The 72089-nt window shown below is 45.6% G+C and overlaps 2 protein-coding genes across 3 annotated transcripts; both read left to right on the top strand.

The window, feature by feature from the left end:
* Positions 1-26401: 26401 nt before the first annotated feature.
* Positions 26402-28951, top strand: LOC125512527. 2 transcript variants are annotated; one of them, XM_048677623.1, is made up of 7 exons: positions 26402-26695; positions 26774-26996; positions 27076-27271; positions 27396-27534; positions 27702-28277; positions 28406-28518; positions 28670-28951. In XM_048677623.1, exons 1-7 carry the CDS (start codon positions 26648-26650, stop codon positions 28782-28784), a joined length of 1410 nt encoding a protein of 469 aa, XP_048533580.1. In that variant the 5' UTR covers positions 26402-26647; the 3' UTR covers positions 28785-28951. The 2 variants fall into 2 exon arrangements, with proteins under 2 accessions (XP_048533580.1, XP_048533579.1); XM_048677622.1 differs by having other exon boundaries at positions 26404-26695; positions 27699-28277.
* A 17641-nt stretch (positions 28952-46592) lies between these two features.
* LOC125514579 (oxidation resistance protein 1-like) lies at positions 46593-50964 on the top strand. Its single transcript, XM_048679913.1, has 8 exons — positions 46593-46972; positions 48042-48550; positions 48633-48705; positions 48946-49026; positions 49100-49163; positions 49769-49856; positions 49976-50060; positions 50667-50964. Exons 1-8 carry the CDS (start codon positions 46865-46867, stop codon positions 50748-50750), a joined length of 1092 nt encoding a protein of 363 aa, XP_048535870.1. The 5' UTR covers positions 46593-46864; the 3' UTR covers positions 50751-50964.
* Positions 50965-72089: the final 21125 nt, after the last annotated feature.

Raw genomic sequence — 72089 nt, 5'->3', positions numbered from 1 at the left:
AGAAGTGCGTGTGTTTACCTTGGCACCGTGTGCCATGAAGCAGTAGGTAGGAGCGGAGTAGTCCTTGTCATTTGCATCGATGTCGGTGATGAAATCATTGTCTTCAGTGTTGAAGATGGACTTGGCAACGTATGCTGTAGCCAGACTTGCAACGCCAGAATCGGACTCCTCCTCAGACTCCACCTCCGCCTCCTCAGAAGCGGACTCCTCCTCTGAATCCAGTTCCTTGCCAACAAAGGCACGTGCCTTGCCATATGAGCTCTTCTTGTGTGATGAAGACTTTGAGGAAGACTTGGAAGAAGACTTTGAGTATTTCTTCTTCTTCTTGTCGTCAGAGTCATATTCCTTGCTCTTCTTCTTCTTTTTGTTCTCATTGTCCCACTACGGACACTCAGAGATGAAGTGGCCAGGTTTCTTGTACTTGTGACATGTTTTCTTCTTGTAGTCATGAACAGAAGCTTCATCATTCCTTGAGCTTGATCGTGAAGACTTTCTGAAACCTTTCTTCTTGGTGAATTTTTGGAACTTCTTCACAAGCATAGCAAGTTCCTTTCCAATGTCTTCAGGATCATCAGAACTGCTGTCAGATTCTTCTTTAGATGAGGAGACAGCTTTTGCCTTCAAGGAACGAGTTCGCCCATAGTTTGGACCGTAGATATCTCTGTAGCGCCGAGGGCTTGAAGCTCATTTGTGATGTCAGTGAGTCGATCAAACATGAGCTGGACATTCTCATTGTCATTTCGCTTGAAGCGGTTGAAGAGGTTGCGAAGAACATTGATTCTCTTATCTCTCTGGGTTGAGACGCCTTCGTTGACCTTGGAGAGCCAGTCCCAGACTAACTTAGATGTTTCCAAAGCACTCACACGGCCATACTGTCCTTTAGTCAGATGACCACAGATGATATTCTTGGCAGTAGAGTCCAGTTGAACGAACTTCTTGACATCAGCAGCAGTGACACCTTCTCCAGCCTTGGGAACGCCGTTTTTGACGACATACCATAGGTCGACGTCAATGGCTTCAAGATGCATGCGCATCTTATTCTTCCAGTAGGGATATTCAGTTCCATCGAAGACGGGGCACGCAGCGGAGACTTTAATTATCCCTGCAGTCGACATAGCTAAAACTCCAGGTGGTTAAACTGAATCACACAGAACAAGGGAGTACCTTGCTCTGATACCAATTGAAAGTGCGTTGTATCGACTAGAGGGGGGATGAATAGGCGACTTTTATGAAAGTCTTCAAAACATGGAAGTTTCGAAGACAAACGGTAGAAATAAACCTATTACCATGCAGCGGAAGGTAGACTACACTAGGCAAACCATAGTCAAGTATTCAATGGACTGAAAGCACAATGACTAATAGCAGCAATGTACTAAGGATCAGGTAGGAAGATATTATGAAGCCAAACAGAACATGCAGTCACTCAGTGAAGACAAAAGATAGATCAATCATACAATGACTTCACAAGGAGCAACCGTAAGTAAAGGAAGGGAAGGATGAAACCAGTGACTCGTTGAAGACAATGATTTGTTGGACCAGTTCCAGTTGCTGTGACAACTGTACGTCTGGTTAGGGCGGCTAGGTATTTAAACCTGAGGACACACAGTCCCGGACACCCAGTCCTGAACACGCAGCTCAGGACACCCAGTCCTCACCGTATTCCCCTTGAGCTAAGGTCACACAGACCTGGCCCAATCACTCTAGTAAGTCTTCAAGGTAGACTCCCAAACCTTCACAGACTTCGTTCACCGGCAATCCACAATGTCTCTTGGATGCTCAGAACGCGACGCCTAACCGACTGGAGGAGTCACAGTCCTCAAGTGTAATAAGTCTCCAGATCACACAGACAAGAAGACTTAAGTGATGCCTAACTCTCTTTGGCTCTGGGTGGTTAGGGCTTTATCCTCGCAAGGAATTCTCTCTCAAAGCCTTCGAGGTGGGTTGCTCTCAAACGACAAAAGCCGTACTCTAACTCTGAGCAGCCAACCGTTTATGGTTGTAGGGGGTGGGCTATTTATAGCCACTAGGCAACCCAACCTGATTTGTCCGAAATGACCTGGGGTCACTAAGGAACTGACATGTGTTCCAACGGTCAGATTTCAAACTCACACGGCAACTTTACTTGGGCTACAAGCAAAGCTGACTTGTCCGACTCTGGACAAGATTCACTATCATAGTCTTCACTCGAAGACATAGGTTTTGGTTAAGCATCACTTCAGTCATTCTGACTGGTTCTCTTGGACCCCACTTAACAGTACGGTGGTTCCTATGACTCAACAAAGAAGAAAAAGAACTACGAAAGATCTAAGTCTTCGAGCTCCATAGGCTTCATGCGATGTCTTCTCTTGTCATAGTCTTCAATGTGAATATCTTCATATACCACCTTTGACATCAATGTCTTCATACATTTTTAGGGGTCATCTCTGGTAGGAAAACCGAATCAATGAGGGACTTCTACCTGTGTTATCCTGCAATTCTCACAAACACATTAGTCCCTCAACTAAGTTTGTCGTCAATACTCCAAAACCAACTAGGGGTGGCACTAGATGCACTTACATATACCTTTTGATCGAACTCTTTACCATTGTCGTCGGGACCCAGATGATGTTTGGCTAGCATTGGTGTCGTGAAGCCTTTGCAGTCTTGCATACCAAATTTCTTCAGGCAATCTTTGAGGTACTTCTCTTGAGATATGAAGATGCCGTTGCGTTGCTGACGTATTTGAAGACCAAGGAAGAACTTCAGCTCACCCATCATGGACATCTGATATTGCTCTTGCATCATGTATCCAAACTCTTCACTGTATTTCTGATTGGTGCAACCGAAGATAATGTCATCCACATATATTTGGCACACAAACAGTTCACCATCATATGTCTTTGTGAAGAGAGTGGGGTCGAGGGAACCAGATTTTGAAGCCTTTGCTCTTCAGGAAGTCTTTGAGTGTGTCATACTGTAACACCCCGGATGTAACTTACCCAATATGTACTCCAACTCTTGCCGTTTCCGGCCTTAAGTTATTTTATTTTCTCGGGTTTGGGTTTTTGTCTCCGTGTGGTGTTATCATTGTCATGCATCTCATATCATGCCATCATGTGCATTGCATTGCATACATGTTCATCTCATGCATTTGAGCATTTTCCCCGTTGTCCGTTTTGCATTCCGGCGCTCCGTTCTCCTCCGGTGGTCATTTCTACATTTCTTTGGTGTGTGGGGATTAAACATTTCCGGATTGGACCGAGACTTTCCAAGTGGCCTTGGTTTACTACCAGTAGACCGCCTGTCAAGTTTCGTATCATTTGGACTTCATTTGATACTCCAACAGTAATCAAGGGACCGAAAAGGCCTCGTGTGTGTTGCAGCCCAACACCCTTCTAATTTGGCCCAAAACCCACCAAAACCCTCTCCATCATCTAGAGCGTTCGATCACGATCGCGTGGCCGAAAACCGCACCTCATTTGGACACTCCTAGCTCTCTCTATGCCTATTTAAAGACCCCCCCCCCCCCGAAAATCTCCTTCTTCTTCCCCCGAAACCCTAAAATTCGCATCGCGCCGCGCCGGACATGTCCGTTCCGGCCGGACATTTCGCCGCCGCCGCCCTCGTCCAATAAGGGTGCGCCAGGCGTCCCGGGCCGGTCCCCACTTCCTCGCGCCGCCGCCCGGCCCGCCAGGCCCGCGGGAGGCCCTCCCGGGCCCAGCGACGCCGCCACCCCGCGCCTCTGTCTCCTTCGACGCCGTCCGCCGCATCCGCCATCGTCGGCCGGATCTCGCTCCGGCGCCGGCAGGCCCCGCCGCGCCTCGCCACCGTTGTCGCCATCGCCGGCCGCCGCCGCCTCCGCCCCTCACCGCCCTGGCCGGATCCGGTCAAGGGAGGACCGGATCCGACGTCTCCGGCGAGCTTCGCGTTTTCCGGTGAACCTTGTAAACTGCGCCGGCCAGATCTGGATCCGGATTCCGTCTCGGTTGACTTTTGCCCCGAAACCCTAGTTCATGTTGCCCTGTTCATCGTGTTGTAGCTTTGCATCCGTAGCTCCGTTTCATGCATATAGCATATCAAAATGTTCATCTCAGAGAGTACATCATTTCATTCCATTGCATCATTTTCATTTGAGTTCATCTTGATGCCCGAAATGCTGTTAGAAGAGTGCTACTTGAGATAATTGTCAGATCTGCTGCTCCATTTAGATATTTGTCATTTTTGCCATGATTTTTGTGTGCATGATATGTCCATGAGCTCTGCATATGTTTTGTTAAGGGTTTTGACATCTTTCCAGAGGTGCAACCCATGTATTTTTGTGATGTGTGTGGTGACTAGCACAAGCTTGCAAAGTGAGGCACTTGGTAATTCTGATTTCAGGGACTTAGCATTTCCACTAAGTCATTGAGCTGTTTATCTCATATGGCCATATGTTCATGTTGTTTCCTAGTGATCCATGCCTCTTTTGAGGATGATCAGTACGGATGTTTTGTTAATCTTATAATTCTCTATCCATCCATATCTTTGTTTGCAATTATGGAGCACCCTAGCTTGAGTCAATCGAGCTCTACTTTTGCTACTTCGTGAATCTGGGCAGATTGTCTACTTGTTAGCGATTTTGCCGAGGATGTTGTAGTTGATCCGTGCATGCTATGCTATTGTTCTTACCATGTCTAGCTTGAATTTTGTGTATTCTTGATGGGTGTATGATTAGGTTTCCATGACTTGCTCCGTAGTGAGTGCATCGAGCTCGTAAACATGCCTACTTGATATCTGTTTCAGCATGTTTCAGTTTTCTCTAAGTCTGAGAACTGATTATGTTTTTGCCATGTTCACATGCTTGCAAATGTATTTTGTGATCCCTTTTGGCTCAAGGTCACTAAGAGACTTTTGTTAAGCTCTTTGAGTAGCTCCATGCCATTCTTTACTTTGCCATGTTCAGGTCCTGTAGCATATAGTTTTGTTGCTCCAAAGAGTGCTATCTGATCTGAAATTCCAGACAAGTGTTAATTTCACAAAGTCTGAAATCTGTTTACCATATGCATTTTTGCCATGCTTGTTTGAACCTGTTAATGGATGAATTGGCCGTAGCTCAGTGCTAGACTTTTGTTAAGCATCTTGAATGCATCCCTGCCATGTATTTTTTTGTCTTTTTTGGGTGATTTAGTATGTTCATCTTGTTGCATTTAGATGACTACTTGCTGTAAATCGCAGAACGTGGTCATATTTGAATCGCTTGCCATTTCCAAACCGTAACTCCGATTCCGGCGTTCTTTATATCGTTTTCAAGTGATTTCATCTCATATTTCCAGTGGCACACTTGGATTTCCAAGTTGAGGCTAGTTTCATGCATTCCTTGTCACATCTTGCATATTCATCCCGCATCGCATCCCGCATAGCATACCATCTTTGCATCATATTGTTTGAGCCTTGCACGTGGTTGATTGTGTTCCATTTGCTTGTTTGTCTTATTTGAGTAGAGCCGGGAGACGAGTTCGCTAACGAGGAGCCCGTTGAGTTTGCTTTCGAGGATCCAGTCAACTCTGACAACTTTGCAGGCAAGATGATCATACCCTCGAAATCACTACTATCTTTGCTTTGCTAGATGCTCGCTCTTTTGCTATGCCAATGCTACGATGCCTACCACTTGCTTTCAAGCCTCCCATATTGCCATGTCAAACCTCTAACCCACCATGTCCTAGCAAACCGTTGTTTGGCTATGTTACCGCTTTGCTCAGCCCCTCTTATAGCATTGCTAGTTGTAGGTGAAGATTGGAGACCGTTCCTTGTTGGAACATTATTTACTTGTTGGGATATCATTATATTGCCATGTTATCTTAATGCATCTATATACTTGGTAAAGGGTGGAAGGCTCGGCCTCTCACCTAGTGTTTTGTTCCACTCTTGCCGCCCTAGTTTCCGTCATATCGGTGTTATGTTCCCGGATTTTGCGTTCCTTATGCGGTTGGGTTATAATGGGAACCCCTTGATAGTTTGCCTTGATTAAAGCTTTTCCAGCAATGCCCAACCTTGGTTTTACCATTTGCCACCTAGCCTCTTTTTCCCTTGGGTTTCCGGATCCCGAGGGTCATCTTATTTAAACCCCCCCCCCCCCGGGCCAGTGCTCCTCTGAGTGTTGGTCCGAACCAGGCAGCCTGCGGGGCCACCTCGAGGAAACTCGAGGGTTGGTTTTTACTCGTAGCTTGACCTATCTGAGTGTGCCCTGAGAATGAGATATGTGCAGCTCCTATCGGGATTTGTCGGCACATTCGGGCGGTGTTGCTGGATTTGTTTTAACCTGTCGAAGTGTCTTGAAGAATCGAGATACCGAGTCTGATCGAAACGTCTCGGGAGGAGGTCTATTCCTTCGTTGACCGTGAGAGCTTGTCATGGGCTAAGTTGGGACTCCCCTGCAGGGTTTTGAACTTTCGAAAGCCGTGCCCGCGGTTATGGGCAGATGGGAATTTGTTAATGTTCGGTTGTAGATAACTTTAACCTTAACTTAATTAAAATGAATCAACAGTGTGATTTACCGTGATGGTCTCTTCTCGGCGGAGTCCAGGAAGTGAACACGGTGTTGGAGTAATGCTTGCGCAGGTTGTTCTCTAGTTTCTCGCTCGCGCTTTGCCTCCTCTTCTCGCTCTCTTTTGCGAACAGGATAGCCACCATATTTGCTAGTCGCTTGCTGCAGCTCCACATATATTTACCTTGCCATACCTTTTAAGCTTAAATAGTCTTGATCGCGAGGGTGCGAGATTGCTGAGTCCCTGTGTCTCATAGATTACTATTACACCAGATGCAGGGCCTGATGATTCCGCTCCAGGCGATGCGCTCGAGCTCAAGTGGGAGTTCGACGAGGACTCTCAACGATACTATGTTTCTTTCCCTGATGATCAGTAGTGGTGCCCAGTTGGGGGTGATCGGGACCGTGTCGCATGTTGGGTTATCTTTTATTTTGGCATCGTAGTCGGGCCATGAGTGTTTGAATGATGTAATGTTATTTATGTACTTGATTGACGTGGCGAGTGTAAGCCAACTGTGTTACCTCCCCTTTTATTATCTATATATTACATGGGTGTTGTGAAGATTGCCTAACTTGCGACATATGCCTTCAATGCGATTATGCCTCTAAGTCGTGCCTCGACACGTGGGAGATATAGTCGCATCAAGGGTGTTATACATACCAAGCCCGAGGGGCTTGTTTGAGGCCATACGGTGCCTTGTTGAGCTTGTACACCATTTCAGGATATTTTGGATCTTCAAAGCCAGGCGGTTGTGCAACATACACTTCTTCTTCAATCTTGCCATTGAGAAAAGCGCTCTTCACATCCATTTGATATAGAAGTATGTTATGATGATTTGCATAGGCCAGCAGTATGCGTATGGCTTCAAGTCTAGCCACAGGAGCAAATGTTTCATCGAAGTCAATCCCTTCAACTTGAGTGTATCCTTGAGCAACGAGACGAGCTTTGTTTCTGACAACTTGACCATGCTCATCTTGCTTGTTGCGATATATCCATTTGGTGCCTATTATATTGTGCTTGCGAGGATCAGGACGCTTAACCAGTTCCCATACATTATTCAGCTCAAACTGTTGAAGCTCTTCTTGCATAGCTTGAATCCATTCAGGTTCCATGAAGGCTTCTTCAACTTTCTTGGGTTCGGATATTGAGACGAATGCGAAGTGCCCACAGAAATTTGCAAGCTGTGTTGCCCTTGAACAAGTGACTGGACCGGGTGCATTGATGCTATCAATTATTCTCTCAATCTATACTTCATTTGCAACACGAGGATGTACAGGATGAAGATTTTGCTCTTGCTGGTCATTGTCATCGTTAGAGGGATTGTCTTCAGGCGGAGCATTGTCTTCAGGTTGATTAGGTGCGGAGATGATAAGTTCCTCTTCAGGCTGAGCTTCAGACGGTATGATTTCTCCAGTTCCCATAAGTTTGATTGATTCACTGGATGGAACTTCATCTTGCACATTTGGCAGGTGCTCTCTTTGTGAGCCGTTCGTCTCATCGAACCGCACATCCACTGTTTCAACCACTTTATAGTGAAAAAGGTTGAAGACTCTATAGGAGTGCGAATCCTTTCCATATCCAAGCATAAAACCCTCATTTGCTTTTGCTGCAAATTTTAAAGTGTGATGTGGATCCTTGATCCAGCACCTGGCGCCAAACTACTCTGAAGTAACTGACATTTGGCTTCTTGCCAGTAAGGAGCTCATAGGATGTCTTGTTCAGAAGCTTGTGAAGATAAACACGGTTGATGATATGGCATGCAGTATCAATGGCTTCCGGCCAGAATTTTCTTGGAGTCTTGTATTGATCAAGCATCGTCCGGGCCATCTCAATAAGTGTTCTGTTCTTGCGTACGATGACGCCATTCTGCTGTGGCGTGTACAGAGCTGAGAATTCATGTGTGATGCCTAAGGTATCAAGATATGTATCTAGGCCAGTGTTCTTGAATTCAGTGCCATTGTCACTTCTGATGTGCTTTATCTTGGCGCCATAGTTGTTCATTGCTCGACTGGCGAAGCGTCTGAAGACATCCGACACTTCAGTCTTGTAGAGGATTATATGCACCCAAGTATATCTTGAATAATCATCAACAATGACAAAGCCATAGAGACAAGCAGTAGTAGTAAGAGTTGAGTAATGAGTGGGACCGAAAAGATCCATGTGGAGCAGTTCGAAGGGTCGAGTCGTTGTCATGATTGTCTTCGAGGGATGCTTGGCCCTCGTCATCTTTCCTGCTTCACAGGCACCGCATAAGTGATCTTTCTTGAACTTGACGCCCTGGATGCCTATGACATGCTTCTTCCTTGCAAGGGTGTGGAGGTTCGTCATGCCAGCATGCCCTAGCCTTCGATGCCAGAGCCAGCATTCAGAAGCTTTTGCTAGAAGACATACTGCAAGTTGTGGTCCTGCTGAGAAATCTACCACGTACAAATCATCTTTCCGATACCCTTCAAACACTAGAGACTTGTCAGATTCCATTACTACAAGGAAACGATATTTTCCAAACATCACAATCATGTTTAAATCGCAAAGCATTAAGACAGACATTAAGTTGAAACCAAGGGATTCAATAAGCATGACTTTATCCATGTGTTGATCCTTTGAGATTGCAACTCTACCTAGACCCAATACCTTGCTTTTACCAGTGTCAGCAAATGTGATGTGACTTTTGTCAGATGGACGTAAAGTTGAGTCCATGAGAAGGCTTCGCTTGTCAGTCATGTGATTTGTACATCCACTATCAATAATCCATTCTGAAGCAGCTGGTGTCATACCCTACAGTGCAGTTAGGGGGATAGGCTTCACGAAGAGAATTGTGAAGCAAAAACATTTGATGAACCAGTGGATTATTAAAGCTTAGATCGAGATTAGGACTGATAGGGCAAGTAGCAAGCGATTCAGGAACAAAGTACATAATAAGACCATTTGGGCATTTGATCTTGCGCCCTACAAGATGTTTAAGGTCCCCAGCAATAGTGTCAGACAATTTTGGTTTTTGGCTGGAGACCTTTCCCTGCAAAAGAGAGTTAAGCTTTCTTAGCCACCCACATCTTCAAGGGTGGCTTCGAAGCAATGAGTCTAAGTGCAGCATCTGAGAACTTTGGCTTTGGAGCCCTAGCAAAAAGTCTTGCAGGTGGACAATAGTACTCATAAGAATAAGCAGAATAGTTCTTGGTCTTATGAACATGGCGGTTTGATGAAACGCGCTCATATTCACAGGCCTGAGTATGGTTTCCCTGCAAAACATTTGCGTTAGTGCGACTCAGGTGAGTCCTCTGTCTGTATGAAGCCTTTGGACCGTATGAAGCCTGTGGTCTGGGGTTTGTCTTCTTCACCTGTGGTGTCATGATGACATTCACAGGAAGATTCTCCAAACACCTTTTCGGCACCCAGATCTTCTTCATAGGCGGTCCATTCCTACAGTTAGTACCAGTATACCTGGAAAACACTTCACCATTCTGATTCTTAAACAGTTTATAGTTTGCATCAAAGGATTCATCAATAACAATGGGATTAGCACAAGTGAAGCCAGATAGGGTGGATGGATCCGCTGAAGGTTCCTTGGCAGCAACCCATGTGGTTTTGGGGTACTGCTCAGGTTTCCAGTAAGAGCCATCAGCATTCATTTTCCTTTCGAACCCAACACCCTCTTTCCTAGGGTTTCGGTTCAGGATCTGCCGTTTGAGGACATCACATAGTGTCTGATGCCCTTTGAGACTTTTGTACATCCCTATTTCAAGCAGTGTCTTCAACCTAGCATTCTCATCAGCAATAGCAGTGGTATCCTCAGCAGAGGGGTTAGTTACCACATCAACAGTTGAAGATATTGCAATAGTAGCAGCAGTAGAACATTCAGCAACAGAAGTAGAGTTATCATTCTCAAGGCATTTAAGACATGGTGGTTCAAATCCTTCCTGAGCGGGACTGATCTGTTCAGCGCGAGGTGACTCGTTTTCCGTTTGAAGATCTTCATGAGTCGTTCTCAATTTCTCGAGTTCTTGCTTCCTTTGAAGATAATCATAGGAAAGCTTTTCATGAGTTGTTGAGAGCGTTTCATGATGACTTTCAAGTTCCTCATACTTAACTTGAAGATTTTTTATGTCTTCAATTAAGGACTGAGATTGAGTCATTTCAGCGTCCAACAAGTCATCGCTTTTGTCTAACAGTTTTTGAATATGTTCCATAGCTTTCTGTTGTTTAGTGACAAGGGAAGCAAGTTTTGCATAGCTGGGTCCAAATTCATCACCAGATTCATCATCACTGGATTCAGATAGATAGCATTCAATTACCTTAGCATCATTTGCCATAAGGCATGATGCAGAAGATGATGATTCTGGTTCGAATGTCATCGCTTTGAGAGACTCCTTAAAGTCCTCAAACCAAGGATCATGACGAGTTCGATGACCTTCATAGATCTCAGAGAGACGGTCCCAGATAAGCTTCGCATGATCGAGATGCATGATATTCCTAAACTGATTTTGAGACAGACAGGAGCAGATGGCGTCCTTCGCCGTGAGGTTGAGAAGAGTGTACTTGTGAATGTCATCAGCTTCCGCCATCTTGCATAGATCGGCCAGGCCAATCTCAGTGACGGTCCACAGCTTGCTGTTTGTCGCCATGAGGCGCTTCTTCATCATGGCCTTCCACTTGGAATACTCATGACCGTCAAAGATGGGGCATGACACAGTATTCATTCCTGTGATCGACATAACTAAAACTCCAGGCAGTTAAACCAAAATCACACAGAACAAGGGAGTACCTTGCTCTGATACCAATTGAAAATGCGTTATATCGACTAGAGGGGGGTGAATAGGCGATTTTTATGAAAGTCTTCAAACCATAGAAGTTTTGAAGACAATGATAGAAATGAACCTATTACCATGCACTGGAAGGTAGAATACACTAGGCTGACCATAGTCAAGTATTCGATGAAGTGAAAGCACAATGACTAATAGCAGCTAGGCAGTAAAGATCAGGTACACAGTGAAGACAAATGGATAATGCAAATAAGCACTGACTTCACAAGAGCCAACTGTAAATGAAGAGATGGGAAGGATAGAACCAGTGTGCGGGATGAAGACAAAGGTTTGGTAGACCAGTTCCAACTGCGGTGACAGTTGTACGTCTGGTTAGGGCGGATAGGTATTTAAACCTGAGGACACACAGTCCCGGACACCTAGTCCTGAACCGTAGCTCAGGACACTTAGTCCTCACCGTATTCCCCTTGAGCTAAGGTCACACAAACCTCGCCCAATCAATCTGGTAAGTCTTCAAGGTAGACTTCCAAACCTTCACAAACTTCATTCACCGGCAATCCACAATGACTCTTAGATGCTCAGAACGCGACGCCTAACCGGCTGGAGGATTCACAGTCCTTAAGTGTAATAAGTCTTCAGATCACACAGACAAGAAGACTTAAGTGATGCCTAACACTCTTTGGCTCTGGGTGGTTAGGGCTTTATCCTCTCAAGGAATTCTCTCTCAAAGGATTCGAGGTGGGTTGCTCTCAAACGACAAAAGCCGTACTCTAACTCTGAGCAGCCAACCGTTTATGGTTGTAGGGGGTGGCCTATTTATAGCCACTAGGCAACCCGACCTGATTTGTCTGAAATGACCCTGGGTCACTAAGGAACTGACACGTGTTCCAACGGTCAGATTTCAAACACACACGACAACTTTACTTGGGCTACAAGCAAAGCTGACTTATCTGACTCTGGACAAGATTTGCTTTCATAGTCTTCACTCGAAGACATAGGATTTTGGTTAAGCATCACTTCAGTCATTCTGACTGGTTCTCTTGGACCCCACTTAACAGTACGGTGGTTCCTATGACTCAACAAAGAAAAACACAGAACGACGAAACTGCTAAGTCTTCGCGCTCCATAGTCTTCACGCGATATCTTCTCATGTCATAGTCTTCAATGTGAATGTCTTCACATACCACCTTTGACTTCAATGTCTTCATACATTTTTAGGGGTCATCTCTGGTAGGAAAACCGAATCAATGAGGGACTTCTACCTGTGTTATCCTGCAATTCTCACAAACACATTAGTCCCTCAACTAGGTTTGTCGTCAATACTCCAAAACCAACTAGGGGTGGCACTAGATGCACTTACAATTATCATTAGTTTCAGGTTCATTACCAGATTGAGTTTCAGCATCAGAAATAGAAATATCATTTGGACTCTCAGGTGTTTCAACAATAGGATCACTAGAAGCATGCAAAGTCCTATCATTTTTCTTGTTCTTCTTTTTAGAAGAACTAGGTGCATCTATATTATTTCTCTGAGAATCTTGCTCAATTCTCTTAGGATGGCCTTCAGGATACAAAGGTTCCTGAGTCATTCTACCACCTCTAGTCATAACTCTAACATCATTATCATTATTCTTATTATTCAATTCATTGAGCAAATCATTTTGAGTTTTAAGTACTTGTTCTACTTGAGTGGTTACCATAGAAGCATGTTTACTAATAAGTTTAAGTTCACCTTTGACATTAGCCATATAATCACCCAATGTCCAAGCATATTTGAATTGTATTTTAATTGTCTACCAAAATAAGCATTAAAATCTTCTTGCTTAGCCATAAATTTATCAAACTCATCTAAGCATGGGCTAGCAATTTTAGTGAATGGGATTACAGCTTTATCATATCTATAGAGAGAATTTACCTTTACTGCCTGTGTCGGGTTATCAAGACCATGAGTTTCTTCAATAGGTAAAGGATTAAGATTATATGTTTCTTCAACAGGCGGTAAATTAAGACCATGTATGTCTTCAATAGGAGGTAAATTCTTCGGGATAATTAGATTTATGCCCCTAGTTGTGTCCCACTCGTCTGTTTTACCCCTAATTCCCAAAAGTCACTGGTTCTGTCCAAGTCACTTTGATCCTCTTATGCTTTTGCCCTTTGACCGTATGACCGTCAGTTTGAAAATTTCATAACTAATTCATACAAAATCAAAAAAATGCAAATAAGATACTAAAATGTTCAGAAAAACATCACCTATATGTCAGTGTCATTTGCATTCATGAAAAAAGTGTTGGAAAGTGCACATCCGAGTTTTAGCTCTTTTGATACCACCATGAATAGTAAACTCTAAAAAAATTCAAAAAAATATGGTGGCAAAGAACGACATGTGTTCTAAGTTCTTGCCAAGTTTCATTAGGGAACGACATTCGTGGAAGTCGTGGCAAAAAAGTAATCTATTTTGGAGTGCTGATTGTTTTTTTTGCCGCGGCACCCACGAATGTTATTCCCTGATGAAACTTGGCAGACACTTAAAACATTTGTCATTCTTTGCCACCAAATTATTTTTGAATTTTTTGAACTTTTTTAGATTTTACTATTCATGGTGGTAGCATAAGAGCTAAAACTCGGATGGGCACTTTCCAACACTTTTTTTCATGGATGCAAATGACACTGACATATAGGTGATGTTTTTCTGAACATTTTGGTATCTTATCTGCATTTTCCTGATTTAGTATGAATTAGTTATGAAGTTTTCAAACTGATGGTCAAACGGCCAAAGGGCAAAAGCATAAGAGGAGCAAAGTGATTTGGACAGAACCGATGACTTTTGGGAATTAGGGGTAAAACAGACGAGTGGGACACAACTAGGGGCATAAATCTAATTATCCCAAATTCTTAACATCTTCAGCTTTAATACCCTTTTCTTTCATAGATTTCTTTTCCTCTTGCATATCTTCAGGACTGAGAAATAGAATACCCCTCTTCTTCGGAGTTGGTTTAGGAATAGGCTCAGGAATTGGCTCCGGAGGTGTCCAATTATTTTCATTTGTCAACATATTATTCAATAGAATTTTAGCTTCATCCGGTGTTCTTTCCCTGAAAACAAAACTAGCACAACTATCCAGGTAATCTCCGGAGGCATCGGTTAGTCCATTATAAAAGATATCAAGTATTTCATTTTTCTTAAGAGGATGATCAGGCAAAGCATTAAGTAATTGGAGAAGCCTCCCCCAAGCTTGTGGGAGACTCTCTTCTTCAATTTGCACAAAATTATATATATCCCTTAAAGCAGCTTGTTTCTTATGAGCAGGAAAATATTTAGCAGAGAAGTAATAAATCATATCCTGGGGACTACGCACACAACCAGTATCAAGAGAATTAAACCATATCTTAGCATCACCCTTTAATGAGAACGGAAATATTTTAAGGATGTAAAAGTAGCGAGTTCTCTCATCTTTAGTGAACAGGGTAGCTATATCATTTAATTTAGTAAGATGTGCCACAGCAGTTTCAGATTCATAACCATAAAAGGATAAGATTCAACCAAAGTAATTATATCAGGATCAACAGAGAATTCATAATCCTTATCAGTAACAAAGATAGGTGAAGTAGCAAAAGCAGGGTCAGGTTTCATTCTAGCATTTAGGGATTGCTTACTCCATTTAGCTAATAATCTTTTAAGATCAGTTATATTTCTGCAAGCTAAAATGGCTAAAGAAGCATCTTGATCAAATACATAACCCTTAGGAATAGCAAGTGGTTCTTCATCATCACTTTCATCAGTATCATCAGATTCAATATTTTCTATCTCTCTATCCCTAGCAAGTTGTTCATCAAGAAACACACTAAGTGGCATAGTAGTATCAGGCATAGAGGTAGTTTCATCATAAGTATCATGCATAGCAGAAGTAGCATCATCAATAACATGCGACGTATTGGAACAAATAACAGAAGAAGGTGTAGATGTCGCAAGCTTACTCAAAATAGAAGGCGAATCAAGTGCAGAGCTAGATGGCAGTTCCTTACCTCCCCTTGTAGTTGAGGGATAGATCTTGGTTTTTGGATCTCTCAAGTTTTTCATAATGATAAGCAGATATATATCCCAAGTGACTCAAAGAATAGAGCTATGCTCCCCGGCAACGGCGCCAGAAAATGGTCTTGATAACCCACAAGTATAGGGGATTGCAACAGTTTTCGAGGGTAGAGTATTCAACCCAAATTTATTGATTCGACACAAGGGGAGCTAAAGAATATTCTCAAGTATTAGCAGCTGAGTTGTCAATTCAACCACACCTGGAATAATATCTGCAGCAAAGTGTTCAGTAGCAAAGTAATATGATAGTAGTGATAACGGTAGCAAAAGGTAACAATAGTAAAAGCAATATTTTTGGTATTTTGTAGTGATGATAGCAATAGCAACAGAAAAGTAAATCAGTGAAGCACAATATATGGAAAGCTCGTAGGCAATGGATCGGTGATGGAGAATTATGCCGGATGCGGTTCATCATGTAATAGTCATAACCTAGGGTGACACAGAACTAGCTCCAGTTCATTGATATAATGTAGGCATGTATTCCGAATATAGTCATATGTGCTTATGGAAAAGAACTTGCATAACATATTTTGTCCTACCCTGCCGTGCCAGCGGGGTCCTTAAGGAAACTAAGGGATATTAATGCCTCCTTTTAATAGAGAACTGGAACAAAGAATTAACACATGGTGAATACATGAACTCCTCAAACTATGGTCATCACCGGTAAGTATCCCGATTATTGTCACTTCAGGGTTAACGGATCATAACACATAATAGGTGACTATAGACTTGCAAGATAGGATCAAGAACACTCATATATTGATGAAAACATAATAGGTTCAGATCTGAAATCATGGCACTCAGGCCCTAGTGACAAGCATTAAGCATAGCAAAGTCATAGCAACATCAATCTCAGAAGATAGTGGACACTAGGGATCAAACCCTAACAAAACTAACTCGATTACATGATAGATCCCATCCAACCCATCAGCGTCCAGCAAGCCTACGATGGAATTACTCACGCATGGCGGTGAGCATCATGAAATTGGTGATGGAGGATGGTTGATGATGACGATGGCGACAGATTCCCCTCTCCGGAGCCCCGAACGGACTCCAAATCAGCCCTCCCGAGAGGTTTTAGGGCTTGGCAGCGGCTCCGTATCGTAAAACGCGACGATTTCTTCTCTCTGATTTTTTTCTCACCAAAACTCAATATATGGAGGTGGAGTTGGAGTCGGAGAGGCAACAGGGGACCCATGAGGTAGGGGGCGCGCCCTAGGGGGGCAGGCGCGCCCCCCACCCTCGTGGCAAGACGGTGGGCCCCCTGGCCTTCATCTTTGGCAGGTATTTTTCTTATTTTCTGAAAAGTGTCTCCGTGAAGTTTCAGGTCATTCGAAGAACGTTTGCTCCTGCACATAAATAACACCATGGTAATTCTGCTGAAAACAACGTCAGCCCGGGTTACTTCCATTCAAATCATGCAAGTTAGAGTCCAAAACAAGGGCAAAAGTGTTTGGAAAAGTAGATACGTTGGAGACGTATCACCCAATGCTTTGGCTCTGTCCTCATAATATCCTTTGCACCTTTAGTAGTCTTTTGAGCAAGCTTGGCCTTGTTATAGTTGAAATCCTCTCTGTTAGAAGACTTGGCAATTGCCTAGAACCTTTTCAGTAGTTCATGATCTTTATGCTTCTTTCTCTAATTGGCAAAATGTGCCTAGCACAGATCCTATGTTGTGCCCTAGGCAAGTAATACCTCATGCTATTAATTAATCCCTACAAAAGGCAGTTTTGCATTAATACAAGCAAATTTGAATTAATAGAAGCTGATATGAATTAATAAAAGGCAAGGTTTGAATTAACAGAAGCAGGTTTGCATTAATACAAGCAAGTTTGAATTAATAAAAGGCATATATGAATTAATAAAAGGCATTTTGAATTAATAAAAGGCATATATGAATTAACATATATATGATGCTTGTATGACTTATTTTATTTGTAGAGTTGTGTTGTGATATCTTCCCGTGAGTCCTTGATCTTGATCGTACACGTTTGCGTGTATGATTAGTGTACGATTGAATCGGGGGCGTCACAATCGGATATGAACTCCTTCATCCAGACTCCTTCATTTGCTGCTTTCGAAGCAGCTATGTATTCCGCTTCACACGTAGATCCCGCCACGACGCTTTGTTTAGAACTGCACCAACTGACAGCTCCACCGTTCAATGTAAACACGTATCCGGTTTGCGATTTAGAATCGTCCAGATCAGTGTCAAATCTTTGTCACCTCCATAAAAGAGAAACATATCCTTAGTCCTTTTTAGGTATTTCAGGATGTTCTTGACCGCTGTCCAGTGATCCACTCCTGGATTACTTTGGTACCTCCCTGCTGAACTTATAGCAAGGCACACATCAGGTCTGGTACACAGCATTGCATACATGATAGAGCCTATGGCTGAAGCATAGGGAACATCTTTCATCTTCTCTCTATCTTCTACAGTGGTCGGGCATTGAGTCTTACTCAACTTCACACCTTGTAACACAGGCAAGAACCCTTTCTTTGCTTGATCCATTTTGAACTTCTTCAAAACTTTGTCAAGGTATGTGCTTTGTGAAAGTCCAATTAAGCGTCTTGATCTATCTCTATAGATCTTGATGCCCAATATATAAGTAGCTTCACCGAGGTCTTTCATTGAAAAACTCTTATTCAAGTATCCCTTTATGCTATCCAGAAATTATATATCATTTCCAATCAACAATATGGCATCCACATATAATATCGGAAATGCTACATAGCTCCCACTCACTTTCTTGTAAATACAAGCTTCTCCAAAAGTCTGTACAAAACCAAATGCTTTGATCACACTACCAAAGCGTCTATTCCAACTCCGAGAGGTTTGCACCAGTCCATAAATGGATCGCTGGAGCTTGCACACTTTGTTAGCTCCATTTGGATCGACAAAACCTTCCGGTTGCATCATATACAACTCTTCTTCCAGAAATCCATTCAGGAATGCAGTTTTGACATCCATTTGCCAAATTTCATAATCATAAAATGCGGCAATTGCTAACATGATTTGGACAGACTTAAGCATCGCTACAGGTGAGAAAGTCTCATCGTAGTCAATCCCTTGAACTTGTCGAAAACCTTTTGCAACAAGTCGAGCTTTATAGACAGTAATATTACCGTCAGCGTCAGTCTTCTTCTTGAAGATCCATTTATTCTCAATGGCTTGCCGATCGTCGGGCAAGTCAACCAAAGTCCACACTTTGTTCTCATACATGGATCCCATCTCAGATTTCATGGCCTCAAGCCATTTTGCGGAATCTGGGCTCACCATCGCTTCTTCATAGTTCGTAGGTTTGTCATGGTCTAGTAACATAACCTTCAGAACAGGATTACCGTACCACTTTGGTGCGGATCTTACTCTGGTTGACCTACGAGGTTCAGTAACAACTTGATCTGAAGTTCCATGATCATCATGATTAACTTCCTCACTAATTGGTGTAGGTGTCACAGGAACCGGTTTCTGTGATGAACTATTTTCCAATAAGGGAGCAGGTATAGTTACCTCATCAAGTTCTACTTTCCTCCCACTCACTTCTTTCGAGAGAAACTCCTTCTCTATAAAGGATCCACTCTTAGCAACGATGTCTTGCCTTTGGATCTGTGATAGAAGGTGTACCCAACAGTCTCCTTTGGGTAACCTATGAAGACACATTTCTCCGATTTGGGTTCGAGCTTATCAGGTTGAAGCTTTTTCAAATAAGCATCGCAACCCCAAACTTTAAGAAACGACAACTTTGGTTTCTTGCCAAACCATAGTTCATAAGGCATCATCTCAACGGATTTCGATGGTGCCCTATTTAACGTGAATGCAGTCGTCTCTAAAGCATAACCCCAAAACGATAGTGGTAAATCAGTAAGAGACATCATAGATCACACCATACCTAGTAAAGTACGATTACGACGTTCGGACACACCATTACGCTGTGGTGTTTCAGGTGGCGTGAGTTGCGAAACTATTCCGCATTGTTTCAAATGTAGACCAAACTCGTAACTCAAATATTCTCCTCCACGATCAGATCGTAGAAACTTTATTTTCTTGTTACGATGATTTTCAACTTCACTCTGAAATTCTTTGAACTTTTCAAATGTTTCAGACTTATGCTTCATTAAGTAGATATACCCATATCTGCTTAGATCATCTGTGAAGGTGAGAAAATAACGATACCCGCCGCGAGCCTCAACATTCATTGGACCACATACATTAGTATGTATGATCTCCAACAAATCAGTTGCTCGCTCCATAGTTCCGGAGAACGGCGTTTTAGTCATCTTGCCCATGAGGCATGGTTCGCAAGTACCAAGTGATTCCAAAAGTCCATCAATATGGAGTTTCTTCATGCGCTTTACACCAATATGACCCAAACGGCAGTGCCACAAATAATTTGCACTATCATTATCAACTCTGCATCTTTTGGCTTCAACATTATGAATATGTGTATTACTACTATCGAGATTCATCAAAAATAGACCACTCTTCAAGGGTGCATGACCATAAAAGATATTATTCATATAAATAGAACAACCATTATTCTCTGATTTAAATGAATAACCGTCTCGCATCAAACAAGATCCAGATATAATGTTCATGCTCAACGCTGGCACCAAATAACAATTATTTAGGTCTAATACTAATCCCGAAGGTAGATGTAGAGGTAGCGTGCCGGCGACGATCACATCGACTTTGGAACCGTTTCCCATGCGCATCGTCACCTCGTCCTTGGCCAGTGTTCGCTTAATCTGTAGTCCCTGTTTCGAGTTGCAAATATTAGCAACAGAACCAGTATCAAATACCCAGGTGCTACTGCGAGCTCTGGTAAGGTACACATCAATAACATGTATATCACATATAGCTTTGTTCACCTTGCTATCATTCTTATCCGCCAAATACTTGGGGCAGTTCCGCTTCCAGTGACCAGTTTGCTTGCAGTAGAAGCACTCAGTCTCCGGCTTAGGTCCAGACTTGGGTTCTTATCTTGAGAAGCAACTTGCTTGTTGTTATTCTTGAAGTTCCCCTTCTTCTTCCCTTTGCCTTTTTTCTTAAAACTAGTGGTCTTATTGACCATCAACACTTGATGCTCCTTCTTGATTTCTACCTCTGCAGCCTTTAGCATTGCGAAGAGCTCGGGAATCGTCTTATCCATCCTTTGCATGTTATATTTCATCACGAAGCTCTTGTAGCTTGGTGGCAGTGATTGAAGAATTCTGTCAATGACGCTATCATCCGGAAGATTAACTCCCAGTTGAATCAAGTGATTGCAGTACCCAGACATCTTGAGTATATGCTCACTGACAGAACTATTCTCCTCCATCTTGCAGCTGTAGAACTTATTGGAGACTTCATATCTCTAAATCCGTGCATTCTTTTGAAATATTAACTTCAATTCCTGGAACATCTCATATGCTCCATGACGTTCAAAACGTCGTTGAAGTCCCAGTTCTAAGCCGTAAAGCATGGCACACTGAACTATCGAGTAGTCATCAACACGTGACTGCCAGGCATTTACAATGTCTGCAGTTGCTGGCGCAGGTGGTACACCTAGCGGTGCTTCCAGGACGTAACTCTTCTGTGTAGCAATGAGGATAATCCTCAAGTTATGGACCCAGTCCGTGTAATTGCTACCATCATCTTTCAACTTTGCTTTCTCAAGGAACGCATTAAAATTCAATGGAACAACAGCACGGGCCATCTATCTACAATTAACATAGACAAGCAAGATACTATCAGCTACTAAGTTCATGATAAATTTAAGTTCAACTAATCATATTACTTAAGAACTCCCACTTAGACAGACATCCCTCTAATCCTCTAAGTGATCATGTGATCCAAATCAACTAAACCATAACCGATCATCACGTGAAATGGAGTAGTTTTCAATGGTGAACATTACTATGTTGATCATATCTACTATATGATTCACGCTCGACCTTTCGGTCTCAGTGTTCCGAGGCCATATCTTCATATGCTAGGCTCGTCAAGTTTAACCTGAGTATTCTGCGTGTGCAAAACTGGCTTGCACCCGTTGTAGATGGACGTAGAGCTTATCACACCCGATCATCACGTGGTGTCTGGGCACGACGAACTTTGGCAACGGTGCATACTCAGGGAGAACACTTTTATCTTGAAATTTAGTGAGAGATCATCTTATAATGCTACCGTCAATCAAAGCAAGATAAGATGCATAAAAGATAAACATCACATGCAATCAATATAAGTGATATGATATGGCCATCATCATCTTGTGCTTGTGATCTCCATCTCCGAAGCACCGTCATGATCACCATCGTCACCGGCACGACAGCTTGATCTCCATCGTAGCATCGTTGTCGTCTCGCCAATCTTATGCTTCTACGACTATCGCTACCGCTTAGTGATAAAGTAAAGCATTACAGGGCGATTGCATTGCATACAATAAAGCGACAACCATATGGCTCCTGCCAGTTGCTGATAACTCGGTTAAAAAACATGATCATCTCATACAGTAAAATTTAGCATCATGTCTTGACCATATCACATCACAACATGCCCTGCAGAAACAAGTTAGACGTCCTCTACTTTGTTGTTGCAAGTTTTACGTGGCTGCTACGGGCTTAGCAAGAACCGTTCTTACCTACGCATCAAAAACCACAACGATAGTTTGTCAAGTTGATGTTGTTTTAACCTTCGCAAGGACCGGGCGTAGCCACACTCGGTTCAACTAAAGTTGGAGAAACTGACACCCGCCAGCCACCTATGTGCAAAGCACGTCGATAGAACCAGTCTCGCGTAAGCGTACGCGTAATGTCGGTCCGGGCCGCTTCATCCAACAATACCGCCGAACCAAAGTATGACATGATGGTAAGTAGTATGACTTATATCGCCCACAACACACTTGTGTTCTACTCATGCATATAACATCAACGCATAAAACCTGGCTCGGATGCCACTGTTGGGGAACGTAGTAATTTCAAAAAAAATTCCTACGCACACGCAAGATCATGGTGATGCATAGCAACGAGAGGGGAGAGTATTGTCCACGTACCCTCGTAGACCGAAAGCGGAAGCGTTAGCAAAACGCGGTTGATGTAGTCGTACGTCTTCACGGTCCGACCGATCAATTACCGAACGCACGGCACCTCCGAGTTCAGCACACGTTCAGCCCGATGACGTCCCTCGAGCTCCGATCCAGCCGAGTGTTGAGGGAGATTTTCGTCAGCACAACGGCGTGGTGATGAGGATGATGTTCTACCGACGCATAGCTTCGCCTAAGCACCGCTACAGTATTATCGAGGTGGACTATGGTGGAGCGGGGCACCGCACATGGCTAAAAGATCAAACGATCAATTGTTGTGTCTCTAGGGTGCCCCCTGCCCTCGTATATAAAGGAGCAAGGGAGGAGGTGCGGCCGGCCAGGAGGGGCGTGCTAGGAGGAGTCCTATTCCCACCGGGAGTAGGACTCCCTCCCTTTTCCTTGTTGGATTAGGAGAAGAGGGGAAAGAGGTGGAGGAGAAGAAGAAAAGGGGGGCGCCGCCCCCTCAGCTTGTCCTATTTGGACTAGGAGGGAAGGGCGCGCGGCCCTTGCCCTGGCCGCCTCTCCTCTTCTCCACTAAGGCCCACTATGGCCCTTAGCCCCCGGGGGGTTCCGGTAACCCTTCCGGTACTCCGGTAAAATCCTGATTTCATCCGGAACACTTCCGATATCCAAATATAGGCTTCCAATATATCAATATTCATGTCTCGACCATTTCGAGACTCCTCGTCATGTCCGTGGTCATATCCGGGACTCCGAACAACCTTCGGTACATCAAAACATATAAACTCATAATATAACTGTCATCGAAACGTTAAGCGTGCGGACCCTACGGGTTCGAGAACTATGTAGACACGACCGAGACACGTCTCCGGTCAATAACCAATAGCGGAACCTGGATGCTCATATTGGCTCGCACATATTCTACGAAGATCTTTATCGGTCAAACCGCATAACAACATACGTTGTTCCCTTTGTCATCGGTATGTTACTTGCCCGAGATTCGATCGTCGGTATCTCAATACCTAGTTCAATCTCGTTATAGGCAAGTCTCTTTACTCGTTCCGTAAAACATCATCCCGCAACTAACTCATTAGTTGCAATGCTTGCAATGCTTAAGTGATGTGCATTACCGAGTGGGCCCAGAGATACCTCTCCGACAATCGGAGTGACAAATCCTAATCTCGAAATACGCCAACCCAACAAGTACCTTCGGAGACACCTGTAGAGCACCTTTATATCACCTAGTTAGGTTGTGACGTTTGGTAGCACACAAAGTGTTCCTGCGGTAAACGGGAGTTGCATAATCCCATAGTCATAGGAACATGTATAAGTCATGAAGAAAGCAATAGCAACATACTAAACGATCGAGTGCTAAGCTAACGGAATGGGTCAAGTCAATCACATCATTCTCCTAATGATGTGATCCCGTTAATCAAATGACAACTCATGTCAATGGCTAGGAAACATAACCATCTTTGATCAACGAGCTAGTCAAGTAGAGGCATACTAGTGACACTCTGTTTGTCTATGTATTCACACAAATATTATGTTTCCGGTTAATACAATTCTAGCATGAATAATAAACATTTATCATGATATAAGGAAATAAATAATAACTTTATTATTGCCTCTAGGGCATATTTCCTTCATTGCTTGCACTGCTAGTGCAATATGTGTTGAAGGCTGGGAAGGATTGATCACTTGTGAACTCTGAGAAGGATTGCACTGTTGAGAAATCCTTTTCATTGGGCTGCTTATGACTGCAGTAATAACACCAGTGTCATTGGGGACAAACACTTGCTCAAATATTTCTTCTTCTCCATCCACATGTTCCAATTGCACTTCTTCAACACTCATGATAATAGGCATATCTTCTTCACTTCCACTCTCCATGTGATCCTTAATTTCATCATCAAAATCAGACCCACTTGCACTGCCCTCCTCTAATTCTTCATCCTCTTCCCCATTGTACTCCACATAAATATCTGCAACTCCTCCATCAGTTGTATGATCTGACATTCTCATGCACCCAGCATCATCATACAGAAACATGAGCCCATTAACCAACTCTCTGCCAGGCATAAGAAAGAAAAATTTTATGCTTTCCTTAACTGCCATATGATTTGCAACAAATCCATTCACCTTTGGCAAGGAAAGCTTGTCCCTTTCAATATGAGAGTAGGCCACATCTCCCCCAACATAGTCTAGAAAAGGACCAATACGAACAAATTGCCTCCCTATATGAAATTTGACATTCAAAATCTAAGCCGGGTCCATAGATTCAACAGAAAGAACCTACATTGCAAGATAGGCAAAATGATTACTACACTTGACAACATAAATCACCAGCAAATCGACCGATTAGGGCCCCAAATTTTCATGGCTTCACCCTTCAAAAACCCTAAACCTAACCGATCCAGAAAGGAAGAAAAAACCTGTAAATACAGAGGGAAGATAGACCGGGCGTACCTTGCTTCTTTATGTCGGTGTGGTTGTCGCCGGCCGCCGCGATCATCCGCTCGCTGTCGTCGCCGTTGTAGAGGAGGAGGAACCGAGGCGTCACGGGAGAGGAAGAGGCAAGTGGAAGACGAGGGAGAGCGAGCGACTTGGTCCGGCTCGACCAGGTTTTAGCCTAAGACCCCACCTACAGAAGCTGACTCAGCCAGTTCCCGCTCTTTCCTGCGCCATGTACGAATCCCGGCGTTTGGATACGCACGGAAGCCTCAAAACGACCGGGATAAGAGAGGTTGGGGTACGGACTTCCGGGATTTAGACATGGGGGTTAATTTGCGACGGCGTCTATAATCATAAGGTTTATTTCAGACTTCACGGTACGGTGATCCCGTCTGAAACGTGCACGGTACACAGCAGCAGCGCGCGTGACTGACCTGCATCAGATTCAACACCTACACCGCACGCCTTGGTCGGAGCATTTCCGCCACGCTTCAACCGGCCACGCATACATATTTTGCAAATGATTTGGAACAAGTACGCGCGTACGTCATCGTTTCCACGTCACTGCCAATATACACATGGTTCGATGCGACCGGTGTTACCAGTGCACGCACAGCAGGGCCGACGGCAGGCCGAGTCTTCGCGTTCACGCTACTTTGCAGAAGCTCTAGTAGTAGAGCACAATCAGCACGCGAGCCCTGCAGGGCGGTCGCTGTTCAGAAGTAACCGAACCGACGCACGCACGCGTCCCGTCCGTCCGTCCGTCCGCCCGACCAGTCACCGCGCGCGAGCAGAGCGGCCGACCATAGCTGTCAGCTGGTACGTCGCAGCATGTTCCCACGAGTCATGTCACCCCGCCCCACCACGCCATTGTCATGCAGATTACACAAGACAAGCGAGCACAGCCGCACAGGCACACACAACAGACCGACGTCGACGTCGCTAGCCAGCCAACCCCGATCGCTCGCCCGCCGGCCCGCTCGACCGAGTTGTCAATCACGGCGACGCAAAAAGGGCCGGCCGAACTTAGCATCCCGGGCCAAGAGTGACCATGGCGTCCCGCAATACCCGGCCGACACGCACGCGCCCCGCCCCGACGCGTCGTCGATCGACGCGTCTCCGTCTCGCTCTCGCGGCCCGATCGAGCGCGCGCGCGCACGTTGCCGCCGGCCGCCCTTCTGGTGAAAGGCGGGCAGCTGGCCGCGCGCTGCTGCCTGTGCCGCTGCCGTGCAAGGCGAGGAAGCGTCGGGCGCGTAGCTTAACGGCACGTACGTCGAGCCCTAGCCCGGGGCGCCCAGGTCGCTGTCGCCGTTGCCGCGCCGGGAAAGAGGCGCCCGCCCCTTCCGTTTCCGGCATTGGTTAGGCCGGCCGATGGATGGATCGAGGGCGTGCGTGCGTGCGTGCGTGTGTGGCCGTGGCTAGCGTCGACGTACTCATACTCACCGGGAAAGTAAGCGACCCTCTGACGCGCGCCTAACTCCTTTCGCCGGACGGGACGGGACGGGACGGCTAAGCATCGCAAGTACGTTGGGGCCGCTGCGTGGCTCCCGCTCTGCGTCCTGCCAACAACTCGGCCGAGCAGAGCTAGCTCCACAGGAACAGCGTAGCAGTAGCATGTTGGGCGCGGCAAGGCAAAGCCAAGCCAGCGGCACGATATAAGCTAGGAAGAGGAGGAGACGCCGCTGCTCCTGCCCGCTTACGTACCTAATAGCCGCCAGCAGTGTTCTGCTTGCTCGCTCTCATCGCTTCTGCCCATACGCGCTTGATCTGCTCCGCTAGCTTAGCTGCGTGCTCCCTCGGTTGGCCGTGCGGTCCGGGTCGACGATGCGTGCGCCGGCGGGGAGGAGGCGGGGCTCCCAGCCTCGCGACGAGGTACGCACGTGTCTGCTTCGTCCAATCCTCTTGTTGAGCTTCGTCTAATTAAGCCGGGCCGGTCGCTTCTTTTCTCAGGCCGCTCACTTTGTGATGAGCGATCTTGCGCTAAGCGACGACCACGCCATGCTGCTCCATGGCCATGGCCGCGGCGAATCCAAGATCTACCCAGGCCATCGGGCCGTGTTCTCGGCAAATCCAAGAGCCGTACAGGGTGGTGGCGCCAACGAATCACCACGCCAAACGAGGAGTTCATGTGCACAGGCAATTTGGAAGAACGACGCTGCTCTCCTCCCGATGAGTATGCCGCCCCGTCGACCCTGCTGTCTGTACATTTCATTTCCTCGTGATAGATCACATCACACTTCAAATACGTGCAGGTGCGGAAGCAAAACTGTTCTCCCCCGACGGGTACGCTGGAATCCGCAACGTCTCAGGCGTTTTCTGCTCACAAGAAGGGGGTCATATCGATGCTGTGCCAGCGCAGGACGATCAGCACAAGAGCAGAGAGAGTGATCTTCTCCTCTTCGACTGGCCTGAGCTGGATGACTTGGAGGATCTCGACACAGACCTGAGGTACGTACCAATAATAGTAGTAATTACCCTTTAATTCTTGCCTTGTGCAAGTGGTTGTTCGTACTGTACAGTATGCGTTACTTCTTCTCTGAAGTCCTTTCTTGTTTCCTCGTCTGATCTGAAGAAAACTCGATTCGGCGTTTGAGTTAGGGATCGATTACTTTGATCACCCGATGTGGTCCTCCATTTGCTCGCCGGACGTTCAGCTCGTGCCGAGCAGCCACTCTGACAACCCCCATCCGTCCAATGTTGCGAACGATCAGGTACTTCGAACTCTTATCTTGCTGATTGTTTTCCCCGAAATTTGAAGGTTGGATGATGCAGAGGATTTACAACCGCTGAGTCTTGGTTCATTATTTCTGACAAGACACTTCTTGGTTCCGTCCCATCCAGGAATCATGCTAAATTCTCTCTTCGCCTTGTGCAGCAGCTATCCTGGAAGAAAGGAAAGGACACGCCACTGAACTCGTCTTCCTCCTCCGTGGAGATCGAGCATTTCCCAGGGCTGTCAGACGCCGACCTCCTCTGCCCCTTCGACTTCCATGACATGCTCGTCCCAACATCGTCCAGCGTCATGTGCAACGACGAGATCATCATGTCTTCCTCCGCTGCTCGCTCCAGCATCATGTGCAACGACGAGAGCATCATGTCTTCCTCCGCTGCTCGCTCCGGGGCAGACGACCTCGTCTCGGCGTACGTTTCGACGAAGAATAGTCAGCCGCGTGCGACTCCGGACATGATCCTGGACGAGATGGCCGGGAACCCGCTCGAGATGTACTTCCCTCCGCTGGCCACGTGCGAGCAGCCTCAGGTGCCGATGAGTGGCACCGCCTCGACGCTCGCCGGCGACGGTGCTCTGAACGGTGCAGCCATGCACTCTGGCTCCAATGGGAGGAGGAGCTCGGGCGGGGTGCGTGAGAACGCTCGGCCATCGTCTGTTCCGGAAGCGGCGCCGGTGCCGGTGAGGCATCTCGGGTTCCAGAAGCTTCAGGAAGGCATGAATCAGGTCACCGAGATTCACTCTAACACCGTCTTGCATATAGCCTTGTTCATGTGAATATGTGATAAATAATTATAGTCTCCACGTACATGTACTGACCGAGTTCATCTTTGTAATAAAATGCGGTTTTGCAGTTGGACGTGGGAACCAAGGCGTGCATCAGAGACGCCCTGTACCGGCTGGCCTACAGCGTGGAGCAGAGGCATCAGGCAGTGGAACAGAACGTGGGCTCCTCGGCTGCAAACAGGCAAGTGCATGCCACGACATGACATGCATGTCAGCTTGTGAAACTTTGTCTTCTGATAACACCATCCTCCTCTGTTGCTACGATTGGAAGCGTTGGCCCTCTGGTTGGTCACCCGATCCAGGTGCTGACCGTGATGAATTTCTGGTGGCAGGCTCAGCACATCGAGCGTGTGGGCGGAGACCGAGAGGAGCCCCATGGATCGCTCCGTGGCGCAGCTTCTTCTGCAGAAGCCGCTGGATCGGAGGACGGCGAATCGTGCCGCGTGATAATTTCGTCGTTCGATCGGGGGATCTCCTGGCGTAGTGGTTCAGTCAGTGGCACCCGTTAATTCTGATTCTACTGCAGAGTATGTGTATGTATGTACGAACAGCGTGTAAATGTGGTACGTATGATGGAAGTCTAGCCTTTGACAGTCTGAGCGCTCGCGTGTTATTCGTCCCATCGACCTAGTTCCATGTGTTCTCTAACCGATCCCTTATATGGTGCTTTAGAGGAGTGAAAATTATGTTTTTCTCCTCTAAGCCACATCTAACCGATCCACAGAAGATTTAGAGGAGTATAGTTTTTACTTCAGACGCCTCTCGATCCATAGAATAACTCCACGTAGATCGTTCCATGCTCTCGCCTTAGAGCAAAGCTTTACCGGTTGTTGCGGTATCTGTTGTGTCACTGAGACTCAACAATAACATTACCAGGGATAGTAAAACTAACATCACATATGTATAGTAAATGGTTACGTCATGAGGTTGCAGCAAGCATCTAAGCAATGTAACCTAACTAGTGTTATGGGTACTAGAAGAAGATGAGATAATCCTACACTAAGAGGGTCGCAATTAGTTTATCAATAAGTAATCCTGAACGTCTACCTACAAGTTACTCCTAATCTCAGCGTGTTCTTCTTGCTTGCAAACCCACAAGAAAATCACATCCCGTGGAGGTGCTGCAAAAAGCAGCAAAGGTAGGTGATTTTTTGGGTGTGGGAAAAATTGACACCACTGCATGCAGATACATCATCTGTAGGAGCATCGTTTTGGGACCAAACTGCCTTAAAAAGCAATATTTTAGACACAACAATGTTTTTACTCTGTTGAAGATGCTCTAACGATGCTTAATACTAACAGTTATGTTCAATATGTACTAGCATCATCATAGCATAACAAATTAAAGCCGGTGGTTTGAAAGTTAATACACAGTATTTTCATGGGATTTTACCGAGTCATTCGGTGACCACCCGGAGTCAAAAAATCTGTTTTTTAGGGGTGCTTTTGGTTTGTGCCCATGATCGGGTTATTGAAAAAACTACTCACTTTGTTTCATAATTTTTGTCATGGTTTTAGTTCTCCAAGCGAATATTTTGGTCAAGATTTTGCTTGCACGTGAGTGAATCGCATTGGCTAGAAATATGAACTGGAGTTGCGAAATGAACATTGACATATCAGAAAGTTGGCAATCATCCAAACAAGGCCCTGAATTTTTAGCACGACAAAAAGTGGTAGACTTTTGTGGCAATCCAAACACACACACTGCAGACTAAGACAAGGGGCTGATGCATTTCCACCCATTCAGGTTCAAGGCATGATACTTGCAATTTGAGTTTGTTGCATCAATTATACTGTATGGGGTTCCCTTACAGTCTTTTTGTCAAAAAAAAATCCAAACACACACTCCTCTGACGGCGGATTAGATCAATCGTGGTCTTCATGTGTCCCCCGCAAAAAAAATCTTGTGTCTCTTGTAGTACATTTTTACAGAAAAGTCAATAATAGAAGTGTAGGATGCAACATCCATCATTTTCTCTGGTTTGCTCACATTCTATATATCTAAGAGAGTGAGCTTCACCACTTCTAATTATCTCAACATGTGTGTTTTTGTAGTCGTTAAATTTAGATCAATTCACTAACATCCATTCAATCTACTCATGACAATTCTCTATTATGCAACATGCATTTGTGCATTCTAAGTGAGTCTTAAATTACATTGTAACACTAGTGGAAAAAGGGTCAAACGTGAAGCACATTAGTGCCGGTTTGAATTTGAGCCGGCACTAATGTGTGCATTAGTGCCGGTTCCAACGGCTAGTCGGCCGCTCTCATTAGCACCGGTTCGTGGCGAACCTTTAGCACCGGTTCGTGCCACAAACCGATACTAAAGTGAGTGGTGGCAGGATGTTGTCAGTCCGGGGCCCCTTCAACACCTTTAGTACCGGGTTGTATCAGGAACCGGTACTAAAGGTCGTCCTACATAGACCCTTCGTCCACCCGAGCTCGCTCTGTTCTTCCCCTTTCCCCTCTCCTCTATGTTCTTTTTCCTCTTCCTCTCAAGCTCATCACACATTTTTCCCAAAATTTGTCAAGATTTGAAGGCCCCCATCCATTCAAATGATCACAAAGGTTAGCAAATTTGTCTTTTCATCTCTCATTGCTAGATTAGCTCGTGCAATGCTTTATATAGTGATTGATTTTTGAGTTTAGTAATTTGGGAGGAATTATATGTATGTGCTAGTATTTGATTTATATGCAATTTGAGGTCAAAAATAACACTTAGTTTGCATATGTAGGTGTGGTTTACTTAGTACCTTCTAAATCTCCGTTGTAACCACCGTCGATCGCTCGCAACGTCCCGTCGCCGGCACCACCTTGTGGTGAGCCTCTTGTTCATGAAGTTTTATATAAAAAAATTGATGTTTGTGTGATTTGGATATATAGTTACTCGTATAATTATCTTACCCATATGTTGTTTGTTATACATAGTGCCATGGTTTTGATATCCGTCCCCGTCGGCCCTCGTCCGGGTTATGATTCGGATGTGATATATTCTCTTTTAAAACTATTCATTGCATTTCGTGTTTATGACAAATTATGCCCATCAAGTTGACATAGATATTTGTATGTAGGAGGTAGTTGAACCGGAAATTCCAACCGACCCTATTGTCGAGAGGTTAAATTTAGTTGAAAGAGAAAACGAGGATTGAAGGAAAAATTGAAAAGAATCGAGGGGGAGAAGATGGAATTGGAGTTGCATGTTGTCGATGATCACAAGATTAAGATGGAGAAAATGCGCTTGAAGATTAGAAAGATTAGAAAATATGCCATTCATAGTGAGGCTTGGTATCATTATGTTGTTGGATCAATTGTTACCTTAGTTGCGATCTTGATCGCATTTGTTGTTGCATTTAAATTCTTTAGCTAAAGAGTTATTTGTTTGTTGCATTTAAGTGTTGTATGATCTTTATGTATGAACTTTATGTATTGTATTAATTTGGTGTTTTTGGTGCTGTGTATTGAAGATGAGCCGGCAATGGATGTACGATGACCGATGCTCTCCCGAGTTCATTAATGGCGTGCGTACTTTTCTGCTTGCGGCTGAGGCAAACAAGCAGGCGGATGATTTTATGCCTTGTCCATGTGCTGGCTGTAAGAATGGTCACAATTACTCTATGTCAAGAACCATTCACGTCCATCTGTTTGAGTCTGGTTTCATGCCCCACTATAATGTTTGGACCAAGCATGGAAAAAGAGGGGTTATGATGGAAGAGAATGAAGAAGAAGAGGACGACGACAGCTATCCTGGCCATGGGTTTCCTGAATACGATGATACAACAATGAGGGAAGAAGCTGAGCCGGTAATGCGGGAAGAAGCTGAGCCGGCAATGCGGGAAGAACCTGAAGAAGAGGCATCGGATGAGCCCGTTGATGATCTAGGTCGGGCCATTGCCGATGCAAAGAGAAACTGCGCAAGTGATTTGGAGAAAAAGAAGTTGCAGCGCATGTTAGAGGATCATAAAAAATTGTTGTACCCGAATTGCGTAGGTGACAAGAAAAAGCTGGGCACCACACTGGAATTGCTACAATGGAAGGCAGAGAATGGTGTATCTGACAAGGGATTTGGAAAGTTGCTGGTAATGATAAAGAATATGCTTCCAAAGGACAACGAATTGCCCGAGAGTACGTACGAAGAAAAGAAGGCTGTCTGCCCTCTAGGGTTAGAGGTGCAGAAGATACATGCATGCCCTAATGTTTGCGTCCTCTAGTGCGGTGAGTACGAGGATTTGAACCCTTACCCAGTATGCGGTGCATTGCGCTATAAGATCAGCCGCGATGATCCTGGTGATGTCGAGGGCGAGCGCCCCAGGAAAAAGATTCCTGCCAAGGTGATGTGGTATGCTCCTATAATACCACGGTTGAAACGTTTGTTCCAAAACAAAGAGCATGCCAAGGCGATGCGATGGCACAGAGAAGACCATAAGAAAGACGGAAAGTTGAGAGTACTCGCTGACGGGTGGAGAAAAATCGAAAGAAAGTACGGGAAGGAGTTTGCAGATGACGCAAGGAACGTATGGTTTGGTCTAAGCGCAGATGGCATTAATCCTTTTGCGGAGCAGAGCAGCAACCATAGCACCTGGCCTGTGACTCTATGTTTGTATAACCTTCCTCCTTGGTTGTGCATGAAGCGGAAGTTCATTATGATGCCAGTGCTCATCCAAGGCCCTAAGCAACCCGGCAACGACATTGATGTGTACCTAAGGCCATTAGTTGAAGAACTCTTACAACTGTGGAATGGAACAGGTGTGCGTGCGTGGGATGAGCACATGGGGGAAGAATTTGACCTAAAGGCGTTGTTGTTCGTGACCATCAATGATTGGCCTGCTCTCAGTAACCTTTCAGGACAGACAAACAAGGGATACAACGCATGCACGCACTGTTTGGACGATACCGACAGTATATATTTGGCTAATTGTAAGAAGAATGTGTACGTGGGACATCGTCGATTTCTTCCGAGCAGGCATCCCGTAAGAAAGAAAGGCAAGCATTTCAAAGGTGAGGCGGATCACCGGACGAAGCCTCGCCACCGTACTGGTGCTGATGTACATGATATGGTCAAGGATTTGAAGGTGGTCTTTGGAAAGGGTCCTGGTGGACAAGCTGTTTCGAATGACGCTGACGGACGCGCACCCATGTGGAAGAAGAAATCTATATTTTGGGACCTGCCCTATTGGAAAGACCTAGAGGTCCGCTCCGCAATCGACGTGATGCACGTGACGAAGAATCTTTGTGTGACCCTGCTTGGCTTCTTGGACGTGTATGGGAAGACAAAAGATACACCTGAGGCACGGGAGGACCAGCAACGTATGCACGAAAAAGATGGCATACATCAGGGGCATGCAAGCTACGCTCTTACCAAAGAAGAGAAGGAAATCTTCTTTGAATGCCTGCTCAGTATTAAGGTACCGTCTGGCTTCTCGTCGAATATAAAGGGAATAATAAACATGGCAGAGAAAAAGTTTCAGAACCTAAAGTCTCATGACTGCCACGTGATTATGACGCAACTGCTTCCGGTTGCATTGAGGGTGCTTCTACCGGAAAACGTTTGATTAGCCATTGTGAAGCTATGTCCATTCCTCAATGCAATCTCTCAGAAGGTAATCGATCCAGAAATCATACCAAGGTTAGAGAATGATTTGGTGCAATGTCTTGTCAGTTTCGAGTTGGTGTTCCCACCATCCTTCTTCAACATCATGACGCACGTCCTAATTCACCTATGCGAAGAGATTAACGTTTTGGGTCCTGTATTTCTACACAATATGTTCCCCTTTGAATGGGAGTCTTAAAGAAATATGTTCATAACCGTGCTAGGCCAGAAGGAAGCATCTCCAAGGGCCATGAAAATGAGGAGGTCATTGAGTTTTGTATTGACTTTATTCCCGACCTTAAGCCGATTGGTGTTCCTGAATCGCGGCATAAGGGCAGACTGAATGGAAAAGGCACGCTAGAAGGGGAACAAATAATATGTATGAACGGATGTTCTCTCACTGAAGCACACTACACAGTTCTACAGAATTCCGCCTTGGTGGCTCCGTATATGGATGAACACAAGAATTTGCTACGCTCCAAACACCCGGAGCGGTCTGATGACTGGATTACACGTGAACAAACCAGGAGTTTCGCCAGCTGGTTGCAGACACGTACCATGCATGACGCCTCTATTGAAGATGACATGTACTTGCTGTCCCAGTTACCATCTTCGAATATAATGACTTTCAAAGGGTACGAGATAAATGGTAATACATTTTACACGATCGCCCAAGATAAGAAGAGAACCAACCAAAACAGTGGTGTCCGCTTTGATGCAGAAACCAAGACGGAAAAGGAAACATATTATGGTTATATACAGGACATATGGGAACTTGACTATCGACGTGGTTTGAAGGTCCCTTTGTTTCGGTGAAAATGGGTCAATATGACACGAGGCGGGGTAACGGAAGACCCGCAGTACGGAATGACAACAGTGGATCTCAACAATCTTGCGTATGCAGACGAACCATTAATCCTAACCAATGATGTGGCACAGGTTTTCTATGTGAAGGACATGTTTACCAAGCCGAGAAAAAGAAAAGATAAGGAAGCGAATGCATCGTACGATGAGCCAAAGCGGCACATAGTTCTTTCTGGGAAGAGAAACATCGTGGGAGTGGATGACAAGATAGACATGTCAGAAGATTATGAAAAGTTTGATGACATTGCTCCATTCACAGTGAATATTGACCCGAGCATCCCGTTAAATGATGAAAATTTTCCATGGTTACGGCGCAAAGGAACACATGCGAAGAAAAAGTTTCACACCCAAAGATCTGGGATGTGATCAGCTTCACTATCATCACTTTCTTCTGTGTTTCACACTCAGGAGAGAATCTCTGTAATAGTTAGGGTAGTTATGTGTTTTGGCATTTGAAACGCGAAGAAATTTTATGTGCAAACAAATTCTTTCATGCCTTTACTCATTTTTTCAGTTAAATAACTCTAAAATTGAAAAGCATTTCAAATAAACTCAGAAAAGGATGAAAATTAGCATGGTATCATAATTTCACCCACATAGCATGTGCAAAAAAGTAGAGAGAGTTACCGTAAAAACTGGATGCACTTCGTGTACAAAATGGACAATCTCTTTCGAAGTATCAGGGTTTCGGACAAAAACTCATCCGTTACAAAGGCATTTCATTTTTTAAATAACCTAAGCATTACCAAATTGAATATAATGATAAAACACACTAATATTAAACATAAGAAAAAAAAGAATCACTAAAAAATATATTTTCAAAGTTAAGTTATTCACAAACTAGTAATTCACACAAATTTCAAATAATTCAAAATTTAAACTATTCAAATTTGTAAACTACCGGTACTAACAGAAAGTTTGTATAATTTTTGTATCTAAAGCAAAAATATTCACAAAGAAACTCTAAATATAGCAAAAAACAACTCAAAAATAAATAAAACAAAAATAAATAAAGCAAAAAAATAAGAAAAAAAAGCCCACCTACTAGGCCACAGCGGCCTGCATACGACTAGAAACCCAAATTCTAGTTGGGCCAGGATGCAGGCCCGCTAGCCCAGTAGGCCCAACAGGGCATCGCAGCAGAGGTAGGCCCAGAAGGCCTGCTTAAGAGAGGAGCTCGAGACAGCAGCGACGACGGGGCTTATAAGCAGGTGCGAGTGCCCCTCGGCTAGCGAGGTGGGACTAAACTTCTGCGCCCCTCGTCTGGCAGTGCACACCCTTTAGTACCGGGTCGTGGATCCAACCGGTACTAAAGGGGGGGCTTTATTACCGGTTGAAGCCACGACCCGGTACTAAAGAGGGTGCGATTTCCGCCGCTTGGCCTGGCCAAAACAGCCCTTTAGTACCGGTTGGTGACTCCAATCGGTACTAAAGGTGTCCCCTATATAACAAACACTTCGAAAAATTTCAGTTTCTCATCTCACTTCTCTCTGCCGCCGCCCCGTCCCGCGCCGTCGCCGCCCCTGTCGCGTCGTCCCCGTCGACTCTGCAACGCCCGCGTTCTCGTCGCATCATCCCCGTCGACTCCGCAGCGCCCCCGTCGCCGTCCCCTCGCCTCGCCGCCGTCGCCTTGGATCGCGACCTCGCCGTCGCCTCGACCTCGCCCGCGCGCGCTGTGAGCCCCTCCCCCGGCCCCTCTCCTCCCTCCAATCGATCAAAGCCACCGCGCGCCGACGCCGGCCGTAGCGCACACACACGCGAGCACGCACACACACACACTACATGCACACACACACACTACACGCGCACACACACACAATTTTTCTGTTTTTAGTTTTTAGTTTTTTTAGTTTTTCTGTTTTTCATACAAAGTTTTAGATGAATTAATTAATTAGATTAGATTAATGTCAAATAGTATATAGAAATGTTAGTTATAATATATATAATGTCAAAGGTTTTTTTTCTGTTTTTTATACAAATGTTATAGAAATGTTAGTTATATAGAAATGTTAGAAATTTTGGAAATGTTAGTTTTAGCTAGATGAATTAGATTAATTTCAAATTGTTAGACGATGATCGATGTTTTTTTAGTTTCTTATATTTTTAGTTATAAAATTTAGAATTTGCATATATGAAATCACAATCCATCATTTAAAAAATGTTACTTTACTTTTGCGGCATATAGTATTTGTTGTCGATGATGCCCGGCCCGCATCCTCGCCGTCGACCCGTTCGCGACGACGTCCTGCTTCAGAGGACCCATGTCCGGGACTGGGCTCCGCCGGGCTGGCACTGGGAGGTGCTACCTTCAGGGGCGCGACGCTTGGTGAGGAACCCGGCCCCGGATCCCGTCGTCGACCCTCATCTCCTTTGGTGGCGTTCGCGTGGGCCACTTTCGGTGCGGAGGGAGCCGGCCCCGCCGGAGGTGGTACATCGCCGTGTCAGGGAGGAGGACGAGCACGTCCATCGCTACATGGCTGCTATGGACGTCAGGTTCTCCAATACCTGGCAGGTTCTTTTGGGAGTTCACCCTAGCTATGATCCAGTGATGGTTCCTTCTCTTTGGGTGTCCACCGCCCGCACCTCAGGAACCGCGAGTGGCCTAGATTACTCTGTAGTATTTGATCTTTATTAGCTTGCTAGCTAGCTAGCTAGTGATGTATTCGATATTATATCTATTATTCGAGACGATGTATTCGAGATTATATCTATTATTCGAGACGATGTATTCGAGATTATATCTATTATTCAAGACGACATATTCGAGATTATATTCGATGATGCTTATTATGTAATATGATTGATTCAGTTTTTCCTTATTAATTGATTGCATCCATGCATTGTAATTTGAATATATTTCTTTTGGATTAGTTAAATAAAACCTATAGCGGACAATACCGGCAGAGAGGGAGAAGAGGCCCTGTTCAATATCATACGCAATCCTCGCGGGCCAGATGATGATCAGAATGAAGAAGATTATGACGGCTCCGAATATCTAAACAACACCGGGGAGGATGATATGATATTCGATCGCGATGACCGAATTGATGAAGTCATGAACTATGAACATGACGAAGAAAATGTTGATTTTGAAACAACAAAGACCGGCGAGGTATATATATTTATATAAGCAGGCATCTGGTGATCATCACATATTTTAAATGACTTGAAGATATATTAACGAATCGATCTTTCTTCTTTCAGCCATCTGGATCGAGCAAATCTTCAGGCAACAGGAAACGGGGCCTGAACAAAAAGTTGAAGGAGGGCGTAAAGTACAATATCGAGGCCACCAGACCTAATGGCGAACCATTAGCGCCTAAGAAGATTGCGGACAAGTTCGTTCGTCAGTGCGGAGTTCTTGTGAAGGACCTACTCCCGATCTCCCTTCAAGAATGGAGACAGCCAGCAAAGCCACGTCCAGGAGTTACTTTTGTCAACGACAGACAAAAACTTCTGCTTTGGGAAACGATCATGGAACATTTCACCCTACCAGATCATTTCACAGATGCAGATGTGGAGAAAGTCAAGGACGCTGCTCTTAGGAAGATGGTTGTTGCATTCAAAAACCACAAGAATCGTGAATGGGCCAAGTACGTCAAGGAAGGAAGGAAGACTCCAGTATTCGAGGGAACACTAGAGAAGCAAAGTGCTCATTGGGACGATTTCGTCAAATTCAAGGATTTGGAATTATCTAAGGAACGGTCGAGAATAAACAAGGCCAATGCCGCAAAAAAGGATAAGTTCCATAAGCTGGGGCCAGGTGGCTATGCGGTGGGAATGCCTAAGTGGGATAAGTCTGAGAAAGAGATGCTGGATGCAGGTGTCACTCCAGAAACATTGAGCTGGCCCCCCAGGTGCAGGACTTGGTTCTATGCGCATGGGGGGGAGTTGGACCCGAAGACAGGCAAAGTTTTGAAAAAGGTATGTCTGGACGGAGCCGAAGATAAGCTACTTGTTGCAATAGAAGAGGCTCGATCGGGGGTGTTCGAGCCCAACAGAGAGAACGACGAGCTTACGCGTGCCCTGGGAAATCCTGAACACCCGGGAAGATCACGAGGCATGGGTGCTATTCCGTGGTATGAGGGGTTTTCGGACTGAAACGCCGACTACAGAACCCGTGCGAGAAAGAAGATTGCGGAGGAGAAGAAGAGGAAGATGGAGGAGGAGCAGAGGAAGCTAGACTATGAACGCCTTCAAGGCATAGAATCAGCGCACGCGGACTTGGCAGTCAAATTCCAGCGGCAGCAGGAGCAGATCGACTCACTTAGCCAGCAAAGGGGGTCTCAGCAGCTAGCGGATGATCCACCATTGGATAGCACCGTCCCATCCATGCCGAGAAGCAGCGTGGGTTCCGCCCCGGGCGACGCATTGCTGGATAGCTACCCAGTGGATGACATCATGGAGAACACTAACTGCGAGCTACACTTCAAAATGAAGAACATATCCATGAAGGTGGCGGACACCCTTGCTTTTACAAATCCCCCCGAGGCAACCTTCCATTGCAACCCGATTCCAGCGGGCTATGCTCGTGTCTTGGTTGATGAGGTGGTGGACCAATATTCGGGGCTAGAGCTTGACATTCCTGGAGGTGACGATGAGCACACACTGGGAGAGGCCAACCATCGTATCATCCTATGGAGAAAGGATTGCATCATCTTTCGAAGGCCACCGACACCGCGTCATCCGACTCCTCGTCGAAGTCCGCCACCGAGTCAGCAGACTCCCGCTCCTCCAAGTCCACCAACGCGTCAGGCCACTCCTCCTCCAAGTCCGGCACAGCTTCAGGCCACTCCTCCTCCTCCAAGTCTGGCAAAGCATCACGCCACTCCTCGTCCAAGTCCGGCACAGCTTCAGGCCACTCCTCATCCTCCAACTCAGCCACATCAGCCGTCTTCGCCGCCTCAGCTATGGTGCGTAGCGGTACAAGTCGAGGTAGTACTGGAGGTACAGGCGGAGGCAAGCGATTTCAATATGGTCCAAGCCTCGCGCCTCTTCCGCAGAGGCCTTACGTCAAGTCCGAGGAGGAAAATGTAGCCATATCGAAGGGCGAGGTGGAAGCCCATTTTGCACCGAAACCGCCATCGCCGCCAAGGGAGAAAGTGCCTGTGGAAAAGATTGACCACTTCATTCGTATGGCTAGAGCACCAGCTCCCAAGCCTGTTGACACAGACTATGAGCGCCACATCAAGAAGTTAAATCGAGCACGTCTACAAAAAGAGGCGAGCTCGAGCTCGAGCAAATCAGCTGGCAAAAGGAGCGGTAAAACCGTTCCCCAGCTGGGAGAACAGGCGGCGCAATCAATCCCCCCGCTTGTTGTGCCAACAACACATGAGAGTAGGCGCGCCCAATATTATTGTGGGCAAACCGTTAACGTTCCCGGGGTGGGCGATGTGGTAATAACCGAGGAGCATATTGCGCAGGCTGAAACGATCGGGATCACTGTTGGACAACTCCTCGATATCGAACCCATGTCTCCGACTAGAGATGAGGAAATAAAACGGAAATATGTTCGGGGCCAACCTTTGGTCGAGCTAGACGAGGTCAAGAACCTCCCGACGAGAATGTATGAATTGCATCGATGGTGCATGGACATTACCAAGATTTCCAATCAAGAGTCCCTCATGATGAATGTCAAGGAGGAGCATTACTACCATGAGAAAGCTCTGGCCGTTGAGTATTCAGAACTATTTCAGGTATACAATCAAGACGCACTCGACAAATCTATCGTCAGTTGCTATTGTCTGTAAGTGATTTCTTTCTGTAATTTAAGTCTCAAGCTAGCTGTAGTGATCATTTTGATCAATCATTACCTGTAATTATCCTCACTATATTCTTTTCTATGGTATTATGCAGGATGAAGATTTATGAAATGAAAAAAGGTGGACGCTATGGCATTGGGTTCGTTGACCCAAATACCATTAATGAATACACATGGAAATTAGATCCATATTACGAAAAAAGTGTAGAGGAAAGCATGCTAGAGTTTTTCAAGCGCCTCAAATACAATGAAGATATACTACTTCCTTACAACTTCGAGTGAGTCACACTGTCTTGTACTACAAATTCTGTTTTTGCCTACTAGCTAGCTACATGTTTTTGCTTACATATGCCCGCTTAATTAAGACATGAAAACGTGTGTGCATGTAGATTTTACTAGATCTTGTTAATCATTAAAGTTGATGAAGGAACAATTGAAGTACTAGACTCACTACTTAAGAAAGCAAGTGACTACACCATCGTGAAGGGGATAGTCAACAGGTAATTTCAATCATTATTAACTATATCTCGGCATATTTAATTAGTTTGTCATTTCCTGATAACAACTATTTAATAACCCATTTATTCATTTTCTTTGTCGGCGGGCAGGGCTTGGGCAAAGTTCATCAGGGTCACTCCAGGCCCATGGAAACAAGATATGAAATGGTATCGACCCGAGGTAAGTAATTAAGTAGTACTAACTAGCTGTCATCTCTTTAATTATCATGCTTGATTAATTATTATCTGATCAAATTCCATTCTCGTAAAGGCCCTGAAGCAGGCGCCGGGAAATAATCTGTGTGCATACTACGTTTGCGAGAACATTCGCATGATGGCATCCGAAAGGAGCAAATCTCAAAGACAGGAATGGGTACGTTTGTCAGAACACTATTCACAATTTTTACACCATTGTCGATATCTAGTCACACAACTAATACACATGCATATTGATCTCCTTCTTAACAGTTCAAAGAGGTGCAGGAGTAGCTCCTACCAACGGAGCGCATACTAGCAATTCAAAAGGAAATAGCGGGATTTTTGCTCGACCAGGTCATTGATCCCAAAGGAGAATACTATTACCCGCTACCGCCCCCATGAACCACTTCCAATTATTATCGTGCTCCGAAGACACCAATTAGGCTAATGCCACTGGCTCCGAAGGCACCAATTAGGAGAAATTGTATATATATATACATGTGTGCATATATGTGTGAATTAATTAATGGTGGTTGTGAGACATTCGATGATATATATATATATTATGGTCGGTTCTACTAGAAATTCTATTTATATATATGCATAACGTATACAATATGTAGTATCATAAAATACCAGCAAACTAAAAAGAATTAAATGGAAAACACAAAATTAAATAAAAAAGAAATCATAAACCCAAAACCCCCCCAATCTTTTAATACCGGTTGGTGACACCAACCGGTACTAAAGGGCTCCCTGCCCCCGAAGCTGGCTCGTGCCACGTGGTTGCCCTTTAGCACCGATTCGTGCTAAACCGGTACTAAAGGGGGGGGGGGGCTTTAGTGCCTACACTTTAGCTCCGGTTACCAAACCGGCACTAAAGGGCCTTACGAACCGGTGCTATTACCCGGTTCTGCACTAGTGTAAAATACGGCATGCATAAATTTTAATTTAATATTTTTTTTTGCTTATGCAGAAATTCCTCATAAAGTTTAAATCCCGGCATGGCAACGTGTGATTCCGTCAAATGAGTCATCTGGTTCTAAGAGCACCTATAGTCGGGCGCCTCAAACGTCCGAGAAGACGGCCCGGTCACCGACCGGCCAAAAAAAATGTGACCCAGACGGACGTCTCAAATGGGTCTCAAACGCCCGGGCTGACCGACACCCCTCATATTCAGCTCAAATGTAGGGCGGATATGCGGAAGCCCGGACGCGTCTGCCACGTCGGACCCGACAGGCCTACCCATCACAAATTGCATCAAATCCATCAAACCCTCCGCCCTTTCGCCCTCCTCCTGCCTCCCTCCACCAATTCCCGCGCCCGAACCCTCATCGTCTGCCACGCTTGCTCCCCATCCTCGCCGTCGGTCCCAACTCGCCACCCTAGATGTCGTCCCCTGTCCCCAACTGTCGCGACCGAGGCTGCATCCGTGTCATCTGTCGGCGTCCCATCCTCGGCGATATCGTGCAAGCCGGAGAACATCTCGCAGAATGACCGGCGACAGAGGCAGCGAGAGAAGGAAGCGGCAGCGTCACAGGGAGCGGACGCGGACCTCGACAAGCAGTTGTCCCCATCCCCGCGCCCGGGACGCTGCACCCATCCATCCAGCCGCTGACAAAGATCGTGTCATCGAACTAGGTTAGGACAAAAGAGGATCCGACTGAAGGAAATATGCCCTAGAGGCAATAATAATGTTATTATTTTATTTCCTTATATCATGATAAATGTTTATTATTCATGCTAGAATTGTATTATCCGGAAACATAATATTTGTGTGAATACATAGACAAACAGAGTGTCACTAGTATGCCTCTACTTGACTAGCTCGTTGATCAAAGATGGTTATGTTTCCTAGCCATTGACATGAGTTGTCATTTGATTAACGGGATCACATCATTAGGAGAATGATGTGATTGACTTGACCCATTCCGTTAGCTTAGCACTCGATCGTTTAGTATGTTGCTATTGCTTTCTTCATGACTTATACATGTTCCTATGACTATGGGATTATGCAACTCCCGTTTACCGCAGGAACACTTTGTGTGCTACCAAACGTCACAACGTAACTGGGTGATTATAAAGGTGCTCTACAGGTGTCTCCGAAGGTACTTGTTGGGTTGGCGTATTTCGAGATTAGGATTTGTCACTCCGATTGTCGGAGAGGTATCTCTGGGCCCACTCGGTAATGCACATCACATAAGCCTTGCAAGCATTGCAACTAATGAGTTAGTTGCGAGATGATGTATTACGAAACGAGTAAAGAGACTTGCCGGTAACGAGATTGAACTAGGTATTGAGATACCGACGATCGAATCTCGGGTAAGTAAAATACCGATGACAAAGGGAACAACGTATGTTGTTATGCGATCTGACCGATAAAGATCTTCGTAGAATATGTAGGAGCCAATATGAGCATCCAGGTTCTGCTATTGGTTATTGATCGGAGACGTGTCCCGGTCATGTCTACATTGTTCTCGAACCCGTAGGGTCCGCACGCTTAAGGTTTCGATGACAGTTATATTATGAGTTTATGAGTTTTGATGTACCGAAGTTAGTTCGGAGTCCCGGATGTGATCACGGACATAACGAGGAGTCTCGAAATGGTCGAAACATAAAGATTGATATATTGGACGGCTATATTCGGACACCGGAAGTGTTCCGGGTGATTTCGGAGAAAACCGGAGAGCCGGAGGGTTACCGGAACCCTACCGGGAGAAGTAATGGGCCATATGGGCCTTAGTGGAGAGAGAGAGGGGCAGCCAGGGTGGGCCGCGTGCCTCCTCCCCCCTTGGTCCGAATTGGACTAGGAGAGGGGGGGGGGCGGCGCCCCCCTTTCCTTCTCCCTCCCCACTTCCTTCCCCCTCCTAGTAGGAGTCCTACTCCTACTAGGAGGAGGACTCCTCCTGGCGCTCCAATTGAGGCCGGCCGACCTCCTCCCCTTGCTCCTTTATATACGGGGGCAGGGGGCACCCCTAGACACACAAGTTGATCCACGTGATCATATTCTTAGCCGTGTGCGGTGCCCCCTTCCACCATAATCCTTGATAATATTGTAGCGGTGCTTAGGCGAAGCCCTGCGACGGTAGTACATCAAGATCGTCACCACGCCGTCGTGCTGACGGAACTCTTCCCCGACACTTTGCTGGATCGGAGTCCGGGGATCGTCATCGAGCTGAACGTGTGCTAAAACTCGGAGGTGCCGTAGTTTCGGTGCTTGATCGGTCGGGCCGTGAAGGCGTACGACTACATCAACCGCGTTGTGCTAATGCTTCCGCTGTCGGTCTACAAGGGTACGTAGATCACACTCTCCCCTCTCGTTGCTATGCATCACCATGATCTTGCGTGTGCGTAGGAAAATTTTGAAATTACTACGTTCCCCAACACCGACAGCCGGTTGGGGCATTCCGGAGAGCTTCAGCTAACGCATATGCCATCGATGGACGTTTTGTCACTCGTTGCAGCTCGTTCGGGCGCGAACAAGCACTGACACTAGAGGCGCCTGGGCTGCCCACAACCTATTCGACGAAACGACACAACAAGACTCGGTATGTTTTTGTTGCTTCTCCCCAATCAACTTTGCATATGCCATGTTTAATGTTTTGCAAAGACTGTTAGTTCATTTGGGACATGATCAATGCTTGTAAACCATCATAATTTTAGGAGTTTACCATGTTGGACATGATCAATGATAGTCATGAGCCGACCAAATGGACTACGAGTTGGGGGATCCAACTTGCCATTCATTTGAAGTTGGGACAACATCAAATCCCAATCTGAGCAGCAAGAATAATAAGCCAAAGACGACAAAGGCAAAAGGTCCGGCATTCTCAAACTTTTGAGGATATCTTATTGGTTAAATCTTGGTTGGCCACAACAATGGCTCCCATATATGGCATGGAGCAAAAGTGAAACAAGTATTGGAAGAAGATTTGGAAGGAATATCATTAACAAAATCAATATGTGGAGTGCATCTTATCATCACGAACCGCAATGAGGCATCTCTCTAACATCGACGAGGGATCATTCAAGGGGAAGTAAACAAGTACGTCGACTACTATTCACAGGTGATTGGCTGCCCTCAAGGTGGGATGGGAGTGGCAACTCACGTAAGCTAAATTACGTCATCTTGTCATCATTTGCATATACTTATTTTTGCATCATTGTCATACATATTTTGTTTGCTAGACGGTGGCGGTGGCCACTATGCATCAAGAAACGGACAAGCATCCATTTGGTTTTAGCCATTGTCGAGTTGATATTGAATGGCAAACCAAAGTGGACACATCTTGTGGCCGATCTCAAGGCTAGCAAGAAGAGGAACGATGGCTCAAGCTCCCACCAATCAATTAGATTGGACGGAGAAGAGGAAGATGTTGTAGTGGAGAATGGAAGAACCACTGTGCCAAAGGATAACCGGTAAGTGATGGGAAACAAGTGGGAGAAGGCGAGGGCCTCTCGTGACGCCATGACTACAAAAATGTCCTCCACATGGACGAGCATTTTTTTTCTTCTGTTAAGCCGAACAAGAAAGAGGAGAGGTACAAACTCATGTTGGATGCGTAAAAAGAGAGGATGGATTGGCACCGGGACAGGGCAAACAAGAAGCTGCAAATTGAGATGTAGAAGATTGAGTTAGAGAAGAAAAAGACGGCGATGAAATGGGAGCTCGAAAAGGCCAAGATATTTGGAGAGATTGAGTTTGAGAATGAGAGGTTGAAAATCGCACAAGGCGGTAGATGCCAAGATAATGTTGGCAGACGAAAGCCTCTTTGATGAGTATGCAAAGAAGTGGCTTGTGGGGATGAAGAAGGAGATCAACGAGTGTAGGGAGTACGAGGCGGTGAGGGCGGCTATGGCAACAGTGGAACAGGAGGCAAGGATGCAGCCGGAGCAGGAGGCAATGATGGCGGCGGAGCAGGCCGCATGGATGGTGTCCGACAAGTGATCCGGCCAGCCAGCGAGTGAACCGTCACGCTTGGACTTTGACCTCATTTTGGCATATCCGGATTGTTGAACTATGATTTGTTTTGCTTTGTCGTATTTGTTTTGAACATGTAAATTGTATCGTATGATCTACGTACATGGATTGTATGGATTCGAGAGCCCGCATTTGAGGTGTGTGGATATACGTCAGCCCAAAACGAGGGGCGGGAGCATAGATCCAAACATCAAACACCTTATAAGTTCAAAAAAAAAAAAACACCTTCCGTCCTCCCCCGCTCGTGTCGTGTGCCCGCGCACGGTGTTTCTGCCCGCGAACAACGCGAACCTATCCTTTTCTTTTCTTTCCTTTTTCTTCTCGGCGAACAACACGAAGCTCTATCCTGTGTTCTGTACCCATCCATCCATCCTTCCTTCCTCCCACACTACAGAAAAGAAAATTCCAATCCAATCCAGGACCGGCTCACCACCTAACGGCAAAAGAAAAGCGCACCCGCAGGCAGGTCCAAATCAAGCCTCCTCGCCGCAACCACCCTCTCTCCCTCTCGCCGGCGTCCCCCCATTCACCGCCCCCCGGGTAGAGCGCGAGTCCCCAGCCCAGGGGGCCGCGGCGCGCCGCCCCCCCCGCCTAAACTTAGCGGCCGCTCCAGGAATAGGCGCGGGGCGCGCGGGGATGGGGTACCTGCCGTCCTCCCTGGGCAGCAAGGCGGCGCACTTCGTGTCCGACCTCACCACCGTCATCCTCAACCCCGTCTCCGAGCGCGAGCCCTCCCACCCCCCCGTGAGACCCCAGATCCCCCCTCCTCCAACTCCTCCCCCTCTCCGCGCCATCTTGCGCTGGACCCGGTTCGGCCCAGCGCCGTGTTCGGTCGTCGCGCCCGTTCCTCAATTCGCGTCCAAGGATCGGGTGATCCGGCCTCTGGCGTGCTCCTGGCAGGGTTTGGTGTGCAATTGCGGGGGGTTTAGGGACATTAGCTGTCCGTCGTTGCTGATTAGGGTAGGAGATGCTTCCGCTGGTGGGTTACAGGTGGGGAATTGGGAGATTCCCAATGATAGAGAGATAGCTTTTCGCGTCCTCTTGACCTGTTCTGCGTTGCTTGAGGAGCACAATCACACAAGGAAGCAGGTTGATCTTCCAGTGTCGACTGTTAACTACTGAGATGATTTTCTAGACATTTTCTGCTGGAAACTTCTGATGGTTCCGTCAGGAATGCGACTTCTATGCAGTGTCTGACTGTTAACTACAGAAGAAGTTAGCTTCTTTAGCATGTGTGATGATACTTCTGATGGTTCCGTTAGGAATGCGACTTCTATGCGGCGTTGACTGTTAACTACTCCCTCTGTAAAGAAATATAAGATCGTTTAGATTACTATAATTTAGTGATCTAAACGATCTTATATTTTCTTTAGGATGTGTGATGATATATACTTCAGCTGCAACACTATCGTTCCCTCGCAAAAAAAAAGCTGCAACACTATCGTTTGCTCACCTGTGTGTTTTTACTAGCACTATAGCAACCGTTTCTGATTTTAAAAAGGTGTAGTACCCCTCTGAAGTAATGAACTTTGCTGTTTTGTTGCTACCACCCCAAAAATCTCAGGAAATGAATAGCTCCACTTCCACTCCAATGTTCTTTTGGAAGCTACACGCTCCAGAGCTTCATAGCATTCCTGCTCCAGCCTTATTCATTCTGTGAATTTGTAAGAATTGGTTTGTTTGTTAGCTGTAAGAAGCAAACTGCAATTACATGTGATGTTCATAATGTGACTCGCAGTAGCAAATAGCCATCATTCCAGTCGGTATCCCAAGTTCCTGAAATTTTGCATTTCGATCTCTTTGGTTGATGTAGGAGGCGGACGAAGAGCAAGAAAAATCAGAAGACGACAAAGACTCTGACCACAATTCTGATAACCCAGATGGCCCCGATACATCTTCGTTTAGAGCATTCATGATCTCATTTTTGTCGCCATCTAGCTCTTTTAACGATTCAAGGGAGATAATCCCCGAGCAGAGCGAAGAAATGGGATACCCAACTTTAACACCAGTTGGGAAGACAAACAAGGGAAAGACAGGCTTGCTAAGCAGAGGGAAGCATTCCATTGGAAAAATCATTAATAAAGCGGCTAGGATGAGCGGTTTCAAACAAAGCTCAGAACCTAAAATTGACAAAGAGGTGGTAAATCATGCTGAATCAGTTGCACCTGCATTGGAGCTCGAAGGACCAAATGAAGTTAATTCCCTGACCAACATGCCAGTTATGTCAGAGCCATCTGTCCTTTTGTCAGAAACAATGCGATCCACTCTTTATTCCTCTCTTCCTATTCTGGCCCAAGGAAGGAGCTGGGTTTTGCTATACAGGTCTGGAATCTGTCCTACTCCTGTATGTTATGGTTGCACATATCGACTACTCTCTAATGATTATATATTCACAATTCTGCAGCACATTGAGGCATGGAATATCTTTATCTACTTTATATAGAAGGAGTTTGCTGTGCCCTGGTTACTCACTCCTGGTATGTTTCGTAAGTAGCAGGTTTTGTCTGGTCTCTTATAGTTCACCAGTACTTAAAGAAACTAGCCAATTGTACCGATATTATGTAGTTCCAAAGAGTAATTCTTACTTGGGTAATGTTTGTCACAATATGACTTTCTTACAAGTCTTAGTAATATCTCATATGTAAACACTTATTTTGCTGTTATAAGAAGTAATTGCTAACTTTCTATTATTTATTTGTCGATGTGTTCTCTAACAGGTAGTTGGGGACAGAAAGGGGGCGGTTTTTGGTGGTCTAGTTGAGGCTCCATTACAACCAACTAGCACAAAGAAGTATCAGGTTGAATTTACACATTCTGTTAATTGTCACCTATTCACCTTCTACTGATACTGATGGAAATTGGGTATTGCAGGGTACCAATAACTGCTTTGTTTTCACTAATTTACACAGCGATCCTGCTATATACCGGCCAACAGGTAATTTGCACTTCTATCTTTTTTTATGAGCTTTATGATGAATAAAAACCATATATTCTTCTATCTATTTTCTAGTCCATATAATTACAGGTGCTTCCTATAGTTATTTTTGTTCCTTGAGTTCCCATTCATAATGATATATTGCTCACAATTAATGCAAAAAGTCTCTGCCTCCCCTAAGTATTTTCTGATTAAGAATGTAATGAAAATAGGCGGATAGGTTATGGCTGGCAATGACGTGTCAGTAAGCTGCCTATGGACTAACCCTGAATTACTGAACTGCCGTTTGGATGGCTACAATCCTACATCAAGGGGTTAAGTAGACCTCCAAATTTTAGTTAGGCGTGTCCAGATTTAGTTTAGGGGGCAAAGTGAGCAAGGTGAATTGCTTGGGGGAGAAAAAAGACATTTCCCTATATTCTAATGTTAGCATATCTTACTAAAGTTCTGAAGGATCCAGTTGGTGCACATGTGAGCATTTTGAACCATTTGCCATGTGCCAAAGCAGCAATTACTTGATCTCAAAGCAGCTCTTATGTGTCCCATCTTATTATCTGTATGCACTGGCTCATTCTGTTAACATACTAAATGGTTGCATGTTGCAGGTGCCAATAAGTATTATACTGTGTGCTCTGCTGACTATTTGGCACTAGGAGGTGGAGGTCATTTTGCACTTTATCTAGACTCAGACCTGTAATCCCTCCCACAAGTTTCTAAGCATATCTTTAATTCCTTGAAAAAACTAGTAGTATTACTTTGTTGGTCTAAGCCAATGTTAATGCCTCACCTTTTGCTTTCTTTGTACTCTGCAGTTTGAGTGGTTCAAGTTCAAATTCGGAGACTTTTAACAACCAGTGTCTGTCACATTCTCCAGACTTTGCAGTTAAAGACGTTGAGGTACTTAAAATAACGAAGCATTTTGTTTTATCTCCCCATCCCCGTTTAGCAAATGCAATTACATCCATACTGCCCAAAATATGAATATAGCAAATACACCGTTTGTATAATTGATAATTCCCTTTGAAAGTCTTTTTCCATTCCCTCTGTCCCTGAACCTATGAGACATTATTTGGTCCAACAATCTTGTCTCACACACCTGCACACCATCTCACTCAACTTAACATATGCAACTGCTATATTGCCCACTGGAAATCATGGCAGATTTTTTCGGGGCCATGTGCATGAGATTTACTGCTCTGTGCTACTCCCTCCGTCCCTAGTGTCAAAAAACGTCTTACATTGTAGGACGGAGGGAGTACTAAACACAGGATAAAAAGCCTGCTTTCTCTACGCGCTTAAGCATATGCACCCTCTACATCACACAACAACAATGGTAATAAGAATGAAGAAAAAAAATAGTTGTTGACAGTTCGTACATCGCCTCACATCAAGAAGTAGCATCTTGAGCAAACCAAAGCGAAGGGCATAAAGAACTCGCCATCTTATGTGGGTGTCGATTCATCGAGGCAGATATGTAACTTGGTTTTTTCCTGTACAATGCAGCTATGGGGCTTCGTCTATCCTTCAAGGTACGCAGAGATGCTCAAGCTCTGCAGTACTGAGAAACCAGGGGTCTGCCGATTTTGAGTTTACCGAAGCAATGTGTGTTACATCTGTACAGTTTTTAGTAGGCGCCGCTAGAATTTTAGTGTGCAGGACCATGGTAGAAGTATTGGAAAGTGAGAACTTGTCTTGTCGAGCGAGTTTGCTGAGATTTATAAATTCTGTAATTTTCTTGTTATGCCAGTGGAACAAGCTTACTGGTGGTTGTTCGAATTACAGCGGCAAATGTACTGCATCATTCTCATGTCTTCACAAAAATGAGACTGATTCATGGGAGTACGCGTGGAACATAAAAAATGATTAGAAAATGTAGGGAAGACAATGTTTTTGAAATACATGTCTGCCAGAATGCTTGGCCTCATGTGGCAGAAGCTCATTTTTTGGGTGTTGCTTTCGACAGTAAGCCTAACGCCAATGGGCATTTTGGGTTGGAAGAGGCCAATCAAATGAAGGGAGGGAGGCATGGAGGGCGAAGTAAATCGGGTGATCACCACATTTCGTAGCTAAGCCAAGGTCTCATGTCTCCGAGCCAACCTACGCTTTCTCGAAGAATCCTGCACCGAGGAGAACTTGGCAGCCTCTGCCCTTCCGCTGGAGCTTCATGGGTGTTGCCCCGTTCCCCAATAGCTCACGAAAACATCTGAAATGATGATATTTTTGGAAGGAAGAAAATCCCGCCTTCAGCAACGAAACATTAAAGTCCCTTAAAAATCCAAAATTGGTGGACTATGCCCAGCCCATGAAAACAACGACATTTTGGAAGAGTCAAAATCGACATGTAAACCGTGACCGGTGTCACAGAATGTGAAGTAATGATATGCTCAGGTTTCCGTTGACTTCCAAGTCCACAAGTCGTTTTTTGGCAGGCTTTACGGCACTCCATGTTTGCATACCGTTAGCATTTTGTATTCTTTTGGGCATATAAGTAAAGTAGACCTGGAATAGTATTTGCGGCTGCCTTGCCAACTGGAACTGAATTCAAAACCTGAAGGCTGGAGAAACACGAGTTTTGTTACTTTTTTGCGAGAGAAATTTCTAATCTATTCATCAATCATGCCGGTACAGAGAACAATAGACGTAATAAAAATTACAACTAGATCCATGGACCACCTAGTGACGAGGACCACCTAACGACGACTACAAGCACTGGAAGGAGCGAAAAGCACACCGCCGTCATCGCCCCTCCTTCATCGAAGCCGGACAAACCTTGTTGTAGTAGACAACCGGGAAGTCGCCGTGCTAAGGCCCCTAAGGATCAGCGCACCAGAGCAGCAACCATTGCCGATGTAGAGAGTTGTAGATCAGAAAGATCAAACCAATAACCACACGAACGAAGATGAACAAAAACTGGATCCAAATAGTTTCACCGAAGACAAGCACCGACCGAATCCCGCAGGATCCGATGGAAATACACCTCCACACATCCTCCGACGATGCTATTTACATCATCGGGGCGGGGATAGGACGTGGGAGACATTATTCCTACCGAGGGACATCCCCACCGTCATACAACCCCAACCAAGACAGCTGACAGACTCCATCGTCGCGGATGGCCGAACTGCAACCTTTGTCCATTATGCCAACAAGTCCAGGAATCGGCGGCCCACCTTCTCTTTCCATGTCAATACACCATTCGGGTTTGGGGCATGATCAAAACTTAGCTTGCGCTCCACGATGTCCAACCCAACGATTGGATTGATATGGTTTCGGTTAAGGATTGGTGGAGTCAGAATGCCACTAAGCAAACTCCATCGAGAAGGCCGCTTGTCTCCCTGATGATGCTTATCTCCTGGGAAATATGGAAGAAGCGATACGCTAGAGTTTTCCGCAACACGGCCGTTCCAGTGGGAGTGTTGGTCGCCAAGATTAAAGAGGAATGCTTGCTTTGGAGCCTTGCGGGAGCAAAACATTTGTGTAACATTATGTTGCGAGAGTGATGTACTGCATTGTTAACCTTTTCTCTTAATCAATGAAAATGACAAATCTTTTGCCTAGTTTCAAAAAAAAAAAAAACAAGAACGGGTCTCTCCCGCCGGCACGGGACCGAGATCTCAGATTGGCAGCGACGCCGGCGGAGGAGGGAGGAGACTTTTCTTAAGGAGGAGGGAAGCAATACTTTTGTGAAGATCATACACAGAACAAAAGAGTGAAAAGCAAACAGAAGGGACATAACTGTACTACAAATTTCCACTGTGATAGTATTTCTCTACCGTTGCCATCCCCCTGAACAACTTTCTATACGTGGTACACTGTCAACAAGGGCCTTCAAATCTTGCCAAAAGAAACAATTATATCCGTCTTTATATACATACCCTATAAAATTTATATACTTTCTCTATAAAATTACAATAAATACAGATTTAAAAAGAACAACTGACTTATTTTAAAGACATCCGTATATAAGTTACAATCCGATTAACAAAGCAACAAATGTACTACCACTTTCTTTGCCTTCGTATAGAGGAGTACCCGGTCTCTGCATCATCAGCTTCCTCTTGCCGGGGTAAAATTTCATGTTTTGATCCTTTTCTGATATCTATTCGAGATCTGGCTCTAGTTTGAAATTTTTTCGAGATCTGGTCCTTTTGCTACTGCCAGGGTCCATGGCGGTAGGGTGTAAAAGCCTACCGTCAGGGACCTTGGCGGTAGGAAACATCCCTACCGCCAAACAGAACGGCGGTAGTATGTACAACCCTACCGCCAAGGTGCTCGACAGTAGGCACGAACACGCATTGTGTTCAATACTTAGCAAAATTTTGCGACATTCATGCAACCCTACCGCCAGGGATCTTGGCAGTAGACAGTTATACTCTACCACCATGGATCCTGACGGTAACAAAAGGGTCAAATTTTGAAAAAAATTCAAACTAAGGTTAGATCTTGAATAGATATCGAAAAAGGCTCAAAATATGAAATTTAGCCTCTCGCCGGTTTGTGCAGACTATCAGGGGCACCCTTTATTATTTGGGCTCCAGGTCGAGCACGAGTGATTTGCCCCTGGCGCCCCTTGCAGCCGCTGGAGATACACCTGCCGGATGAATCCGACGACGGAGTCTCCGGCTGTGACTTCTCCGGCGCCCCATTTCTCTCCTGCCAGCGGCCGCGCCGCGCCGAGCACCGCCGAGAACACCATGACCATCACGATCACCGGCAGAACGAGCTTTGCAATCACGGCGGTCATGATTCCAGTCCGGTTATCTCTGAGACTCTGAGTACGTGTCTCTCTCTCTGTTCTCGCTGCCACTAAATTAGCTAGGAAGAGAAGCAGCTATGGAGCTTTGGGATGTGTGCGGATCTATGGGCTTCTGACGCCCGTTATATATAGGGGGTCTGCGTCGGGGCAAGGCCGGAAGCTGCTTCATCGTTTACATAGGCGACCTGGCGCGTTTGTTTGAACTTTGAAAAATAGCACGATGAACAGGAACTTGGCCGCGAAAAGTACGTACTTCGCGCCTGGATTCTCAGCATAGCAGCGATGTTTTGTGTGACGCAAGTCTGTAGTACGTATTCCGGCGTAGTAGCTAGGGAGCTCAGCTTGCCATGTGAAATGTGTACCCCCGGCGTTCCGGGGCTGGGACTCCAAGTCGCTTTAGTCAAGAGAAAACCTTTAAAATTGGACCAGGAATGCGTTCAATTTGGCATGCTATATTGATTCGAAAGTGCTGGGCGGACGACACGCCATGCACGACAGTGGAACGACGCCGAATCCAGCCGTCGACTGCACTTCATTCACGTGCATGGACGGACTGATATATATGATCGTTCGCAAATCGTTCGCACACCATCGTGTGCATAGCATCGCTCTATTGATTTGCCGTACGCAAGAAAACAAAGACCTGTCCCCTGTGTGTCTTGCCTGGTTTCAGTTTACACGCATGCATGGGACACACAAATCTGGTGAGTGCTTTGCGTCGCATGCACTTCATGCGACAACATGCTTGCCCAGTCAAAAATTTCTCCTCCCTCTGTCGGAAAATATTTGTTAGAGAAATGGAGAAATGGATTTTTTTTAGACGCGAAATGAATATATATAGATGTATTTTAATTTGAGATATATTCATTTTTCCCGCAAAAAAAAATATATTCATTTTATCTATCTATACGACAAGTAATTTCGGACGGAGGAAGTATTTCTTACGAAGCACGGCAGCTAGCAAATGTACACTCTCATAGTCGCATGCATATTCCACTGTTTCTGGCAAGGAAAAAAAAGTCTCATTCCACTGTCGTTCGTTGGTCAGAGTTTCGTGCTCAGTGTTTTTCTAGAGATCGATATTGAAGTCAGAGTCAAGGCAATTTTCGAAGAAAATGCCGCGTATTGTTCATTCTTTCCGTGCGTTTCAAGTGGAAAACGTACGATCTCTTAGCACAGGGATATACAGTATATTCGTCGATCGTACACGTACGTATTATTCCACTGTTCTACTGCACGCGCTTATACTTTTCTTTTTAATTCCTCTCACTTTCAACTGACCAACAAAGCTAAGCTGTCCGTTTCAATAAGCGCCTTGGAAGTTGGACTTAGAATTTATGAAATTCTAGCATGAGATTTTGACCTACTACTAGTCCCTACGTACCCGATAACCCAAACTGGTGGTCGCTAGCTTTTTTCGCTAACTACATGCCCGACGTCAAGGGCCGTATAAACTTCTGCACTACGAGTGTCATACGGTTAGGGAAGTTCACTTCAGTCTACGACGACTAGTTTGACAGGGGAAGTGCATTGACCAAACCACGATTCTAGGCTGTAGCTGTGCTGATGTTGATCTTCTGGTGGGTGACATTTCCTCGTTGAGGCGCGCCTGGTCTGTTAGATGCTCGTTTATGTATGTTCCTAGGGGTCTCGGGTTCTTTGGTTGTCTTTTGTAAACGAATTGGTACTTGTGACTCGTGGTTTGGCTTGGTTTCTCTTAATGAAAATCGGAAGGGAAAGCCCATAGTTTCTTCAAAAAAAAAAAGGGGGATATGAAAGCTCGCAAGATGATCATCTTGGAGGAGGCACGACTTAGCCTAGCCGGCCTCTTCGACACGATCAAGAGGGAGGCCGGGCATTGGGCGTTGGCGGGCGCAAGGGGACTTGCTCATTGCTACCGGTAGGGACCGTGACTATTTTTTTTAAAGGAGGTTAAACCCCTGACCTCTGCATCAATTGATGCATGTAGCCATCTTTATTAATTACACCATAAAGGTCTGACAAGAACATACATCAATTCATCTAAAACCACCACTCATACCTACAAAGGGACGACAACTAGCTAGTGGCTTCGCATTGTATCACCGGGTGTGCACCTCTACGGGCTTGTTCAAACTCTTTTTTTTTTATGAATGAATCAAAACGCAATGCTTTTGCTTTTTCCAAGATATAAAAAACAGAGGAGGGGAGGAGGAGGTACTCGTCCCACGGCGTCTGTCCTCGAGTGGAGCTACTTGCCTACAATGAACATGAAAATTCATGGCCTTCTGCATTAATGGATGAACATATTCGTCTCTTGTACTCTCATGTCGCTAGGACACACGCATGCACAAACTCCAGAATTAGATCGTGCAGCTCCGTCTTCGTCGAGGTCCGCCTCTAGGCCGCAGCTCCGTCGTCGCGCTCCAGGTCAGAGGCCACCCTCCGCCTCTGCCTTCAGGTCGTAGGATCACTCAGATAATGATGCTGGACATTTTTACCAGCAAGCTAAGGAGGTCAGGATGATACCAAATCTCAACTCCAGTCCTCCACAAGAGGAGGATGCTGGAGTCAATTTGCAAGATCACGTAGAGGAGGATGCAGGACATTTTGATCAGCAAGCAAATAAAGATCATGGTCAGGAAGCAGGTAACTGTTAATTTAAACATTTTGATATTCAGAAAAGAAGAGAGCATTTTGGGAATATATTCAGAACAGAACATGAGTGCACATTTTGATATACCCCAAAATGTCCTTGCAGTTCATGTTCTATTCATGATCAACAACTGCAAGATTATGAACAAGAGTAAATTTTGATATTCAGAACATAATAGTTCATGATCGTGATCTATTCATGACCTCGCAAGAACTGAATATTCAGCAAGTTGCCCATGTTCAGTTAACACAATATTCGGCAATATTGAACATGAGTTAACACATTGATCAAGTTAACACAACGATCATGATCTGTTCATGATCAAGTTACTTATGTTCAGTTAACACAATATTGAACAGGAGTTAACACACTGATCAAGTTAACACAACGATCATGATCTGTTCATGATCAAGTTACTCCTGTTCAGTTAACACAATATTCAGCAATATTGAACAGGAGTAAACACAATTTTCATCATCAAGTTACTCATGTTTAGTTCCTCATGTTCAGCTACTCATGTCCTGTTCAGTTCATGATCAAGTTACTCATGTTTAGTTCCTCTTGTTCAGTTATTCCTGTTCAGTTCAGTTCATGATAATTTACTCTTGTTCAATTAACACAATGTTCATGATCTATTCTTGCAGTAACAAAACATGAGTATATTGAACAGGAGTACAAGTTTGAAAGTTCAGCAAACAGTCCAGTTAACACAATATGCAGCAAATAGTTTAGTTAACAAAATACCCAGCAAACAGTTCAGTTACTCCAACAATATCCATGAACAGGAGTAACATTAGAGTACATACTCCAACAATATTCAGTGGAAGAAAAATATTTAGAGTACATACTCCAACAATTTTTAGTTCAGTAAACATTGAATTACTCCGACAATACTAACATTGGAAGAAAAATACTCCAACAATGTGGGACAAATTTTACAGTAAAGAAACTTATGTTTTGCTCCTTTGCAGGTCTTCAACAGACAATAAGAGGAGACCTGCCAGATGAGCACATATTTGCTGCATATATTGTTTTGAAAGCACTGAGCAAAGATGAAGAAATTGAGAAAAAAGACAAAAAACTTGTTGTTAACCTTTTGCATACAAGTGTTAGAATTGTTGAAAAAATATGGAAACTAGCATGTGATCGGATTGCACAAGGTCAAGAAGTTGATGTCTCTAACAAAAAAAAGGTAGAGGGTCGCAGGAGAAAGCATCTTGATCTCTCGAGGATATCGACAATCCAACCAAACAGGAGGGAAACACTTAGAGCTCTTTCTAGGTCTTTTGGTTCACTAGTAGAGAAATGGTTAGTCACAATCTAAATTGGGGGCGCACAAATTTCAATCTAGGCCACCACTATTTTTTCGAACATGATCATTGCCACATATCCTTAAGTAACTCCAACTAAAATTAAAGGGAAAATGCATGATTTTGTAAGAGATTAACAAACAGAGACTTGTGAACCCTAACGATTGATCATCACGTTACATCACTACAAATAGAATATAGCTTCAGGTTTGGCTCCATGCAAAGACGCGAGAATTTGCTAAGGTGTGTATTCATCTCTAGGGGGGCAATGTGCGTTATTCTTATCATGGGTGCCACAAGATGCGCCTGCCCCGTCTTCTTCTCCAAGGACAGAAGCATGTGCCTTCGCGATTGCGATGTCGGTCCAGGCAGCACACTGCGGACGGGGCCGGCAGAGGCGGGCTCCTCGGCGTGCAACCCGTCACCTGGCAGTAGCCTCGCCGCCGCCTGAGTCCACGAGCCGGACATGGGCATGAGAAAGGTGTTCTCAATTGTATATTTCTGTGACATACCATATATGATATATTTTGTTGGTCAAATGGAAGGTAAATTTTGGGAGGTGATTTGTGGCATGCATGCGTGGGGGCACACACCCCATGGCTCATGTTTTTTCTTTGGACTTCTCAATTTGAATCCATTATATATTTTGAACCAAAAGTCGAATTTATGTTTTTTCAAGACCACTTTTGAATATGTTTTAGTAAGGTTTTTAAACCTTACTAAGTTTCACCTGCTAAAACTTCATAGGAATGAATTATAAATTAAATAAGTTTCAGAAACTAAAACTTAAAGTATGCGGAGAATTGCGGGGGATCACGAGGAGAGAGAGAGAGAGAGAGAGAGAGAGAGAGATTTTCTTTTCCGGAGAATAAATAACATTTTCATTTCGTCACATTTAAATATCCTACCAATATATGTAGATGAGGTTGCTTTTAACCAATATACTTGTCTGTTTGATCATTGCAAACAAGTACATTGATCTAAGGACATGATTACTACCACATGTCCTCAAGTTCAAACTCCGACTAAAATTAAAGGGAAAATGCATGATTTTGTAAGAAATTAACAAACATAAACTTCTGAACCCTAGCGATCGATTATCACGCTACATCACTACGAATCGAATATAGCTTCAGGTTTGGCCCCATGCAAAGGCACGAGAATTTGCTGTAAGGCGTACATTCATCTCTACGGGGGGCGATGTGCGTTATTCTTATCATTGGTGCCACAAGATAGGCCTGCCCCCGTCTTCTTCTCCAACGGCAGAAGCATGTGCCCTCGCCATTGTGATGCCGGTCCAGGCAGCACACTGCGGACGGGGCCGGCAGAGGCGGGCTCCTCGGCGTGCAACCCGTCACCTGGCAGTGGCCTCGCTGCCGCCCGGGTCCACGAGCCGGACATGGCCATGAGAACCAAGACCATGGCCACCAAAACCTTCTTGGACATGGTGAGATGTGGTCGTGCTAACTTTCTGATCAACTAATTAAGCTCACGGTGTTGTCTCTCTTCCGCTGTGAGCAGACGGGCTGTGAGCTTATGTTGGGAGATTTGGCCGGTTATTTATACCGGGAGAAGCTCGATCGTGCCGTGCCCATGCATGGCAGGACTAGGTAATTAAGTACGAAAGTTCCATGGGTTTTACGTACGTGTGTGACCTGCCGGTTAATTTGACAAGTACCAGTTCAAACTTTGAAGTGCACGCGGTTTCTCGTGCTGCCACCTTCACGCATGCATGCATTCTCACGAGCTTGAAACAGTTCAGTTAAGTGCAGTGCACATTCTTCCTCGTCAGTCGGCGCACGTAGCTTTCGGTGAGTCGGTCGATTCGTCTCTGCCGTGAGCAATGTGCCTATCCCACCAGGTCACGGCAGGGAGGTTGCAAGAACGAGCAGACCGGGAGAAAATTGTCAAGCGGAGAAGGATACCGATATGTGCTCAAAGTTGGTTGCCGCAGGAACACGGCCGGCGCAACACTGTAGCTGGGAAGAAAGATTATCTGCTCCGGTGCCCCCGTGCTCATATACACTTGCATGAACAGTAAAAATTCGGGACTCAAAACACACATTTGGAGCACTCGTTTTTCTGTTTTTAGCACAGACCACTATGGATGTCTTTTCATGACAAAATTTTGCAGAATGTTAGAACACTTGTTTAATTTCATCCCCCAAGAAAATAGATTATTCTTTCTGTTTTTCTTCTTCAGAATTTGCTATTCATGTCATTTGAAACGTTACATACGCGGTATGCATCACACGATCCATGGGAAAGAAAAATAAAAAGAGAAACAATATCGATGATTTTTTTTTGCAAAGAAATATCGATGAAAATTAACTCAACAGGAATCATGCAGGAGCCTCCAACACTACCACAAGTCCACAAGCAGGATGTAAACCAAAGAGGAAGCTCTATAGGGGAAGCAGAGCTGTACCTTTCCTCCTATGGTAGAAGCTTGAGGCCGCATATTCCTTGGGCGACTTAAAAAAACAACCTAACATAATTTTCGGTACCTTTAGATCATCATCCGAGGGCATCCCTCGCCGCGCACTGTTATTCTTCTTTCTATCACGTGCAGAGTCTATTCCTCCCCACGCTCCCGGTGCTACTGTACTTAGCTCTAACCCCCTGCCCGCTCTCTAGCGCCAGTGACGAGACGACCCCACACCCCGACCGTAACATTAAGAGTGAAAGCCTCTAACTTGATCATGCTCGTTCACGGCTCGCGCTTGTCATGGAGTCTGCTGCTAGCCATTGCCTCCATATCTCGCACTCAAGGTTGTGCTTGTCTCAGAAATCAACTGGCACTTCTGAACTTTTTGGGCACCTCAAAATTAGCAAATGCACAGAAACTTTTGGTAATCCAGAGCCGAGCCGTGTGTCCACACGAGGATGTTCCACATGAAGCAACACCAGAGGAGATTTCTCTGGCTCGGCGATCTGCTCACCACCTTCAAAGGCGAGCCTTGCCTACACGGCTGGAGCGAGGGTTAGTTCACTTCGTCTCCCACCAAGAGAGACACGGGGTGGGTCAGCGTCCCGTCGCTGCATAAGAAAATGAAAGTGGATGTATGGTAAAGCCAGTGCTAAACCGAATGTACTTTTGGTTAGCATTTTTTTCACGATAGTGCTTTGGTTAGGTGTTTTCTTCCTTGTGAGCCCAACAAATCTGATGTAACTCGTGGGACCATTTATGCTATCCACCAGGATGCAACATATGTTGCTCGGTGCCTCGGTCTCATTGTGACATGTGGCCCAAGCCCACCCTGGCCGTCCATTCAGCCACACCGAAAACCCATTCCACTCTATTCTCACCCCCTACTTGTGAGAGAAATATACTTTCTTTAACATTGACATAGATTTCAAGCAACTGCCATGATCGTGTTCAAATAGTGTTCTGTGGCTCTCTCTGGTACCATATGACTCCTAAATCTTCGTCTAGCGCTTCCAATAGTGTTCCTGCAATCAAAAGATACATGAAAACATTTCTTCATTACACAATTTATGAAGGAAAATCAGCTAGGAAATCACTTTTTTCCTTGACTCATAAATGGACTTGGCTTCAGATATACAGGACCTAGAACTATGCTAACGGGTTAAAACAACGAAACCCAAATCCATGATGAGGGCTTGTTTGGTTGCTGGGTTGGAAAAAACCAGGGCAATAAACCCCTAGAGGAATTTCCCTGTGCTCATGGGACCCCTCCCACCACGTGGGAGATGTTCCCCTGCCCTATTGGAAATATGCCCTAGAAGCAATAATAAAATGGTTATTATTATATTTCCTTGTTCATGGTAATTGTCTATTGTTCATGATGTAATTGTATTATCCGGAAATCGTAATACATGTGTGAATACATAGACCACAACATGTCCCTAGTGAGCCTCTAGTTGACTAGCTCGTTGATCAATAGATGGTTACGGTTTCCTGACCATGGACATTGGATGTCATTGATAACGGGATCACATCATTAGGAGAATGATGTGATGGACAAGACCCAATCCTAAGCATAGCGCAAGATCGTGTAGTTCGTCTGCTAAAGCTTTTCTAATGTCAAGTATCTTTTCCTTAGACCATGAGATTGTGCAACTCCCGGATACTGTAGGAATACTTTGGGTGTGCCAAACGTCACAACGTAACTGGGTGACTATAAAGGTGCACTACGGGTATCTCTGAAAGTGTCTATTGGGTTGGCACGAATCGAGACTGGGATTTGTCACTCCGTATGACGGAGAGGTATCTCTGGGCCCACTCGGTAAGACATCATCGTAATGAGCTCAATGTGACTAAGGGTTGGTCACGGGATGATGTGTTACGCAACGAGTAAAGTGACTTGCCGGCAACGAGATTGAACGAGGTATTGGGATACCGACGATCGAATCTCGGGCAAGTAAAATACCGATTGACAAAGGGAATTGTATACGGGATTGCTTGAATCCTCGACATCGTGGTTCATCCGATGAGATCATCGTGGAACATGTGGATCCAACATGGGTATCCAGATCCCGCTGTTGGTTATTGGCCGGAGAGTTGTCTCGGTCATGTCTGCATGGTTCCCGAACCCGTAGGGTCTACACACTTAAGGTTCGATGACGCTAGGGTTATTAGGAAGTTTTGTATGTGATTACCGAATGTTGTTCGGAGTCCCGGATGAGATCCCGGACATCACGAGGAGTTCTGGAATAGTCCGGAGGTGAAGATTTATATATGGGAAGTCATCATACGGTCACCGGAAATATTCGGGGGTATACCGGTATTATACCGGGACCACCAGAGGGGTTCCGGGGGTCCACCGGGAGGGTCCACCTGCCCCGGAGGGCCTTATGGGCTGTAGGTGGAAGGGAACCAGCCCCTAGTGGGCTGGGCGCCATCCCCCCTAGGGCCCATGTGCCCAGGGTTTGGGGGGAACCCTAAAGGGGGGCGCCCTCCCTTGCTTGGGGGGCAAGCCCCCTCCCCCTTGGCCGCCGTCCCCCCTCTAGATCTCATCTAGAGGGGCCGGCCCCCTTCCCCCTTCTCCCTATAAATAGAGGGGCGAGGGGAGGCTGCAGTACCACATCCAAGGCGCAGCCCCTCCCCTCCCCAACACCTCTCCTCCTCCGCGTGAGCTTGGCGAAGCCCTGCCGGAGAACTGCCACTCCATCACCACCATGCCGTCGTGCTGCTATTGGAGCCTTCTTCCTCAATCTCTCCCTCCTCCTTGCTGGATCAAGGCGCGGGAGACGTCATCGGGCTGCACGTGTGTTCAACGCGGAGGCACCGTTGTTCGGTGCTTAGATCAGATTCGGCCGCGATCTGAATCGCTACGTGTACGGCTCCTCCAACCGCGTTCTTGCAACACTTCCGACTTGCACTCCCCTCTCGTTGCTAGTTACTCCATAGATTGATCTTGGTGATGCGTAGAATTTTTTTAATTTCTGCAACGATCCCCAATAGTGGTATCAGAGCTAGGTCTATGCGTAGTTTCTATGCACGAGTAGAACACAAGTTGTTGTGGGCGTCGATTTTGTCAATTTACTTACCGTTACTAGTCTTATCTTGATTCGGCGGCATCGTGGGATGAAGCGGCCTATACCGACCTTACACGTACGCTTACGTGAGACTGGTTCCACCGACTGACATGCACTAGTTGCATAAGGTGGCTAGCGGGTGTCTGTCTCTCCCACTTTAGTCAGATCGGATTCGATGAAAAGGGTCCTTATGAAGGGTAAATAGAAATTGGCATATCACGTTGTGGTTTTGGCGTAGGTAAGAAACGTTCTTGCTAGTTACCTATAGCAGCCACGTAAAAACTTGCAACAACAATTAGAGGACGTCTAACTTGTTTTTGCAGCATATGCCGTGTGATGTGATATGGCCAAAAGGATGTGATGAATGATAAATGTGATGTATGAGATTGATCATGTTCTTGTAATAGGAATCACGACTTGCATGTTGATGAGTATGACAACCGGCAGGAGCCATAGGAGTTGTCTTAATTTATTTATGACCTGCATGTCAACATAAACGTCATGTAATTACTTTACTTTATTGCTAACCGTTAGCCATAGTAGTAGAAGTAATATTTGGCGAGACAACTTCATGAAGACACGATGATGGAGATCATGATGATGGAGGTCGTGGTGTCATGCCGGTGACAATGATGATCATGGCGCCCCGAAGATGGAGATCAAAAGGAGCAAAATGATATTGGCCATATCATGTCACTATTTGATTGCATGTGATGTTTATCATGTTTTACATCTTATTTGCTTAGAACGACGGTAGCATAAATAAGATGATCCCTCGCAATAATTTCAAGAAAGTGTTCCCCCTAACTGTGCACCGTTGCTAAGGTCCGTTGTTCCGAAGCACCACGTGATGATCGGGTGTGATAGGTTCTAACGTTCGCATACAACGGGTGTAAGCTAGATTTACACACGCAATACACTTAGGTTGACTTGACGAGCCTAGCATGTACAGACATGGCCTCGGAACACGGAAGACCGAAAGGTCGAACATGAGTCGTATAGAAGATACGATCAACATGAAGATGTTCAACGATGATGACTAGTCTGTCTCACGTGATGATCGGACACGGCCTAGTTGAATCGGATCATGTATCACTTAGATGACTAGAGGGATGTCTATCTGAGTGGGAGTTCATTAAATAATTTGATTAGATGAACTTAATTATCATGAACATAGTCTAAAATTCTTTGCAATATGTCTTGTAGAACGTCCCACGCTAATGTTGCCCTCAACTTCAATGCGTTCCTAGAGAAAACCAAGCTGAAAGACGATGGCAGCAACTACACGGACTAGGTCCGTAACCTGAGGATTATCCTCATAGCTGCCAGGAAAGCATATGTCCTTGATGCACCACTAGGTGAAGCACCTGTTTTCCCAGCAGAACAAGACGTTATGAACGCTTGGCAGACGCGTAGTGATGATTACTCCCTGGTTCAGTGTGGCATGCTTTACAGCTTAGAACCGGGGCTCCAAAAGCGTTTTGAGCAACACGGAGCATATGAGATGTTCCAAGAGCTGAAAATGGTTTTCCAAGCTCATGCCCGGGTCAAGAGATATGAAGTCTCCGACAAGTTCTATAATTGTAAGATGAAGGAGAATAGTTCTGTCAGCGATCACATACTCAAAATGTCTGGGTTGCACAACCGCTTGTCTTAGCTGGGAGTTAATCTCCCGGATGATGCGGTCGTTGACAGAATCCTTCAGTCACCCCCACCTAGCTACAAGAGCTTTGTGATAAACTTCAATATGCAGGGGATGGAAAAGACCATTCCTGAGGTATATTCAATGCTGAAATCAGCGGAGGTGGAAATCAAAAAGGAACATCAAGTGTTGATGGTGAATAAAACCACTAAGTTCAAGAAAGGCAAGGGTAAAAAGAACTTCAAGAAGGACAGCAAGGGAGTTGCCGCGCCCGGTAAGCAAGCTGCCAGGAAGAAGCCAAAGAATGGACCCAAGCCTGAGACTGAGTGCTTTTATTGCAAGGGAAACGATCACTAGAAGCGGAACTGCCCCAAGTACTTAGCGGATAAGAAGGCCGGCAATGCCAAAGGTATATGTGATATACATGTTATTGATGTGTACCTAACCAGCGCTCGTAGTAGCTCCTGGGTATTTGATACCGGTGCAGTTGCTCATATTTGTAATTCAAAACAGGAACTGCGGAATAAACGGAGACTAGCGAAGGACGAGGTGACGATGCGCGTCGGGAATGGTTCCAAGGTCGATGTGATCGCCATCGGCACGCTACCTCTACATTTACCTACGGGATTAGTTTTAAACCTCAATAATTGTTATTTAGTACCAGCTTTGAGCATGAACATTGTATCTGGATCTCGTTTAATGCGAGATGGCTACTCATTTAAATCTGAGAATAATGGTTGTTCTATTTATATGAGAGACATGTTTTACCCGCTGGTCAATGGTTTATTCTTATTTAATCTCGAACGTGATGTTACACATATTCATATTGTGAATGCCAAAAGATGTAAGGTTGATAATGATAGTCCCACATACTTGTGGCACTACCGCCTTGGTCACATTGGTGTCAAACGCATGAAGAAACTCCATGCAGATGGACTTTTGGAGTCTCTTGATTATGAATCATTTGACACGTGCGAACCATGCCTCATGGGCAAAATACCAAGACTCCGTTCTCCGGAACAATGGAGCGAGCAACCAACTTATTGGAAATCATACATACTGATGTGTGCGGTCCAATGAGTGTTGAGGCTCGCGGAGGCTATCGTACTGTTCTCACCCTCACTGATGACTTGAGTAGATATGGGTATGTCTACTTAATGAAACACAAGTCTGAGACCTTTGAAAAGTTCAAGGAATTTCAAAGTGAGGTTGAGAATCAACGTGACAGGAAAATCAAGTTCTTATGATCAGATCGTGGGGGAGAATATTTGAGTCACGAATTTGGCACGCACTTAAGGAAATGCGGGATTGTTTCACAACTCACGCCGCCTAGAACACCTCAACGTAATGGTGTGTCCGGACGTCGTAATCGCACTCTATTGGATATGGTACGATCTATGATGTGTCTTACCGATCTACCGCTGTCATTTTGGGGTTATGCTATAGAGACTGCCGCATTCACTTTAAATAGGGCTCCGTCGAAATCCGTTGAGTCGACACCGTATGAATTGTGGTTTGGTAAGAAACCTAAGCTGTCGTTTCTGAAAGTTTGGGGATGCGATGCTTATGTTAAGAAACTTCAACCTGAAAAGCTCGAACCCAAATCGGAAAAATGCGTCTTCATAGGATACCCTAATGAAACTATTGGGTATACCTTCTACCTCAGATCCGAAGGCAAGATCTTTGTTGCCAAGAATGGATCCTTTCTAGAGAAAGAGTTTCTCTCGAAAGAAATAAGTGGGAGGAAAGTAGAACTTGATGAAGTATTGCCTCTTGAACCGGAGAGTGGCGCAGCTCAAGAAAATGTTCCTGAGGTGCCTGCACCGACTAGAGAGGAAGTTAATGATGATGATCATGAAACTTCAGATCAAGTTGCTACTGAACTTCGTAGGTCCACAAGGACACGTTCCGCACCAAAGTGGTGCGGCAACCCTGTCCTAGAAATCATGTTGTTAGACAATGGTGAACCTTCAAACAATGAAGAAGCGATGGCGGGCCCAGATTCCGACAAATGGCTGGAAGCCATGAAATCCGAGATAGGATCCATGTATGAAAACGAAGTATGGACTTTGACTGACTTGCCCTATGATCGGCAAGCCATAGAAAACAAATGGATCTTTAAGAAGAAGACAGCCGCGGATGGTAATGTGACCATCTATAAGGCTCGGCTTGTCGCTAAGGGTTATCGACAAGTTCAAGGGGTTGACTACGATGAGACTTTCTCACCCGTAGCGAAGCTGAAGTCCGTCCGAATCATGTTAGCAATTGCCGCATTCTATGATTATGAGATATGGCAAATGGACGTCAAAACAACATTCCTTAATGGTTTCCTTAAGGAAGAATTCTATATGATGCAGCCGGAAGGTTTTGTCGATCCTAAGAATGCTGACAAGGTGTGCAATCTCGAACGCTCAATCTATGGGCTGGTGCAAGCCTCTCGGAGTTGGAACATTCGATTTGATGAGATGATCAAAGCGTTTGGGTTTATGCAGACTTATGGAGAAGCCTATGTTTACAAGAAAGTGAGTGGGAGCTCTGTAGCATTTCTCATATTATATGTGGATGACATACTATTGATGGGAAATGATATAGAATTCTTGGAAAGCATAAAGGCCTACTTGAACAAGTGTTTTTTCAATGAAGGACCTTGGAGAAGCTGCTTATATATTAGGCATCAAGATCTATAGAGATAGATCGAGACGCCTCATTGGTCTTTCACAAAGTACGTACCTTGACGAGATATTGAAGAAGTTCAATATGGATCAGTCCAAGAAGGGGTTCTTGCCTGTATTGCAAGGTATGAGACTGAGCACAGCTCAATGCCTGACCACGGCAGAAGATAGAGAAAAGATGAGTGTCGTCCCCTATGCCTCGGCCATAGGGTCTATTATGTATGCCATGCTATGTACCAGACCTGATGTAAACCTTGCCGTGAGTTTGGTAGGAAGGTACCAAAGTAATCCCGGCATGGAACACCGGACAGCGGTCAAGAATATCCTGAAGTACCTGAAAAGGACTAAGGATATGTTTCTCGTTTATGGAGGTGACGAAGAGCTCGTCGTAAAGGGTTACATCGATGCTAGCTTCGACACAGATCTGGATGACTCCAAGTCACAAACCGGATACGTGTATATTTTGAATGGTGGGGCAGTCAGCTGGTGTAGTTGCAAGCAAAGCGTCGTGGCGGGATCTACATGTGAAGCGGAGTACATGGCAGCCTCGGAGGCAGCACAAGAAGCAATCTGGATGAAGGAGTTCATTACCGACCTAGGAGTTATTCCCAATGCGTCGGGCCCGATGACACTCTTCTGTGACAACACTGGAGCTATTGCCCTTGCCAAGGAGCCCAGGTTTCACAGGAAGACCAGGCATATCAAGCGTCGCTTCAACTCCATTTGTGAAAATGTTCAAAATGGAGACATAGATATTTGTAAAGTGCATACAGACCTGAATGTCGCAGATCTGTTGACTAAACCTCTTCCTCGAGCAAAACATGATCAACACCAAAACTCTATGGGTGTTCGATTCATCACAATGTAACTAGATTATTGACTCTAGTGCAAGTGGGAGACTGTTGGAAATATGCCCTAGAGGCAATAATAAAATGGTTATTGTTATATTTCCTTGTTCATGATAATTGTCTATTGTTCATGCTATAATTGTATGATCCGAAATCGTAATACATGTGTGAATACATAGACCACAACATGTCCCTAGCGAGCCTCTAGTTGACTAGCTCGTTGATCAATAGATGGTTACGGTTTCCTGACCATGGACATTGGATGTCATTGATAACGGGATCACATCATTAGGAGAATGATGTGATGGACAAGACCCAATCCTAAGCATAGCGCAAGATCGTGTAGTTTGTCTGCTAAAGCTTTTCTAATGTCAAGTATCTTTTCCTTAGACCATGAGATTGTGCAACTCCCGGATACTGTAGGAATACTTTGGGTGTGCCAAATGTCACAACGTAACTGGGTGACTATAAAGGTGCACTACGGGTATCTCTGAAAGTGCCTGTTGGGTTGGCATGAATCGAGACTGGGATTTGTCACTCCGTATGACGGAGAGGTATCTCTGGGCCCACTCGGTAAGACATCATCGTAATGAGCTCAATGTGACTAAGGGTTGGTCACGGGTGTTGGGGAACGTTGCAGAAAACAAAAATTTTCCTACTCGTTTCACCAAGATCATCTAGGAGTTCATCTAGAAACGAGTCATCGGATGCATCTACATACCTTTGTAGATGGCGCACGGAAGCGTTCAAAAGAACGGTGATGATGTAGTCGTACTCGACGTGATCCAAATCACCGATGACCAGCGCCGAACGGACGGCACCTCCGCGTTCAACACACGTACGGGACGGGAGACGTCTCCTCCTTCTTGATCCAGCAAGGGGGAGGAGAGGTTGATGAAGATCCAGCAGCACGACGGCGTGGTGGTGGATGCAGGGCGTCACAGAAGCAGGGCTTCGCCAAGACTACAAGGGAGAGACGTAAGAGGGAGAGATGGAGGCGCCAGGGGCTGGTGTGAAATCCCTCCTCTCCCCCCACTATATATAGGGGTGCCATGGGGGGGGGGGCGCCGGCCCTAGTAGATGAGATCTACTAGGGGGGGTGGCGGCCAAGGGGAGGATTCCCTCCCCCCCAAGGTACCTAGGGGTGCCTTCCACCACATGGACTCTTCCATGGTGGAACCCTAGGCGCATGGGCCTATAGGGGCTGGCGCCCCAGCCCACTATGGGCTGGGTTCCATCCTATTTCAGCCCATGGGGCCCTCCAGGATAGGTGGCCCCACCCGGTGGACCCCCGGGACCCTTCCGGTGGTCCCGGTACAATACCGATAACCCCGAAACTTGTCCCGATGCCCGAAACAGCACTTCCTATATATAATTCTTTACCTCCGGACCATTCCGGAACTCCTCGTGACGTCCGGGATCTCATCCGGGACTCCGGAACTATACCTTCAGGCGGACTCCTGGACTATGAAGATACAAGATTGAAGACTTCGTCCCGTGTCCGGATGGGACTTTCCTTAGCATGGAAGGCAAGCTTGGCGATGCGGATATTGAAGATCTCCTACCATTGTAACCGACTTTATGTAACCCTAACCTTATCCGGTGTCTATATAAACCAAAGGGTTGTAGTCCGTAGGCAATCAACTCCATACACAACAATCATACCATAGGCTAGCTTCTAGGGTTTAGCCTCCTTGATCTCGTGGTAGATCTACTCTTGTAATACCCATATCATCAATATTAATCAAGCAGGAGTAGGGTATTACCTCCATCGAGAGGGCCCGAACCTGGGTAAAAAACATCGTGTCCCTTGTCTCCTGTTACCATCCGGCCTTGACGCACAGTTCGGGACCCCCTACCCGAGATCCGCCGGTTTTGACACCGACATTGGTGCTTTCATTGAGAGTTCCTCTGTGTCGTCGCCTTTAGGCCCGATGGCTCCTTTGATCATCAACAACGATACGGTCCAGGGTGAGACTTTTCTCCCCGGACAGATCTTCGTCTTCGGCGGCTTCGCTCTGCGGGCCAATCCGCTCGGCCACCTGGAGCAGATCAAAAGCTACGCCCCTGGCCATCAAGTCAGGTTTGGAAGCTTAAACTACACGGCTGACATCCGCGGAGACTTGATCTTCGACGGGCTCGAGCCACGGCCAAGTGCGCCGCACTATCTCGAGGGGCATGATCTAGCTCTTCCCCCGGACAGTGTCCTGGAGGCCGCACACGCATCGGTTCCGACCCCTAACTCGGAGCCTATTGCGCCAATTGAGGATGAGCGGTTGGACGTCACCTAGGGGGCTGCGATCCCGAAAGCGATCGAGCCGAACGCTAGCCCCGCACTCTGCACGACCCGTGACTCCGAGGATCCGGACTCCTCCCCGGACTCCGAACCCCCCGCGCCCGTGCCAATCGAATCCGATGGGGCGCCGATAATGGAGTTCACCACCGCAGACATCTTTCAGCATTCGCCTTGTGGCGATATCCTGAACTCTCTCAAGTCTCTCTCCTTATCAGGAGAGCCCTGGCCGAACTACGGTCAGCGAGGATGGGATACGGACGATGAAGAAATTCAAAGCCCACCCACCACCCACTTGGTAGCCACTGTCGACAATTTAAGCGACGTGCTCAACTTCGACTCTGGAGACATCGACAACATGGATGACAATGCAGGAGATGCCGACGAACCAACGCCCATAGGGCATTGGACAGCCACCTCATCTCACGATGTGTACATGGTGGATACCCCTAAAGGAAGCGACAACGAGGAAAAAGGGGATGGGACAGGAGATCGACCCCCCGAAAAGCAATCAAAGCGTCGGCGTAAACCCGACCCAAGCCCCGCCTCGACAAAAACCCAGCCATAGAGCAGGACGAGCCGATAGACGACGAGCAGGCCTTAGAGCAACCGTCCAAACAGGGCAACACAGATAGAGAAACCGAACATCCCTCCCCCGGCGAAAACGGCATTCTGGACGACCTCACGCCGAATAAACCTATGGAGCAGAAGAATCTCCACGAAAGGCTCGTTGCAACTGCACGCAGCCTAAAAAAGCAGAAGAGGAAGCTAAAAACAGCGGAAGACGCACTCCGGATTAGATGGAGCAAAGTAATCAATACCACAGATAAGTACGGCGACAGTCGCCGCACTAAAAGCTATCCGAAAAGAAAGCTACTGCCTGAATTCGATGAAGAGGCCCTAGAGCCCTCGCATTCAAAAATGAAAAAGCCACACGGTCGGATAGACGACCCCATAAAGCGGCAAGTGGCGCCGCACCTAAATTGGCATGCGACCCACTTAAGGATTCGCATCATGGCCCAGTCAGGTCCATTTATGGGCCAAGAAAGCAAGCTCTTGTAAGCAACGCTATGAAGCCATCATCAGAATCCGGCACACCCAAATACAAGGGCGCCGCACACCCCCTATGTTTCACCGATGAGGTCCTGGACTATGAATTCCCAGAGGGATTCAAACCCATAAACATAGAGACATATGATGGAACAACAGACCCTGGAGTCTGGATCGAGGATTATATCCTCCACATACACATGGCTAGAGGAGATGAT

This window comes from Triticum urartu, chromosome 6 (genome assembly GCF_003073215.2).
Source record: "Triticum urartu cultivar G1812 chromosome 6, Tu2.1, whole genome shotgun sequence".
NCBI classification, from domain to species: Eukaryota; Viridiplantae; Streptophyta; class Magnoliopsida; order Poales; family Poaceae; genus Triticum; species Triticum urartu.
This window is presented reverse-complemented; position numbering and strand designations above follow the sequence as displayed.

What these genes read in the sequence shown, in the direction of transcription:
- LOC125512527 (XM_048677622.1), top strand. Translation starts at nt 26,648, where the DNA reads ATGCGTGCGCCGGCGGGGAGGAGGCGGGGCTCCCAGCCTCGCGACGAG. An exon ending in CCAATGTTGCGAACGATCAG is followed by an intron (nt 27,535 to 27,698) that starts GTACTTCGAACT and finishes CGCCTTGTGCAG; the next exon opens with CAGCTATCCTGGAAGAAAGG. An exon ending in GGCTCCTCGGCTGCAAACAG is followed by an intron (nt 28,519 to 28,669) that starts GCAAGTGCATGC and finishes TTCTGGTGGCAG; the next exon opens with GCTCAGCACATCGAGCGTGT.
- LOC125514579 (XM_048679913.1), top strand. Translation starts at nt 46,865, where the DNA reads ATGGGGTACCTGCCGTCCTCCCTGGGCAGCAAGGCGGCGCACTTCGTG. An exon ending in GCGAGCCCTCCCACCCCCCC is followed by an intron (nt 46,973 to 48,041) that starts GTGAGACCCCAG and finishes TGGTTGATGTAG; the next exon opens with GAGGCGGACGAAGAGCAAGA. An exon ending in TTGCAGTTAAAGACGTTGAG is followed by an intron (nt 50,061 to 50,666) that starts GTACTTAAAATA and finishes TGTACAATGCAG; the next exon opens with CTATGGGGCTTCGTCTATCC.